The 72,089-nt window shown below is 37.9% G+C and overlaps 4 protein-coding genes and 1 long non-coding RNA gene across 6 annotated transcripts in view; 2 read left to right on the plus strand and 3 right to left on the minus strand.

Annotated features, from left to right (window-relative positions):
* The window catches only part of LOC145087661 (transmembrane protein (DUF872)), a 1,691-nt gene extending 863 nt beyond the window's left edge, over positions 1 to 828 (minus strand). Inside the window, exon 1 of one of the 2 annotated variants that reach the window (XM_079025675.1) lies at positions 641 to 828. The gene's annotated coding sequence lies outside the window, so the exon portion shown is untranslated. The remainder of the gene's footprint in view (positions 1 to 640) is intronic. The other variant, XM_079025674.1, reaches the window with a different exon arrangement.
* A 16,754-nt stretch (positions 829 to 17,582) lies between these two features.
* LOC145087664 (uncharacterized) lies at positions 17,583 to 54,152 on the minus strand. Its single transcript, XR_013700849.1, has 3 exons — positions 54,022 to 54,152; positions 29,290 to 29,354; positions 17,583 to 17,702 (listed from the first exon to the last, which is right to left on the minus strand). It is a non-coding gene; the product is annotated as an uncharacterized LOC145087664 (long non-coding RNA).
* LOC145087662 (SNF1-related protein kinase catalytic subunit alpha KIN10-like) lies at positions 47,537 to 51,174 on the plus strand. The gene is made up of 10 exons (XM_079025676.1): positions 47,537 to 47,880; positions 48,769 to 48,963; positions 49,038 to 49,222; positions 49,301 to 49,483; positions 49,559 to 49,690; positions 49,756 to 49,941; positions 50,027 to 50,116; positions 50,188 to 50,403; positions 50,486 to 50,731; positions 50,845 to 51,174. The coding sequence occupies exons 2-10, from the start codon at positions 48,777 to 48,779 to the stop codon at positions 50,956 to 50,958; spliced, it is 1,539 nt and encodes a 512-aa protein (XP_078881802.1). The 5' UTR covers positions 47,537 to 47,880; positions 48,769 to 48,776; the 3' UTR covers positions 50,959 to 51,174.
* LOC145087663 (uncharacterized) lies at positions 51,239 to 52,685 on the minus strand. Its single transcript, XM_079025677.1, has one exon. The coding sequence runs from the start codon at positions 52,496 to 52,498 to the stop codon at positions 51,341 to 51,343; it is 1,158 nt and encodes a 385-aa protein (XP_078881803.1). The 5' UTR covers positions 52,499 to 52,685; the 3' UTR covers positions 51,239 to 51,340.
* A 13,469-nt stretch (positions 54,153 to 67,621) lies between the features above and the next one.
* LOC145087665 (ARF guanine-nucleotide exchange factor GNOM-like) overlaps positions 67,622 to 72,089 on the plus strand; it is a 5,863-nt gene continuing 1,395 nt past the window's right edge. The window contains exons 1-3 of the mRNA XM_079025678.1: positions 67,622 to 67,833; positions 68,786 to 69,560; positions 69,769 to 72,089. The exon at positions 69,769 to 72,089 is cut by the window's right edge and continues 1,395 nt beyond it. Of these exons, the coding sequence (XP_078881804.1) occupies positions 68,844 to 69,560; positions 69,769 to 72,089 (3,038 nt within the window). The 5' untranslated portion in view covers positions 67,622 to 67,833; positions 68,786 to 68,843. The remainder of the gene's footprint in view (positions 67,834 to 68,785; positions 69,561 to 69,768) is intronic.

Below are 72,089 nucleotides of genomic sequence, written 5' to 3' on the forward strand. Positions count from 1 at the left end.
GATCATATAGATGTCAAATGAAGTTCCAACTTGGACAGTAAAACCCATAAATAGACAAGAATTAACTTACTAGTTACTACACAATCATTATCATTTCCCTGTATATGCTCTCATGATTGTGATTTAACTTGATGGTGGAGTGCTCTCGCAGGATGCTTCTAATGATGTTATCCATACATGATTATCATTTTCCATTAGAATCATGAGATGCATCAACCATTTCATCCCTCTTTGCAAATCCGGTCATATTTCTAATTGTTGTTTACACTTACTTACCTTCTTTGATTGCATTCAAAATGAAAACAGTAACAAAGTGCCAGATCATGATCAAAAAGCAACGTCCTATTGCGATTCGTATGGTGACTTAATTGTAGTGCTACGGAAGCATATAGAGACAGACAGCAGCAGAAACAAACTATATAATATAGAGTATCAACCACTAATTAACCTATTTCAAGCTGAACACACCAGATTGAAATAGTTTGGTCACAACACAAAATACAAACCGAAAGTACCGAAAGAACGGAAGGATTCCATTCACAATTCTTAATCACTAACAATTTAAAAGCACCTCTAAACTTGGGGGAAAAGCAATGATTCATAGAGCTAATAATTAGGTCGGATAATAAGAACAGCTTACCCGAGGATTGAGATCAATCACTTGCTTGGAGTATTTGAGAGAAAGAGAGAGACGGATCAAGGATGGAGGATTTCAGTTGATCCAGAAAATAGTTTCGCCTCTGCCGTTCCTCCAACACGAAGAAATCCAGACCTATCACGGCCTATTTTCCACAACCCTGTGGTCGACCAAAATTGAATTGACCAACGTGGGTCGTTTACCCAAAACTAACGTGGATTTTTAAAAATATGGTTAGGATTAGGAAAAACCGAATTATAAAAATCTAATCTAACAAATAACAGATGGTGTAACTTTTTAGTTTGAAAAATAGAGGGGTAAATGACACAAAAAAAAACATTTTTTATATAGAAATTCGATTTTGACACCGTGTTTTTTTTTGTCAATTTTGACATTGTGTTTTTCCAATTTGTTATAATTCTGACCACTTAACCGATTAACCAGGTGACATGATGACGTGTCAGTTTTGATGACGTGGCATGCTGACATAATATGCTGACGTGTCAAAATTGATTTTTTTTCCACAAAAACACTAAGTTTTCACTTTTTTTCGATTTTGACACTAAATTTATTTTTTTATTTCAATTTTAACACCGTTTTTTTTTGTTCCAATCAAACATCATTTATTAAATTTTGTTCAAATTTGTCTATTTTCCATTTCAAACCGTATAAATATATTTTTTTATTATATTTTAAACTGTATAAACATATTTTTTTCATTTAAAACCACATTTTTATTTAAATACATTTTTTTTATTACATTCAAAGCATTGGTTATATCATGAGAATCAAACTAACCATAAGTTTCTAATGAGATGTAAAAATTTGATGGGTTGCAAACTAGATATCTGAGTTTTGATAACTACACGCCTCCAAACCTCTAAACACATTTTAAAATTGCATATTTAATATAAAATACAATTTTTATATAACTAATACATATTTATATATAAATATGGTTTGAGTGTAAAAAAAATGTATTTATACTAAACTATGGTTTTTAAATGAAAAAAAAAACATATTTATACGGTTTAAATGTATTAGAAAATATTTATACGGTTTCAAATAGAAAATTGTCAATATTGAACAAAATTGGAAAAAATGATGTTCGATTTGAAACAAAAAAATATAGTGTCAAAGTTGAAAGAAAAAATTAAACTTAGTGTCAAAATCGGAAAAAAAAAATAAAAACTTAGTGTTTTTTGTGAGAAAAATATTCAATTTTGACACGTCAGCATGCTACGTCATCAAAACTGACACGTCATCATGTCACGTCAGCATATAACCTGGTTAACCGGTCAAGTGGTCAGAATTGAAACGAATTGGAAAACACAGTGTCAAAATTGACACAAAAAAAACACGGTGTCAAAATCGAATTTCTGTATAAAAGAGTGTTTTTTGTGTCATTTACCAAAAATAAAGTATTTGCGGTGCAATGTTGTTTCGTATTATATATCGCATCTTATTATTCGTAAAAACCACATACCAACAAGTGCTTTATATGATCGTTAAAATTATATTATTTTTTATGTTTTTTAAAAAAACCAAAAACCAAGATTTTTACTTACCTAACAAAAACGGGATGTTAGCTTCAAGACTTTCAATATGTATATTTTGCCCTACAAAAACCTAAAAAGAAAAAGTCAAAACTAAAATAGAATTTTTTTTCCAAAGTAAAAGACTTTTTTTAAGGACAAATGTAACTTACAATTTCTTTAATGTATTATAAAACTTTTAATACCAATAAACTTGAATTGTATTTGAGATAAATTTTCATTATGTATTATTTAATGAAAAAAATGCAAATATAACCAAATTTCTTAATTATTTTGTGAAAAATAACAAAAAAAACCCAAATTACAAAAATAGTTATCAAAATCGCAGATGGATTCAGTTCATCTGTGATTTTACTTGTTCATCTACGAACGTACAAGTCGTTAAAACACATATGTGCTTCAGCGACTTGTATGTTCGCAGATGGACTCAGTTCATCTATAATTTTGCATCCAACTGTGATTTCCTCTTTTTCAGGGGTATAAAAACCTATTTTTTTTTTCTTTTTTCATTTTTCAAACTTTTTTTAGAGAACTTTCTCTGTAGAGGCACTATGAACGATTTTATTTTTCAAATATTTTTTAAAGTTTTTGTTGGAGAATTCATTTTATTAAAGATGTTTTAAACAAATAGTATTCCAAAGAAATAAGAATTAAATTGATAACTTTTTGTAAAACTTTATATATAATAAGGTTGTTTCGTAGTTAAACCTTATCAATTTTGTAGTAAAAAAACGCAAAATCGCAGGTGAGATGAGAGGAAATCGCAGATGAACTTGGTTCATCTGCGATTTAGTCAAAGACTGGGGTATTTATATGGAAAAAATCAAAAAAAACTATAAAAAAAAAAACACATGCGAACGTACAAGTCGCTAAAGCACCACTGTGTTTTAGCAACTTGTACGTTCGCAGATAGAATACTAAAATCGGAGATAGGCTTAATCCATTGGCAATTTTCATGGCTATATTTGTAATTTGAGTTTTTTACTACTTTCCACAAAGTAATTAAGGAATTTTGTTATATTTACAATTTTCTCTTATTTAATTTTGAAGTCTATAATTTCATATAATTTGTTTTCACCGTAACAATAATGGTTTCTTTAAATTTATTATTACAAGATACATATTTTATAGATACAAAAGTTTTCAACAAACTCAAAATTTAAAGCTTATGATAAATAGTCAGTTCTTATCGTTCGCTCTATAATTTATTTTCTAATGACAATTTAATTCATTAGTATTGTTTACTGTTACAATCACAATCAAAAATCACTTTTTACCAATCTAACAAATTGTCTATTACACATATTGAGTAAAATAAAAGGAAAAAAATTATTAATTTAAATTATCTTAAAAAATGTAAGATGTGTATAAAAATAAATAAATAAACATTATAAATATATACAAATACTAACCTTGTATTTGTGATGTGAAAATATTGTAGCTAACAGTACTTTTAAAATGCATTGTTTACAACTTATAATAATAAGGACATACACGTTATTAGTGGGTCTCACAATTTCTTTATTTGTATTCTTCTACAACAATTCAATATTTGACAAAATACATAAATGGCTGTTACATATTCTGTTCATAACAATTTACATCCTTTTTTATTTCTTTTGTTTCACTTTTTACCATTAAAATCAAATTAACTTCCATTTGTAACCTTTTCTTTTTTCTTTTCGTTTTTTACCCTTATAATCTACATGTTCTTACACCATCTTCACAATAGATACCCTTTTTTATTTTTACTTGCCATTTGCGGCCCTTTAAACTTTTTTTCATTTTTTATCCTAAAAAACTACAATTTTATAAAGACACGTTGTAAGATTGGTATATACAATGCTATCGACCTTATATATTTTTCTACCAACAACTACAACAATAACTGTCTTTTATCAATCCAATTGTTAAATTCAATTACAAAACATATTGGACTCGTTGCAGCATATGAAAAAAAAAACTAGATACAAACTGTAATCTACATTGCCTCTTACAAAATCACTATAGCTATTATTCAAAATGAACAAGGTACAACTTTTTTTTATAGTTATGGCTTGATACAACCCGTAGAGTGGTGAGTCTCCAAGAATATAGCAAGGAAACAGTGAAGGCAATTTGAGACAATTTTCTAGATAACTCATTATACCTCAAAGCATTAAAAGTTATATGACAATTGATAACTAACTCCTAACAAATCAAAGGAACATGCATGCAGAAAAAAAAGGGAAACGTGGTTCTAGTTGGAGTACTAACTCCCTTATTGACCATGAGGAAGAACAAGTCTTCCTCCTAAACTTATGCAACATGCAGACTCTTTCAACTGTTTCAATCCATAAACCGGGCAAGCTTCTTCTTATTCCTTTTGGGTCGTTCTCTCTGTTCCTCTATTGGGCTCCTACTGGTTAGGTCTGACGTTCCAGCTACTGGGCTCATATCAACTGCCCTCTCTTCAACAAGTAGCTCGTCCTCAAGCTCATGCTTATTGTAAAAATCTGGTAGTGGTGTGGGCTGTGGGTTTCCAAAAGCTTGGCCGAGGAGGGATACATGGAAAACCGGATGTATCCTAGATGTGGCTGGTAAGTCTAGTCGGTATGCGACCGTCCCAATTTTATCGAGTACTTTAAAGGGTCCAAAGAAACGTTTACTGAGCTTTTTAGTTCGTGCAAGCGTACATAAACCAGATCACTGACTTCAAATTGTTTATCCAGTCTGTGTGTATTGGCAAGGTCAGCCATGCGTTGTTGAGCTCGACGCAAGTTATCTTTGACCAATGCTCTCAATTTGGTGTACTCGGATAGTGTGAGATCGACCTCGATAGAATTAGATTAACCTGGAGTATAGTGGTTAAGGTTTGGTATGGCTTGCCGATAAAGTGCCTGAAATGGAGACATGTTAATGGCAGAGTGATAAGACATGTTGTGACAACCCAAAAATTTTCGTTGGTTTTAACGTCGAAATTAATTACGTCAGAAATTAGTCAAATTTATCCTGAAAATATTTTTGACCGGATTTAAACCCGTTGGAATATTTTAAATAATATTCGTCAAGCAAACCAAAATTAAGGCAGTATAATTTTAAAATTTGTCGTGATTAACAAAAGTCGTGAAAAACCCCGTTCGCGGTTGGCGTCAGGTGAACCCCAACCAGGCCATAAACTCCACCCTATATAAGGGTTGAGTGGGTTTCATTCCCACCTTTTTTTGCCCACCTTATACACTCTCTCTCTACTTTCTCTCTCTACAAAACGGGTTTTGGTCAAAAATCACCCCTTCGAGCTCCAAATCGGTAAGTTAACTTTCCTAGCTTGTTGTTTATCTTATCTAGCTTACAAATTCGTGTTTAAATTACCCAAACCCCTCAAGAACATGAGTTTACGGTCCAAGAACACCTTCTTAGACCATAAACACTCATAGATGGGGTTTTAATGCTCAAAAACCCTTTCAACCCACTTATAGTGCTTAGTAATGACTTAGGGGCTTGCATGAAAAGGACTTAGAACACCAAAATCGGAACAAATGGGGAGTAACACATGAGTTTGCAGTCTAAGAACATTCTTAGACCGTAAACCCATCTTCATGGACCATAAACACTTGTTTAAGTGTTAAACTACTCCTCAAACACCTCCAAAGGCTTCCATGAGTGCCTATAGCCTTGTAATCCTTCGTTTGATGCACCAAAAAACATGATTCATGGACTAAAATGAGTTTACTGCCGTAAACTCATGTGTTTGAGGTAGTAAACTCCCCAAGAACATCTTCTTAGACCGTAAACACCTTTCCAAGGTGTCTAAGTGCCTTTAACACCTTCCTATGCTCATATAAGTGACTAGAACCTTGAATGCATGAGTTAGAACCACCAAACAACAAAATAAATAGACCAACATGAGTTTACTACCGTAAAATCATGTGTTTACGGTCGTAAACTCCTCAAGGAGTGGTCATTGGACCGTAAACTCCCTAAAACGGTCCATTTGGAGCCTAAACCACTTCCTATGCCCTAGAATTGAACCTAGCCTAATTCCACAAGTGTTATAAGACCTTAATGCATCAAAGAACACACCACCCATGATTTTACGGCCGTAAACTCATGGGGATAAGGTCTTAGGGCCGTAAACTCTATAAAGAGTTTACTCTTGAAGAGTAAACTCCCTAACTAGGCCATACACTCCCTTAGATGTTACCCGGGACACTCCTAGCACTTGACCAAAGTGTTTTCCGCATTTTAGGATGCGTATACGTGTTTAATTAGTATTATATTTACTAATTGTATGTAAACATATGTCATCATATGTCAATAGGTCACTAAGTGTGTTCAAGTCTTTACTTGACACCGAGCACCCAACCGGCACTTTCGTTCGATCCGCTTACAACAGGTGAGTTCATACCCCTGAATTAACCTTTTAAATGTTTTTACATGCTTTTATGGGGGAATACAAGTTAAAACATGCCAGTTATCATATCAATCACATGTGATTGATAACCCGCATGCACAAGGATTTATTACACCGTCAGCTGTTTTACCAAGTATGATACTATAAATGGTTTTCCAAAACGTCTTTACCTATTTAAATCTTTTCTCAAATTGTCTCTCGTGCTGTATGTTTTAGTTCAAAATCAGTTACATCAGTATTTTAAACAAAGGTTTCTTCACTTATATTGTTTTATCAGAAATTACATTCAAAACGCGTTTATGAAAGGTTTTCAAAGGATTTCCAAAGGTCTTCAAGTTTATTTTACAAAAGGATATCAAGTCACGATTTTCTTAAGTGTAAAGGTTTTCCAAAGTTTTCGTCAAAGTTTCTTTTATGCTTCTATACTTCTACTTCGTTACTTCTACTTAGTTATACGCTTCTACTTCGTTAAACGCTTCTCCTTCGTTAAACGCTTCTGCTTCGTTAAATGCTACTACTTCGTTAAATGCTTCTACATAGTTAAATGCATGCATGTACTTGTATAGTTATATAAATAATGTTTAAAGGACTTAGGAAGGCTAGTTCGCCCTATTTCCTTTTCCTCGTTTGGATGTGGTCTGGTGGGATCGGATATCCGTCCGAAGGTCGTTTAATCATTAATTATATATCATGTATACATGTATAGACATAAAGGTTTACATCGATCAGTTCATTTCCCTTGGGTAGCAAGGGCATCCTCCCACTCGTCACTCATAGATCAGAGACACTAGTAACTATTATAGGAATAGTTAGGAAGCTCTATTCACTCTTTCTAGTACGAGAATTCCATAGGAGTCAGTTCACACGCGAGTCTATATCATTTCTCCAGCGCCTCTAATAGAACTCAGAATCTGAGATGCATCTTCAAGACACGGATCTCCCCGTTGTCGAGTTGGTAACCAGAGTCTCCTGTAGGGAGAGCGGGCATTGTGTGTATAGATCTATATGGGACTGACACTCCCGCACCCTGACTGCTAGCTACAGTCCACGGCCTACCAAGCCAAGGGGTGACAGATTTCACATTTATTCCGACGCTTGCAGGGCGTCAAGTATTCTAGTGTCAATCAGTATGGTTACGAGTATCTCCATGTTTACCTTATAATTCATGGCCTTAAGGTAACGAGAAATAACATTGTATTTCTGAAACAACACTCTTAGGATCACTCTTTGTTTTAGACCTTGCTAGCTATATCTTTCATTTGATATTGTCTGGGGTCTGTGTTTCTTTGTTTTAGACCTTGCTAGCTGTATCTTTCATTTGATACTGTCTGGGGTTTGTGTTTCTTTGTTTTAGACCTTGCTAGCCGTATCGTACATTTGATACCGCTTGGGGTCTGTGTTTCCTTATGTTAGACTGATCCAGGCGTATCATTCATTCGATACTCTCCTGGAGTCTATGATTTCTTTTGCCTTAGTCAACAGTTTTTCCTGCTGAGGTATATGTTATTTTCCCTAATGTTATTACTAGTGATATTATCCTACTTCCTTTAAAATCAAATACCGTATTTTGGTAATGATAGTATTTCAGGGAAAATTACTCTTTAAAACATAACTCTGTCGAGTCTTGGTAGAAGACTGCTTTTATTTAGAAAATATAGGATTTTCTGGAAAGGACTCTAATACACTGTAGACTCTAAACTACTACTTTTTATAAAGTTATTTTGGATAAAAAGCTTACTTACACAAATGACACTAAATGCTTATGAACTCACCAACATTTATAAAAATGCTGATACTCGCTTTCAAAATAACTTGTATTCTCATGTCAACAATAGACAGGTACACCCGGGAGCTTTTGTGAAGCCAGCTTAGATTCGAGCTGCATCTACACTAGTTTATGTATTACTTTGATGTCTCTATGAATTTTAACTTATGTAAAACTATTACTATTAATGCAATGGTTGTTGTACTTTGATTACTATACTGCATATGTTGTGACACTTGACATGACGTCATCCACCCCAGAACATTTCCGCCGTTCCGGTTTTGGGGTGTGACACATGTTGTATCAGTACTCCGCAAGATACAAGACTTTGCTCCAAGATTGAGGTTCCTCGCTAGCGATTGCTCACAAATATCTTTGTAAGCACCTGTTAACTACTTTGGTTTGACCGTCAGATTGCGGGTGGTAAGCGGTGGAGTATTTGAGGCGCATTCCTAACCGCTTAAATATTTCCTTCCAAAAGCTACTGAGAAAGAGCGGCTCACGGTCAGTGATGATACTTTTTGATAGTCCATGTAACCTATAGACTGTTTGTAGAAACACAGAGACGGGTGTTATAGTTGTGAATTTAGTGGGAAGGGCAAGGAAAAGTGAAAACTTCGAGAACCGGTCGACAATGACTAAAATGTTTTACCCCATGATGTTGGAAGGTGGGTAATGAAATCCATAGATATATCGGTCCATACTTGGGAAGGAACGGGAATGAGCTGAAGCACTCCATAGGGTTTGTGAGTGGGGTATTTGGTTTCTTGACAAACTTTGCATTGTCGAATAGAGTTGAACATCATCTTTAAGCTTGGGCCATTGGAATGTAGTGGCGATGCGGCGGATGGTGGCTGCCATGCCGAAGTGTCCCCCTAATGTGGTGGAATGATACTCCTCCAGCAGTTGGTGACGGACAGTAGTGTTATTAGGGATGAACAACCGATTTTGATGGTAAAGGAGCCCATCGCGAAGTTGAAACTGATTGTCGGTATTGTTATCCAAGAGTTTGGTGACTAGAAGTTGTCCCGGAGTGGTCTGATAGAAGGCTCGTAGATCATCTACCCACTTAGTGGTGATAGATGACATGGCAAGAAAGTGAGCAGTCTCGATTCGGCGTAAGGCATTCGCCATTTTGTTCTCTTTTCCTGGTTTGTAAAAGATTTCGAAGTCGTATACGATAAGCTTGGTGGCCCATTTATGTTACTCTGGGGTTTAAAAAACCTATGACAAAAGATGTTTCAAGCTTTTATGGTCAGTAAAAATGCGGAATTTGCGACCGAATAGATATTGTCTCCACTTTTTAACAACTTCGGTAATAGCAAATAGCTCGCGGACATAAGCCGACGTTGCTTGTATTCTCTGGCACATTTTTCGACTGTAAAATGAGATGGGTCGATCATTTTGGGACACCGCTCCAATTGCCACATCGGATGCGTCGGTGGTGACATCAAATAGGATTTCAAAGTTAGGTAGCGTAAGTGTAGCTAATGAGGACATCACCTTCTACAGGTTGTCAAAGGCTTGTTGGGCATTTGTAGACCAACAAAATTGTTGTTGTTTGAGGATATCAGTTAGTAGGGCTGCAATTTGAGAACAGTATCGTACAAACCGTCTACAGTATCCAGCGAGACCGAGAAATCCCCGCAAGGCAGTTAATGTATTGGGTTTGGGCCATTGTTGGATAACGTGGAGCTTGGTGAGATCAGCTGCTACTCCCATGATGGATATAATATGGCCCAAATAGTCTATGTGTGGGACCCCAAAAATACATTTCGAATACTTAGCATAGAACTGGTGATGGGCTAATGTCTCGAGGACATGTTGGAGATGGCTATAATGTAGTTCTCGTGTAGCATTGTAAATGAGAATATCATCAAAAAAGATGAGAACGTATTGGCGTAGCACCGGACGAAAAATATCGTTCATTGTTGCTTGGAATGTCGATGGCGCATTAGACAACCCGAAGGGCATTAAGAGAAATTCGTAATGGCCATCGATGGTACATAATGCAATCTTGTGAGTGTCCTGTGGAGCGATACGAATCTGGTGGTAACTGGCTCGTAAGAAAATCTTGGAAAAAATTGACGCCCAGTGAAGTTTGTCTAATAATTCATCAACAGATGGAATTGGAAACCGGTCTTTGATTGTGATTGTGGAGAGGAGTAGGGATTGTGGCTTGCGGTGATGATGTCGTCGGTCAGCATGTCATAAATTAGTTTCCTTATTACCTTTTTTGATAATGTGGGTAGCGATAAGGCTTTACGTTGACGGAGGATGCGATGGGAACGGTGGGAATATTGTGGTTTTGGGAACGATCAAGTGGCAGGGATTTGGGTTTGTCAAATATGGAGTTGTAAGTCTGCAATAGTTGAGCAATTATGGGGTATGGGTGTGTGGTGTGCGTGGGTTGTCCTGTTGGTTGATCACTTTCAAAGGTAAAATAAATGGCATGTAGAGAGGCCACACCGGTGTTATGTAATATTGTTTGTAAACGGGGCTTAGAAACGGATGAAGAGATGGGCTCACCTTTTAAAGTAATGGATTTAGATGCACGTGAGAAAGTGATTTGAGGTACCGTAAAGTCTACCAGAATAGGGTCCAATGTGCGAAGCCAAGCCATACCTATGATGAGGTCGGAGCCCTCCACCGGCAACACAAAAAAGGAGTCATAAAGGACGTCTTGTTTAATTCGATTTCAAGTTTGGGGCAGATGTCGTCACACTAGATCTCCATTTCCCACCATAACTCAAAATCCTAGAATAGGTTGATGATCCAAATTAAAGAAGGAAACGATCCGCAGTTGAATGATGTTGTGGGTGTTGCCACAGTCAGCCATGAGTGTGACGGGGTGGCCTTGGACCGGTAACACGAAGTGCTTGGGGGGACAATAACCCGAAAAGGTCGCTGTAGAGAGTGAAAAATATTAGGAATCATGTGGAATGTGGGTCTCGTCGACACCGGTGCTCAGATCGGTAGTAGATTCGATTGTGTCATCATCGTCGACAACCATCAGAAATTGAGGTGGGTAACTGGCAAGGGTGTTTTTGGGGTCGGTGGTGGGGGAAGGAGGCCAGCGGTGGTGGGGCGGGTGACAGTGGGAGTGGGTTGTGTATGGTTTGAGGAGGATGGAGGTGAATAGGATCGAGAATACAAGGGACGGTTTCGCACCATGGTCAGCTTATCCTCAACCAGTTTAGCCAACCCATAGGCTTGATTGAGAGATGTGGGTTGAAGAATTGTTAATTCTTTTTGAATGACCGATCACAAACCTAATAGTTACTTATCTTTTCAAATTCGGCTTGGTATGCTAGGACAACGGTAGTTTGGTGAATTTTAAACAGGGTATCCTGATGATTCTCGTAAGTGGAGGGTCCAAAGCTAAGTTCCAAGGCCCGATAGAATTTCGTCCATGTGCCTAGGAGGTTATTGGTTGCCAGATGCATATACCAACAAAGGGCGTCACTGGTGAAGTAGAAAACGACCAAGGGTACTTGTTGGTTTTCTGCAATCGTGTAGTAATCAATGTAATTATTGGCCTAGAATATCCAATCTAAGGGATTGGTACCATCGAAGTTGGGTGAAGTAATTTTGGGTGGGCGGATGTGAAGGGGTGGTGGCGGAAGTGAGGATGGAGGTGGTGGCTGGTTGAGTTGTTGGTTGGTGATGAGGTGGACCATGTTGGCAATGTTAGTGGTAAGGGTGTCCAGCCAAGTTTTGGTGGCAATGGAAAGATGGAGGAGTGCTTGAGTGTGATTCGGTGGGGTGTCATCGATTTATTTTTTGGTTTAGGAGGTATGTAAGAAGCAATATATTTGCGGGGAGGCATAGTGAGAATCGGGGATGAAAGCACCATATGATACTGTAACATCCCAAATTCCAAAAGTATGAGTGAAGGGCTTAAAGTGTAAATTAAGGAAGCTACTCGACAAGTAGGTGTGCTACTCGTCGAGTCGGAGCGGGATTTGATCACGAGTTAAGTGGCCAACTCACCGAGTCGGAAGCTGCACTCGATGAGTTGGTGCTGGAATGAGAAAACCCTAATCTCGAGGGTTGCACCCTATTTAAAGGACTTTATGTCCTTCTCTCGGCCTCCTTATTTCCCTTGAGAACCAGAAGACCCTAAGCTCGTGTGTGTGAGGCCTTTGGAGGGAGATTGAAGCTTTGGAATTTGTCTTTTGTGGAAGAAACTTTAAGATCAAAAAGGGCTTGCATCAAGGGAATGGTGTAGATCCATAATCTACTTCAGTTTGGGCACATCTTGGAGGTAATAAGTTGTTACCTTCACTCTTTTGCATCTAGATCTACTCATGAGAGGGATTTGGGGCCATTTTGGTTATGTTTGAGACCTATTTCGGGTTTGGAGTCTAGATCTGAGGTTGCTACTTCAGATCTAGATTTGTGTTGGTCCAGAATGTCATAAAGCATCAATCAATGAGCTGTTGGTGAAGCCCCTTTGTCTAAAACCCAAGCCCTAGAGTGATTTGGACCTTTAACTCCTTGGTTTCACGTAAAGTTTGCAACCTTACGTAGGGGTTATGCCCTAGAAGAGTGGATCTACAGTTTGGAGCCCCTGCATGGCTCGAAAAGCCTCTGTATGGATAAAGGACTGAAGGGACTCGGCGAGTCGCATGGGTGGACTTAGAGAGTCATATGAAGATGGGCATGGACTCGACGAGTTGGAATAACAACTCGGCGAGTCTGTTGAAGATTGCCTTGGACTCGGCGAGTCTGCTCTTGGACTCGGCGAGTCAGGTCGCAGAACCCCAACCTCTTGTGGTTAAACTTCAGACCAGTGGTTCGGTTGGCGACTCAATGAGTTGGACAGGATGGAATTCAGAGATCGTTGAACTCGACGAGTCTTGGGGCGACTCCGCGAGTTGAGTCGTGTTATGGGAGTTTTCTGAGTATAAGAACTTGACGAGTCGAAGGGTTGAATCGACGAGTAGAGTCAATCAGGAAGATTGACTTTGGCAAGGACTTTGAATTTGACCTGTTTGACCTTCAGGGGTGTTATGTATTTTGGATATTTATGTCATGGTCCATTGATGGCATCAGGTGTTGGAGTTTGGAGCAGTGCTTCGGGCGAGTGCTTTCATGGTTCGGTTCGGCAGTTGCAAGGTGAGTTATCCTCACTATATCAATAGGGTCTAAGGCACCAAGGCCAACCCTTTTAGTTGTTATCATGGTTACATTATGCTACATGTGGTTATGATATGTTTGATCGGTATCCGGATAGACAATATGTTGTCATGCTCTTATGATCCGTTAGGATTGGTATGTTAGTGACCTGGTTAGGTCGGTGTTTTGGTTGTGAGAGATTACTATGATCTATGATCTGTGAGATAGTTATATCTGATATCTGTACGTACTGTTTGATGTGCTTATTGATCTGTTTAGATCGACGTCCTGGTAATTAGGACAATATTATGTTAGTGACCTGGTTTAGGTCGGAATCCTGGTATATAGGATGATGCTATGTTAGTGACTGGTTTGGTCGGTATCCTGGTTAGGATGTTGTTATGCTTTATGATCTGCTGGATCGATTTGTTTGTCTATGGACTGCTATGTGATTACCTGTTATATGTGCACGTGGTTATTTGCTTGATGTTTGGGTTGAGGTGGTCCTGCTTTGTGTTGAAGGCCAACATACCCTACGAGCGGCCCGGATAGATTATAGGCCCGTATGGTGGTCCAGTCATACCGAAGGCTCGGGATAGATCTAGATAGACTGAGGGCCCGGTGTGGGCGGTCCAGTCATACTGTAGACTCAGATAGTGGACCAGGTGGACTAAAGGCCTGTTGAGGGCGGACCGGGTCACACTGCAGACTTGAGAGGCATGGTTGTTCTGTATTGTGATATGATATGATATGATTATGGTTGTATCTGGTTGGTATTTTGGGGGAAACTCACTAAGCTTTCGGGCTTATAGTTTCAGTTTATTGTTTCAGGTACATCAGGAGATCGTGGCAAGGCAAAGGCGTGATCGTACCGCTCCTCATATTTCATGATTTTGTGATTTGGTTCCGGGGATACTCCGATGTTTAAACTATTTTGAAAACAAGTTATATAACTTAATGGTTTTTGAATGAGTTAAAATGTTTTAAATTGGCTTGAATTTTATGGGTGTTACAAGTTGGTATCAGAACCTTGGTTTGAGTGAATTCAAGGAACATTCGCGTGACTCTAGTCTCAAATCAAGGAAAGGTTTTCAAAATGATTTCTAAAATGGTTTTCAAAATAAGTAAAAGAGGATGCGAAGTGTACGATCAGCCGGAGCCATTAAGTAGACCCCAAAATACCATACTGTTATTTGATATTGTGATATGTTAGAACAACATGCTAGTACTAGGCTAGGGATCTTCAGGAATTGCATGATAGAATTGCCTGATTTCATGATGCCTATTAGCCTAGGGTTTTCCTTATATGAGATTGACATCCTTACTGTAGTTGTTTAGTGTATGCATCACGGCTGTGCATAATCAAGATCTTATAGCCTGCGAATGTTTGATTCGACCTTAGGGTAGAATTGGATATTCGAAAGTCTATCGGGTCCAACGTTATGTGTGGCTAGTATACACTAATGTTGCAGGGTTGGTGGAAGTTTCATGGATTCGGTGGGTAGTGAGAGGTCGGGAGGCCAGTTATGAGATGTTTAGCATTTCTCTAAGAGTGAGGATTTAAGCGCTCGCTATATTTATGTATATTGTTAGGGCGTTGTGATGATACTTGAGACAAATATGGGTAGGTATGGAAGGTAGTATGGGCCCGTACTACTAAAAGCACAGGACCCATACGCGTAGCAAGGAAGTCACAACCCCTAGGGTTGGGTTTTGGAGTTGTTTCACTGTCATTATATAGGCTATATGAGATCTTTTGGTGTATTGCCAAAATGGTGGTCACGAGACGTCTTGTGACCGAATCCAGGTTAGGATCGGGAGCTGGCAGCCAGGATAGGCCAACATTGTCAGAGGATCGTGTCAGGGAGATCCTCCAGGAGGAGACAATCGAGATTATTCGGGGATAAATTCCGAAGATGATTGGGTCTTTCAAGACCGCCATGGTTGAGTATTTTGTCGAGCGTCATGCAGACATTGCTGAGATGGTTGTCGTGGCAGCTTTGGCAGCTATAGCAACGGCAAGGGGAGAAGTTGGTCGAGCTTCTTAGTTCTGGGACATATTCTAATGAGCAGAGTGTTGCAGTTATTTGGGATCAGGAATATGATCGGTACTCGTTATATTTCGCGGGTGGAGCAGGAGAGGTTAGCATGCAAGTTATAGATTTAAGGCTCGGGGGTTTGCTCGAGGTCGGGATATGGGTTGTGGGAACTCCGGAAAGGAGTGATGATTATGTTCAGTTGGGGTTTTGCAGATGGAAGTGAAATGGTTAATTGATGAATTGGACCGTCATTTTGTAGGGCAAGGATTGCGCCCTCTCAGTTTCTAAGCTCGAAGGAGTGAGCAGGCTTGTGACCCCAGGATCAGGTGTATTCCAGCTCAGGTCAGTTGGTTATAGCAATAGGCAACATTATTTCAGCGCCGGTGAGCTCAGGATGGTCGGCATGGCATAAGTGTTTGTGAGGTTCGATTTTCCTTGGATATCTTGTATCGGATGGAAAGGATTGATTGTGCGATCTATTGCACTTTTGGGACCGTAGACTATGTTTTGGGAGTGGTTTGTAGCCCGGTTTAGGGCAGAGTTTGTTTCAGCTGCTGCCGTTCAGTTGTGGGCGTTTGAGCTGGTGAGTGAGTCAGGGTGTGAACCCTGAAGAGAATGATTTCTAAAGCCTGAAATCGGGAAGCTTGTTTGGAACACCTTTGGAAAAGGGGTTTTATGTGGGAGGCCTGTGGATGGGGTCCCACAAAAGGTTTATTCATCATTGTCAGGATTCAGTGGTTAGCAACCGTTAGTGATTGACAGAATAAAAGCGCCAAGATAAGTAACTCATTACCGAGGTATTAGTTGGAGCATCTATATGGTGGTCTTCAAGACGTGAGTGTGGAGTCATTTACGCGTTAGTGGCTGTCAGTTTCACTGGGATTCAGGAAGTGATCATTTGGTTCTTAGAAGTGTGTGATGAGTCGGGTCTAGCTAGCAATGGAACACTAGTGAGAAAGAGTTAGTTGTCATCAGATAAATCGTTGGGAAGTGAGGATTATTGAGAAACCTCCAATTTTCATGTATTATGAAGGCTTTGTTGAATCGAAGTGGGGGAGTGTTACCCCGAGATGCTGAAGTGGGAAAGGTTTTGAAACGGGGATAAGTTTCACAACCCAACAGGGAGAACGGAGGCCCTATTGGCTGCTTAGTTTGAGGGTTGTGTTGTTTGGGGGTTCGGCAAAACTCCCCAGCATAAGAGCACGTCTTCTGGATGCTTGATAGCAGAAGTTGGGGAACCAGGTTGGGGTCCTAGTCAAGAATCGAGTTCAGTTCGAGTTTTAGGTCGAGGGTGTGCTCGATTCTGAGGGTTTTGGATTGATAGATTGAGGGTTTTGTTAGATGCCAGGGCTCAGCAATGCATTCAGCACAAGAGTGCAGGTTATTTAGCGTGTATGGTAGACACGCGAGCTAGGGAACAGACCTCGGATTTCCGAGAAGATGGACGATCGAATGAAGGCCTGGTAGGGCGGTCCAGACATGCTGAAGACTCTGCTAGAGTAGGCTGAGGACTCTGGTGTATCTTGGTTGATCGGAAGATTTTTATTAGTGGTCCGACGGAGTTCAAAGGATTTTGGTGATCTCATCAGTTCGGAGTGTCTCCGAGGTTTCATCTTCTTGGATTGGGTAATACTCTAGTTGGGGACAGAGAGTGGATCCAAATGGGCGTTTTAATTAAAATGTTGGATCCAACAGTGTTTTAGCCGAGAATGTGGTCATAGACACGTGGGGCAGGGAACATACCATGGTTTTCAGAGAAAGTGATTGATTGTTGTGAGGCCTAGGGTTAGGTCGGAATGTGAGTATATGGGATGGAGATGGAGTTCGGAACCCCAAGAGGGCGAGAACAGTATGCATGGGAGAGATTCCTAGAAAGAATGGTTCAGGGTGATGTACGGAAATTTTGAGCGGTCCGGATAGACTGAAGGTCGGTGGGCGTACCAGTCAGGCTGAATGTAACGTCCTAAAATTCAAGCCCGAAAATTTTATTTTTGAATTAATATGTTTAATCAACATTTTACCAAAACATTGTCGATAAAACAACATCTTACAAAATCATAATGTTGTGTCTCAAACCATGACATCAAAAGTAATGAAAATCATAGTACAATCCCAGAAACTCGATGCAGAAACCATGTGTGTGTGATGCGCTGCTACACCGCCGGCTCCTTCCCCTTCGACGAAGAGGCACCTGAAACCAAAACTAAAACTGTAAGCACAAAGCATAGTGAGTTCCCCCATCATACCACATACCATACAATATCATCAGTATCTTTCAACCGATAACCTTCATCGGTATCTTTCAACCAGTAACCATCATCGGTATCTTTCAACCGGTAACTGCCATCGGTATCTTTCAACCGATAAATGGGGCCTATTTCACCCCCTACCACTATCATGCAACACATATATAATCATATAGTCAGGCATATTCGGGTACTAACCTACCATTTGGTCCTAAGGACCACTGTCAGGGAAACTAATCCCTACTATACACATAACATATCATACAGATAAATCTCATGACCAAAAGATAAATCTCATGACCAAAACACATAACCAGACCAAGACGATTATCTTCTAAAATACCCCTTTTTGGTGGGCCGACATTGTGGCCTTAGACCCACCCCTACTGGAAGGTAACTCACCTCAATGACGTGCAGTGTTTGAATTATCCTCGGCGCATAAGTCGACTCCCTTCGAATCCTCGATTCCTACACGACAACCTTCAAGTCAACACACAACACGTGCAACCCTAAACAGGGTTAGTCCAAGTCCAGTCAAAGTCAACTTCTAGTTGACCCGACTCGCCGAGTTGGGCTGTCAACTCGTCGAGTCCTTAACCCTTTACTCGTCCTTATCCATATCTCGACTCGTCGAGTTTGCCATTGACTCGACGAGTTCCTCTCTTGTATTAACATCGAATGAAACTCACCCGACTCGTCGAGTTGTATGAACACTCATCGAGTCCAACTTCATCTGATGAACAAGTCTTGTCCTCGACTCGCCGAGTTGCAAGAACAACTCGTCGAGTTCATCTTCAAACTTAAGAAGATTGCCTTGGACTCCCCGAGTCTGTTCTAGCACTCGTTGAGTCCCATGAACTCCAGGTCTAAAATTACGTCCAATGCGTTGGGTCACTCTTTCTGTCCGGTTACAACCCTTCTAACACTCAACTGAGTTCTTTTGATCTTCAATAGATATGGGACTCAAAACCTTGGACTCGTCGAGTCCCAGGAACGGACTCGCCGAGTCGGTCACGTCCACACTCTAAATCCTCGATTTATGATGTACAACCTTTGATCAAAAGATAGATCCAAGCTTCTACAATCGATCTAGCACGTAAAGTTACAAACTTTACGTGCTTGCATGGGACTTTGAGCTCAAAAGGACATAAAACAAGTTCTTATGATGCATGGGACCTTTCATGGGTGCAAAAGCAGTTCCCAACTACCTTGTGACTCCCTCAATGACGTGATTCAGAAGCTCTAACCCCCAACCATGTTTGCAATCATGGTTGGCCATAAAAAATGGCTTATAAAAGCCCTAAATCTTCCCAAAAAGGGATCTAACAAAAGAAAGAGCAAGGTTACAGCTTTTTACCTTCAATGAACTGTAGAAGGTGCACAAACTCGGGTTCCCTTGGTCTTTACTTGCTTCCTCAAGCTTTTCTCCTTCCTTCCTAAGACCACAAGCACCAAAATCCACCAATAAGGCTTAGATTGCTTCAATAACGGCTAGGGTTTCAATGAGAGGTGTTCTGGGAGCATAAGGGACGTTATGGCTGTCATAACATTGTTTAAATAGGGTGTGAACCCTCGGATTAGGGTTTTTGTCCAAACCAGGTCTACTCGTCGAGTCCGGGACTCGACTCGTCATGTCCATCACTTAAATCTCGCGTCTCGTCCCGCTTCTATTCAGCGAGTTGGTTCTTCAACTCGCCGAGTTCAAGGCCAAAACTGCAAAATACTCAGAAAGAAATACGTACCAAGACCCAGGTGCTACAAATCTCCCCCACTTATTTTAGACTTTGTCCTCGAAGTCTGTTACTCGTTCCTGAAACAACTCTGGGTAATGCTCCATCATCTCGTCCACCGGCTCCCAATTCCATTTCGAGCCCTTTTGGTGTTGCCATTGCACCTTCACGAGCTCCACCCTCTTGTTCCTCAAATCCTTTAACTTCCGGTCGAGGATTGCCACAGGCCGCTCGATGTAATTCAGATTGTCATCAACCTGAATATCCTCCAAGGGCACTACTGCTGAGTCATCCACCAGGCACTTTTGCAACTGAGAAACATGGAAAATGTTGTGTATCTGACTGAGTTCGGCTGGTAAATCCAGCCTATACGCCACCTTGGCCACCCGGGCTATAACCCTGAATGATCCAGTATACCTGGGGACCAATTTGCCCTGTTTCCTGAATCGGATAACGCCCTTCCATGGCGACACCTTCAGGAGAGCCATATCCCCGACCTGAAACTCCAGGTCTGATCGGCGCTTATCGGTACAGCATTTCAGCCGACTCTGACCAGTCTAAAGCCTGCTCCTGACCTGCTGAATCCTTTCTGTCGTCTTGAGCACTACATCGGTGTTCCCCATGACCCTTTGGCCGACCTCGCCCCAACATATTGGGGTCCTGCACTTCCTCCCGTATAACACCTCAAAGGGAGGACGGTCGATACTCGCGTGATAGTTGTTGTTGTAGGAGAACTCAGCCAACGGAAGGTAAGTATCCCAACTACCTCCAAAATCTAACACACATGCCCATAGCATATCCTCCAGAGTCTGGATGGTCCGCTCGCTCTGGTTATTTGTCTGCGGGTGAAAGGCGGTGTTGAAATGTAGACGAGTGTCCAACTCGTCGTGGAATTTCTTCCAAAACCCGGAAGTGAACCGAACATCGCTGGCCAAAATCACCGACACTGGCACCCCGTGTCGCGCCACCACCTCCCTGATATAGATGTCGGCCAACTTTTCGACCGAAATACTCTCTTGAATCAGAATATAGTGGGCACTCTTAGTCAACCAATCGACGATGACCCAAATCGAATCCACTCCCCGCACGGTCCTGGGAAGTTTTGTGATAAAATCCATCGTAATGTCTCCCCATTTCCATAGCGGGATATCCAACGACCGCATCTTGCCGTGAGGTCTCTGATGCTCGGCCTTGACCTTCCTGCAAGTTAAGCACCGCTCCACGTACCATGCCACATCCCGCTTCATACAGGACCACCAATAGTCCAGACAAAGATCCCTATACATCTTTGTCGCCCCGGGATGAATGGAGAATCGGGATTTGTGTGCCTCCTCTCTCAGAACCTGGCGCACACCCCCGTGGTACGGCACCTACACCCTACGGTGTAGTGTAAGTAGTCCTTAGCTATCATAGTCGAAGGAGGAAACCTGCCCCACTATCCGTTCGCTCTTCCGATGTTCCTCCTTCATGGCCTCCTACTGGGCCTTTCGAATCCACTCCAAAAGCAGAGTCACCACTGTCATCCTCAGACAGATATCCCTGATCGGCGCTGCCTTGCGACTGAGTGCGTCAGCCACCACATTGGCCTTCCCCGGATGGTAAATGATCTCGCAATCGTAATCCTTCACCACATCCAACCACCGACGTTGCCTCATTTTTAGATTCGGTTGGTCCATGAGGTACCTCAAACTCTTGTGGTCCGTGAAGATGGTACACCGGACCCCATAAAGGTAATGTCGCCAAATCTTGAGGGCAAATACAACAACCCCCAGCTCCAAATCATGTGTCGGGTAATTCGCCTCGTGAGGCTTCAACTGCCTCGAAGCGTAAGCGGTGACGTGCCCTCTTTGCATCAATACTGCACCCAAACCCGAGATGGACGCATCGCAGTATACAACGAAATCCTCCATGCCCTCTCGCAGGGCTAAGAACGGTGCTTCGCACAATCTCTGCTTCAATGTCTCAAATGCAGCCTGCTGCTCAGGCCCCCAACGGAAGACCACGACTTTCCTTGTTAGCCTAGTCAGAGGCATGGCTATCTTGGAGAAATCCTGAATGAATCTCCGATAGTAACCAGCCAGTCCCAGGAAGCTCCGAATCTCGGATGGAGACCTCGGGACCTCCCACCTCATCATGACCTCTACCTTGGCCGGATCTACCGAAATCTCGTTCTGGTTGACAAGGTGCCCAAGAAACTGCACCTCGCGCAACCAGAACTCACACTTGGAGAACTTAGCATATAAGCTCTCCCTCCTCAAAGTACTCAAAACCTACCGTAAGTGCTCCTCATGCTGCTCTCGCGTCTTGGAATAGACCAATATGTCATCGATGAAAACTATCACAAACCGATCCAGCATCGGTCTGCATACACGGTTCATGAGATCCATGAACGCGATAGGAGCATTGGTGAGCTTGAAAGGCATCACCACAAACTTATAGTGACCATAACGTGTCCGAAAGGCAGTCTTCAGCACATCCTCTTCTCTGACCCTCATCTGGTGGTACCCTGAACGCAGATCAATCTTGGAGAACCAAGATGCTCCTTGTAGCTGGTCAAAGAGATCATCGATCCGTGGGAGTGGGTAACGGTTCTTCACCGTCACCTTATTCAGCTCCCGATAATCTATACACATCCGATCCGACCCGTCCTTCTTCTTCACAAACAAAATCGGGGCTCCCCAGGGTGAACTGCTCAGTCTAATGAACCCCTTGTCTAACAGCTCCTGCATCTCAGGAGGAGCCAACCAATACGGTGCCTTCACTATCGGAGCCGCACCATGGACTAGGTCGATCCTGAACTCCACCTGTCTCTCCGGAGGTATCCCAGGCAACTCCTTGGGGAATACGTCCGCAAAGACGGGCACATTGTCCATCGTCGCCTTTCCCGCCTCCCGGGTATCCATAAGATAGGCGACATAACTTGCGCAACCCTGCTGGAGGTAGCGCCTAGCCCTCGTTGCCGAACATAAGGCTGGTCCTCGTTGTGGCCTTTCGCCCTGAACCACCAGCTCTCCCCCACTAGGGGTCCTGATCCGCACTGACTGCTGCACACAGTCGATCACTGCCCCATTGGGGCTCAGCCAATCCATACAAATAATAACCTTGTTGCTCCGCAAAGGTATGGGAACCAAGTCCACCAGGTAACGTTCCTCGAACAGCCGCAAAACACAATCCCGGTAGACCTCTGATGCTTGCACAGACCGGTCGTCCGGAATCTTGACCTCTAGAGGGCAATCCAACATGCCCGAAGACTCAGGAACTTCTTGCTAAGCGCAAGAGAGACAAATGATCGGGTGACACCCGAATCAAACAACACCTGAACTGGGATACCGTTCACATGGAACGATCCTAAGCAAGGCACATAATATTTCAGAATCACAGTGACATAACATAAAGCATAAATAAGAAATCATACCCGTCACCACATCGGGTGTCGCGCGTGCCTCCTCGGCTTTCAGCTGAAATGCTCGGCTCCGAACCACTGGAGCCTCCGACTTGACCTTCCGACCATCCACAACCCGTGCTGACGCTGGAGTTGGCGTTACTGTCGGCGCCGCTGCTGCTGTTAATCTAGGGCAACTGGCCTTTTTATGGCCCCTTTGATTGTAATGAAAGCAAATCAGGTCTGATGTTTGAATCGCAGGAGTAGGGGTAGTACAATCTCTGCCAAAATGCCCAACCTTGCCACACTTATAGCAGCCAGATCCCGACCTAGTGCGACAAACCCCCTCATGTGACCGACCGCATTTCCCACAACGGTCCCGTCCTGACTGGCCTACCATCGGATCCCTTGGGCTTCTTCCCCGAAGCCCCCGTCGTCTGCCCCTCCTCTGCCTTCCTCTTCTGGATGTGCTCTAGATCAACCTCCCTCTCCCTAGCCCTGGCAATCACAGAATCCAAGGTAGGGCAAGCTGAAAAAATGACATGCTCCCGGATGTCAGCTCGTAGCATGTCATGATAGCGGGTCCTTTTCATGTCCTCATCACCCGCATACTGGGGCACTAACAAAGCCCTCTCCCGGAACTTCGCGGTGATCTCCGCCATAGTCTCTGTAGTCTGTCTCATATCCAAGAACTCACTGGCCAGCTGTTGAAGCTCCACAGCTGGTGCGAACTCGACCCTGAATCAGGCCACAAAATCCGACCACGTCATAGCCTCAATGGTTGGGGCTCCCAACGTATGACCAATCAACTCCCACCAATCTCTGGCTCGGTCCCTCAAACATCCTGCAGCAAAACGGACCTTCGACCCTTCCAAGCAGAAGCTAGTCAGTTGCGCAGACTCGATGTCTGCGATCCATCTCCTAGTGGCAATGGGGTCCTTCACCCCATGGAAATCCGACACACTACTCCCTTTGAAGTCCTTAAAGGACAGTATGCGCGTGCTCGTCTGGCCAGACACCAGATCACTCCTGAACGATCGGAGGCGATCCTCCATCAGCTCAATGATCCCCTCCTTGATCGACTCGAAAATAACCGGTGTCGCATCAAGGATACCTCTCGTGATCTCGGACGCGATGAACTCGCGTAATCCATCATCCACATGCTCGGATTCTGCGCCCGATCCCGATCCTAACCCGAATCCTGAACCTCCTACTTCATGTCGCGTGACCACCATTCTGAAAATAAACATACTATTTTCAGGGTCACATACACTTTCCAAGTTTCCTGGTTCCATCTAGGCCCTCCTTGCCTCAAGTACGGATCCTCTGCTTTCAGTAGTACGGGCCCATACTACGTCCCTAAACACTTATCATAAGGGACCTAGCCTAAGGATCATCGTCGGGACGGACACTACTGCCAAGGGGATTCCTTAACAATAAATGTCCTAAAGGCAACCATGTGGGGGATGGAGTACACCGGTGAACACATCGTTCACAAACACCTACAGGTTGCGAGCCTGCTAGTGTTCCACTGGACTGTCTAGAAGAGTCTGTGGTCGTCATCCATACTTCGCTAGATGACAGAATCAACAACATCAACATCGAGGCCTCTCATCATTTTATCACACATCACCTATTACATCTACCCATGTTTTACCCCAACATTTTTGTAGATATAAAATACATATACAGTTCAAATCATTGAAAACATGTATAACAATGTTCATCCAGCATAGATAGCAAGTATTCAGATAATATGCACACGTAGCATGTAATTTATGTAAAATACTTCATATCTATGTGTAAGCTGAAAGTAACTATGCACTCACTTGAAAGGTGGTGACTCAGCACTTGGACAACGCTTCGATACTCTCAAAACGATTTTCCTTCGATAAAACCTAGTATCGATACCACTAGGGTTTAGTCTAACGATAACCGCGACAAATAAATTGTCTGACTATTATTATTATTATTATATAAGCGTTAATAACACTCAATATAACTCATAATAATAGCCCAAATAATTATTTTAAGGACCTAATAACATTCCTATAATTATTTGAAAGCTATATAAAAAATTGCGTAAGCGTAGCACACTTACAGCGAATTTTATCGAAAACCGGAACTTAATTGGAGCAGCGTTACAAAACAGAAAAACTCCTTTTTCTCGGGACTCCGGGACCATCGGGGCTTCCTTAGGGTGCTAGGGGGTTTTTCCTAGGGTTTAGGGGGTTAAAATGGGCTAGAGAGAGAAAGTAATTTAGAGAGAGAAAGGAAATGTTGTGAAAAACTCGGAAACCTTCGCAGCCTTTTATAGGCGCTCAGCAGTTCGGACTACGCTGCGCGTTCAGCAGCTACGTTGGGCGTAGTTCGGATGGGGTTGCCAGCTCGCACCAGCTGGCTCGCACTTCGGAAGAGGATAAGGACCGAGGGTACGCTGGGCGTACCGAACTCTGACACGGGGCGTAAAGCGAAGCGAGGCGACGTGGCGTGATCCGAAGGGCGCTCTGTGATCGGCGATGGACGGCTGCGATGAGGCCACGTCATCTACCTCGCATCAGATTTCGCAATTTCGAGTTACAACTTCAAAAATTCGTAACTTTCGCGTACGACCTCCGTTTTCGACGTTCTTTATATCCACGCGAAGGTGGGAACGTACTCTACAACTTTTGTTTAGACTCCGTCGGCTAATTTTGACTCGATTTTAAATTTTATATTATTAACGGGCCGGGACAGGATTGGTCCGTTAAATCCTCATAACTCCTTCATCCGACATTCGTTTTCGCCCATCTTTTTCTCGTTACGCTACTCTTAACGAGATCTTCGATTCTCGTTTAGGTCGTGTCGGCTAAAAACCGCTCAATCTAATATTTGAATTTCGGGTTGTACACTGCTAATCCGAAACTTCGAAAAATCATAACTTCTTCATACGAAGTCAGATTTGGGCGTTCTTTTTATCGATGTTATTAGTTTAACATATTCTACGACTTTCATTTAGATCGCTAAGGCTAAATCTCGCTCTATCGTAAATTCACTATTCACGCTTCCCGGTACCGTGCCGGTTCTGTCGGGAAACTTCGACCGGTCATAACTTCTTCGTTATAACTCGTATTTCGGCGTTCCTTATATCCCCGGAATCCTTGCTTCGACCACTACAACTTAATATAAGGATATCAGGATTTTCTCACACTTTGATTTTGACGCTTATTTTTATTCTTTATTAATTATACATTTATAATTAAATAATAAACACATAAACACACATAATTCACATAGTACTCAAATATTTCATCTTTATTACTTCAAAAAGAGTTACAATAGTTGACCTAGACTATTACATTGACAAAAATGCTTAGTCCTGAAACCCGGACGTTACAAAACGTAGCGTCATGTGTGATTTTATAAGTAAAAGTTACATGTTAGAGGTCAGAAATCGCATCGACCAAGTCCTCGCACAATGGTCGTTGTGCCGCAATCGAATGCCTGGTCCTGGAGGGCTGAATGCGCTATATGGGTTAGTTAGATCCCTTTCTAACACCAATTGGTTTTAGATTAACTGGTAACGATGATGTACAACAAGTGGTATTAGAGCAATTGGCGAGGGTTTGATTCTCTCAGGGAGCAATTTATGAGTGGGGGTTGTTCGGGGTCAGAAATGACATCAACCAAGTCCTCGCACGATGGTCGTTGTTCTGTAATCAAATGCCTAGTCCTGGAGGTCTGAATGCACTATATGGGTTAGGTTTCACCCTTTCTAACACCAATTGGTTTTAGATCAATCAGTAACACTAATGTCCAACATTACAGTTATATAGTCAAAGTTTATTTGTTCCTTTTGCCTTAACAGGAAAAAACGATATCTTTTGGACCCTCAATGATTTGATGTTGACATTATAGTGTTGGGCCCAACCAGGACTAAATTGATGTGTTCAATTAGTAGCCTGATGACGTCATCACAAATCGGGAAATCGGGAAACATAATCTTGAACAATGAGATTTCTTTTTATCCATGTCTCATGTCCATGCGATATCATGAAGAACTAATGAATAGTTTATCACTTATCTCACGGCCAATGTCTAATTTGAATCAGAGTTGGTAATGGATTTGGAAAGCGTATTTTTCTATTTGGTTCAAGGTTGTACTTGCAATTGTAGTTATAGACTTATCCAAGTGGGAGACAGTTGGATTAAGGTGTCTAAGCTTATAACTAAATTAGTATATACATGTAATTAAAAGCAAAGTCCTTTTTGAGTTGTCCTCATAACTAGAACTTTGTTAGAACAACATTTGAAGAGATAGGATAAATTTATTATTTTATTATATGACTAATAAATGATTTGTTAATATATTATATGATTAGTACATTGATTAGAAATTGTAATAATTAATCATAATTAATTTTAGGATTAATTAAATATAATTAAAGGTGCGAGGGTCAAGATGCAATTATTTTAAAGCTTAAAAAGGGAAATGTTCCAGAACACTAACACCCTTGTAACACCCGTTTCTCAAAGAAGGTCGACCAAGACTTAAGGAATCAAAATAAGGTTTTGAGAAAACCCTCAGCCACAACGTGGGGCATGGATGCCCACGACGTCGCGTGGAATTTAATGAAAGTGTGTTTTAGAGGGCCACCACAACGTGGCAGCTGTAGCAGCCCGAGTGTAACACGTTGTATCGAATTGATTCATAATTCGGGGTCGTGACCCGAAGACCAGTTAGCAGAAGCATTAGGGCCTTTGGGAAGAGACTTAGTCCTCTTTGAGTGTGGATCATGTAGATTAGATAATCAGGGACTTCGCTTTGTGCTTTGGAGTCCAAGGGTATATCGGTAAAGTAGCAGTTCGGGCCTTTTATGAATTTTGGATTTTAGTTTGGAAAGTTTTTTGGCAATGGGGAGTTAATAGAAATGTAAAGCTTCCCATAATCTTTTTGTGGTTATAAGGTGTTGGATTAGGTGTCTAAGCTCATAACTATAATTGGTAGGTACTTGATTTGATAGTAGCATGGTCCTTTTGGGTTGCCTTCACACTCGCAACTAGAGAGGATGACTATTGGAGAGAGAGAGAGACTGATTTTATTATTTAGAATAATAAGTTGGTGCAAAAATATGATTTATTAATATATTATAAGAATAATATATTAATTAGAAATCATATTGTTAATAAGTATTTAATCATAAATTAATTTGCAATTAATTTTGTGATTAAAGGAACAGACTGAAAGTGCAGGTTGTTTTATAAATATTTGATAGTTGAGGTTTTGGGCCATTGGATCACCCTTATCAGGGAGGGCAGAAAATACCTAGAAGGTTCTAGAGATTTTCGTCCAAGCCCTAAGGAAGGGGTCCATGGACTTGTTTAGTCCCTAAGATACGGAATTAGGGTTTCCAACTTAAAACCCTAACTAGCCTCAAGTATAAATAGAGTCCCTTGGCTTTTGAATTCGGCCACCCCTCTCTCCCCTCTCTCAAATTCATTCTCTTGCCCTAGTGTGTTTGTGAGCCAATAAAGGTACTACACTTGTGGTACTTGTTCTCAAGAGCAAAGGATCTTCAAGAATTGGCTGTTATTACTATATAACAACAAAGGTATGTGATCTAATATTTGTAGTTTTGAATTATTAGATGTATATTAGGATTTTTCTTTTTGTGTTCAACGCTTGTATCTCTAATAGAGAAAACATAGATCCAATCTAGGGTTGTATGCATACATAGGATTGTTTGTATAAGACCCATCATAAGGATCATCGGAATCAGAATTAAATTGAAGAATTTATGGCAATTTGAAGTTAACAAGGAATTGGGGAAAAGCCAAGAACGTTAGACGTACAGGGAGTACGCTGAGTATACTAGGATCAAGTGATCACGGAGCATCACCCTTGTACGCTGGGCGTACGTGGGTTAGATGTAAACCCTAAGTTTTAGGGTTTGGACCTTATTTAATCCTCATTAACTCTTGGAACCCTCCCCATTTGTAGCCTCGATCCCTCTCAACCAGGTCATGGCCTTAATGGCTGGTGATCCCAAAGCATAATCAACCTCCTCCCACCAGTCTCGGGTTCGCTCCTTCAAATAGCCTGCATTAAACCTTACATTCGACCCCTCGAGGCAGAACCTAGTCATCTAGGTACACTCCATTTTTTTTTATCCACCACCTTGCCACAATGGGGTGCTTTACCTCAAAGAACTTTGGCTCCCTGTGTGACATCCCCATTTTTACGGCCAGAAAAGACCGATTTAGTTTATGTTTTTTAATAAAAATCAGAGTAACTTCTTACCAAAAGTGTTGCGGAATTTTGTTCCCAAAAAAACATGATAAATATGCTATCAAAGCATTTCCAAAGAAATGTATTTTATTCCTTTTAAAACCTTGGGATGTCAACGTTAATACTGAAACATTAGCATACACAGAACTTACATTCATTTACACTAGTGATCTACATCTCTTTAATCCCTCAGTGAAGTGTAGCTTCATATCAACACCTGTGATGCAAATAAACTAAGTGGGTCAGGTTGGGAAACTTGGTGATTACATAGGGTTTTCAACCCACAATAGTAAAGTTATTATGTTTTATCATCAAACAATTAACCCAATTACCCATCCCCGTTATCTTCATTAATTCCTAGGGATTTACCCTAAGAATCATCTATCACTCATTCCTAAGGGTTTTCCTAAGGAATAGGCATGAATTCCATCGTCGCTAAGGTTATACAACAGACACTAAATTCATAGATGCCAGGGTTCATCCAACGGGTGCTAAGTCCATAACTCTCATTTATCGACAATATTATTTGCGGGAGTCCACCTGCAATACATGTCAATGGGTTTTTAGAGTACATCGGGTGAACATATCGTTCACAACACCTACAGGTAGCGAGCCTGCTAGTGTTCCACAGACTGTCTAGAATAGTCCATGGTTGTCATCCGTACTCTGCTAAATGACGGGGCCATCGTTGGGTAAAGGTTTCTCTCATTTTTCACATCTCACCCTCATCTCATATTCTATATTACCTTTTATCTCATCCTCTAACTCATCTTTTATCACACACCAACTATTTCATCTACCCATGTTTTACCCAACATATTTATAGATATAAAGTACATATACAGTTCAGATATGAAGAAATAGTTTAGAATTGTAAAGAAAACACATATACGGTTCAGATCTGAAGAAAAAAGGTCTAGATCTGAAAAACAAAGTTTAAATATTTCATCATATCTTTCAAAGCATAAAATACATATACAGTCTAGATCTGAAGAAAAGTTCAGACCTGGAAAGGAAGAAGTTTAGATCTTTCATCCAGCACAGATCTCAAGTATAAATCATCCATATATCAGGTTTAGATCTGAAAAGTTCAGATCTGTAGTGAGAAAGTCTAGATCTGAAGGAAAAAGTTCAGATCTGAAACAAAAGGGTTAGATCTGACAAAAATACATATACCATTCTGATACGAACAAAAGTCATAGATCTAGAAAGAAAAGGTTTAGATCCGAAGAAAAATCTAGATCTAAAGGAGAAAGTTCAGATCTGGAAGAAAATGTTTAGATCTAAAGGAAGAAGTTCATATATGAAAAGAAAGAGGTTTAGATCTCTCGTCCAACAAACATCTCAGGTAAACAGACAACATATATTTATACACATAACATATAATTTATATAAAATACTGCATATCTATGTGTAAGATGAAAGTGACTATGCACTCACCTGATAAGGAGTGATTCGGACATCACTTCGCTTCTTAAAATAATCTCCTTTGACGAAACCGGGAAGTTTGCTTGAAAACCGGGCTATACATGGGCAAAGTTTTGAACCGAAAAACTATTTTTATCGGAGACTCTGGGCTCTCCGAGGCTTCCTTCTAGAGCTAGAAAGGTTTCCTAGGCTTCTTGGGGTGTTTTGGGAGGTTTAGAGAGTGAGTAGAGAGAAGAATAAGTGGGTTTTGGTATGAAAAATGAAGGAGCTCTCGGGGGGTATTTATAGGCTAAAAAAGAGGTGAACTCGTCGAGTTTCTGGCCCAACTCTTTGAGTTTCTGACCCCCCAACTCGTCGAGTTGTTGGTCCAACTCGTCGAGTTGGTGCCACGTTTCGTCATGAGATTGTGTCACGTCACCCACTTCGCTGCAGCACCCTGCCGACTTCTAAACCACATAACTTTTGCATACGAGCTCTGTCTTCAACGTTCTTTATATCCACACATAGGTAATGACAAGCTCTACAACTTTCCTTTTGACCCCATCGACTAATTCTCAATCGATTTTAAATTTAACAGTATGAGAAGATTACACTATTAAACGACCGTGTAGAATTCATAACTTCTACATACAGACTCCGTTTTCATCTGTCTTTTTATCGTTAAGCTCCTATTAATAAGATGTTCAATTCTCATTTAGGAGGTGTCGGCCAAAAATCGATCGATCTAAAATTCGAATTCCGGGTTGTTCACTGTTATGCTAAATCTTAGAAAAATCAAAACTTCCTCATATGAAGTCAGATTTGGACCTTCTTTTATGCACGCTCTCGGTTTAACATATACTATGACTTTAGTTTAGATCGCTAACGCTAAAAATCACTTTATTGTAAACTCACTTTTTTCGTCACACAGCGTCGCACCGGTTTTGTCGCGAAACTTCGACATGTCATAACTTCTTCGTTATAACTCGATTTCCGGCGTTCTTGATATCTCCGGAATCCTTGTCACGACCACTACAACTTTCTTCATCGATATCAGTCTTATCTAACATTTTTTTTGATGCTTCTTTTATTATATCTTTATAAATAAGTATATAATCACATAAAAGCACATAATTCAAATAATTCATCTTTATTACTTTAAAATAGGTTACAGTGGTTGACCTAGACTATTACATAAACGCATCAATGCTTAGCCTCGAAACACGGGCGTTACTGTTGGATTAGTGTCTAAGTCCATAACTATTTTGGTATGTACTTGACCCGATTGTGCATGGTCCTTTTGGGTTGCCTTCACACTGGTGACTAGACATGATGATTGTTGAGGAGAGAGGCCGATTTATTGTTAAGAATAATAAATTGGAGTATAAATATGATTTTTTAATATATTATATGAATAATATATTAATTTGGAATCATATTATTAATTAGTATTTAATCATAAATTAATTAGGAATTAATTTCGGGATTAAAGGAATTAATTAAAAGTACAGGGGCTATTTTGTAATTATTCAATAGTTGAGGCTTTGGGACATTGGATCACCTTTATTAAGGCTTGAAAAAAAATCCTAGAAGGATATATGAGTTTTCGTCCAAGGGCTTAAGGAAAGGAGTCCATGGACTTGCTTAGGCCCTAAGCTAAGGGATTAGGGTTTACACCTTGAAACCCTAGTTAGCCTTAAGTATAAATAGCACCCTAAGGCACTAAGATTTCGTCCAAGCCTTGGGAAACCCTAAAAGGGATGAAATCTAGGGCAACATACCCTTCTCTCCTCTCTCCCATATTCATCCTTTCACCTAGTGTGTTTGTGAGCCATTAGAGGTACTACACTTGTGGTACTTGCTTTCAAGAGCTAAGGAAATTCAAGGAACTAGTTGTTATTTCTATATAACAACAAAAGGTATGTATTCTATTTTATATATGAATTTCGAAAATAATAGTAGCATGCCAGGTTTCTTTTTGTGTTCATAAAGTTCTATAACTAATAGTGAAAACATAGATCCAACTCTAGGGTTGCATACACACATATGATTGTTTGTATAAACCCATCAGTGGTATCAGAGCCATTGGTTTTTGTTTTCAATTAGCTTTATTCACATGTATGAACTTGACATATTAGGGTTTATGGCTAATAAACCCTGGAGGCTTGTTTTTCGAAATTAGGGTTTCTAAACCCTGGATTTCGAAATTTTTGGTAAGATTTCCTAAACCTTTTTCTTTGGCCTCAAGATTTCGATTTTAGGGTTGTCTAACCCTAGAATTTCGAAATTGCCTATTTCCCCATGATTGGATCCTAAATTTTAGGGATTTGGATATTGCCATATCTTGTAATTATCCTTTAAATGTTTAAATTTAGTAATTAAAGATTCTGAATATCCCATCCCATAATTTCAAATTCTAGGGGATTTAAGTGATTAGGTTAAATTAATTATTTAATTTAAAAGATATCCTTACCAAAGTAAAAGATAATTGTCAATTTAATTAGATAATCATTTTCTTATGTGACAAACTTGATTGAATTATTTGATAGATTATCTTGCAAGAAATTGAATTATGACATATTTAGATAATTACTAATTAATTGGTTAATTATTATTATTTGTAATTTGATCTAGAATGTTCTTGCTTATGTTTTGAAAAGTTTCAAAACTTGCCCTCAAGTTTTGGAATTTAAATTGTTTGATTAAAAGGTTTAATTTTGAAAAAAGTCTAAATTCTAAAACCCTAGTTTTGAAAGGTTAAAATTACACCCTTATGGTTTTATTAAATTAATTAAGTGTATAATTAAAAGAGAGTTAATAAATACATAATGATATGGTTTGTATTTAATTAAATTAAAAGTGTAATTTATAAAATTAAACCACCTAGTATTTTACAAGTGTAAAATACACCCTTATACTATGTATAACATTAAAAGTCTAATATTATATATGTATAACTTAAATGCTAGTCTTACCGTTAGTAGGCCTCATTCACGAAGCCAATCTATAAGTAGGGTATAAGGTTATGGCCTATAAATTGGTCGTTTAATGGGTGTCCACTCTCACCCACCGCTTCCTTGATTGGTGGAGGGTCGTTAGCCGAACGGGTAGGATATGGCAAACATTTTCCGTTAAAAGTATAATGAAGTATAAAGTAACTAAATGTTTTACAAAATTCCCAATCTTAGTTACTTTAGGCAAAAGTGAATTGATGCAATTCCATGAAATTACACTTTGTGCCCTTGTAAAGACGTTAGTGGAGCGCGTGTGGTTAACCGGCACACTAAATGGTTCTAAGCAAAGGTAGCAAAGGGTGACTCAATGTTTGTCATAGTTCGGTGGAGCGTGTGTGGTTAACCGACACATCGAATAGGTGATTGTAACATTGGGGGCACCATGTAATTTTGCATGGTTATTCACACCCTGTTTTGTGATCCTCGGCATCCCAGTCACAAATCGAGGGGTATATCGAGATTTAAACATGCCATTGAAAAGTTCAATGAATCTTAAAAGATCTAGGAATTTTCAATAGATTTAAAACTTATTTTTTTTTTGTTTTTCATGGTGGAAATTGGTAAATCGTCATTTACCTACCTTCAAATATTCTGCAACTAGATTACGACATCCCTCTTATAGGTTGTAGAGTATTGTGTTGGACCCTAGCCTCGATGTTTCATTTGGGTGTCACATCGAGGATTCTAATCAACTTAACTTGAATTTTCTCCCGTTTTGTAGATGTCAAAGTATGACATCTATGGTCTTCCCAAATCCCGTGGAACAAGCTTTCCACATAAAGATGATATTTCGCGATATGATCGAGGAACAAGAGATCATGTTTCACTTCCTCCATCTCCTCCAACTATTCTCCCTAACCCACAAGTTCGAAGCCTTGAAAAGTTCAAATTCACTCAAGCCCTTTTGGCAAGTAAACATGAAGATGGGAAACCTGTGTGTGCACACGTCTTAGAGATGAAGTCACACATCGATAGGTTAAGGATGTTGGGTGTCGAGATTTCAGGTAAGTTGACTGTTGATTGGGTTCTTCAGTCACTTGCAGAATCATATAGTGAGTTCGTTAGAGAGTACTATATGATACATCACGACGTGACCCTCATTGATCTCACCTATTTGCTTATAGCTGTTGAATCAACAATGATTTGGCGTGCTGGTCAAGCAAATTTGTCTGGTGAGTCAAGCTCCCAAACTGCAATGGGCACTGGCAACATCGGAAGTCTAGAAAGAAATAAGTCTGTGATTGTCCGATGTGTTGTGCCAAAGGAGTCCATTTGCTTTTATTTCCAAGAGAAGGGGCATTGGAGACGAAGCTGCCCTAACTAACTGAGAAATCAAAGAGATGGGAGAGTCAAGATGCATGGCTCTACTTCAGGTAAAATCCATTAACTAACTCTTTTAAGTTCTTATTCTAGATTCTTAATACATGATGTAATAAGATTACATTTTGATGTTTTGTAGGATCGAAGAAAAAGGAAGCTTAAGGGAAGAAGTGAGCTGAATCTAACCGTGAAGAAATGGATTTCGATCGCATTGCTTGAAGATTAGACTCTTAAGCTACTACTTGGAGTTAGAATAGATAGCTTAGGAATATGTAACAACATAGTTTTTCAGTTGAATTAAATTGTAAGGACAAATTTTTCCGCAATAAAATAAATTTTGATTTTATATTATTTATTTATCCTTGCAATGGTGTGTATGAAAAATTGATGTTTGTAAGTTTCTATTATTATCAATAATGGATTTGATTCTTAATTATGTTATTTGTGGAAAGGTCAAGAATTTACCAAATAGGGAAAGTTTCTCATCGCCCAAGTTTCAATTGGACAGAAATTTGGAATCATGCAACTTGGTTGCATGATGAATAAGAATTTTTATATTTGGAAATTAGACTAATTCGTTGACAAAGTGTCAAGTGAAGGACTAGGAGATCGAGTACACAAGGTTGTGTGTTGATCAAGTCCACCACACGAGTGACAAAGATATTCGTCATGGTTTACTAAGGTTAAGTAAATATGATTGTACTTATGAGATTAAATGTAATTCTGAGTTGATTGAAAGAGTTTCAATAAACAGCAGAACGAATAAGAAGAATCAAGTAGGCAGAAAGATAAAAGTTTCTCTATTCTAAGAAGAAGGGAGAGTACCTTTTATTATGTTTTATGTTAGGTCTTAATGATTAAGAACCATATCTCAATTGATCCTCTAAATGAGTCTTAGTACAATTGTATGTCTGAGAAGAGGAATCAAGAATTGAAGAAATGGTTAAATCAAGAAGTCAATCATACTTCGTTCCAAAACAAGTCCTAGAGTTAAGACTGTGATATTGAGTGACAAGTCTTAAGAAGGTTTATAACATTCATCAAATGTGGAATTTGAAAAAGTTTTCTTATTTTTGAAATTGGAAAGTTTTGATGTCTTGGATAAGACAAAGACCAACTAGAACCAATTTTGTGAAGTGTTTTGTCTTGATAAAAACTACACTAACTCTTGAATATTTGTTTGTCAATAAATGTTTATTGACAAGAGAATCTTACATGTCAAGGAGTCAGTGGGAGTCTTAATGGTCTTGAAAGGTTTCAAGAACTAATCAAGAATAAACCTTATCGATCATCACTAGCAAACGACTTGAGGTTTACAACCTATCGTGTTGACACTATCTTGTTTCTGTGCAGTTCCAATTGAGTTAATTATGCATGTGAATTCTATGAGTTCTCATTTCAACGCATAAAAGGCAATCACTTTGATCAATGAAAAGTACATTGATAGGAAAGGGTGAACTGCTTAACTACTTGGAAGACATGGTGGGCAGCCGTGTTACCATAAGGCAAGAGATCAAGATTGAGAAGGTTCGGTCCATATGAGTTTGGATTTGTCGCAAACTTTGGTTTTGGGCAAATTCGCATGGATAGGAACACATACACCACTAAAATCTAAGTTTCATAAGATTCCCTCATTCATAAGAATGAATGTGAGGAAATGCTTTCGCTAAGAGAGATTTTAAGAAGATAGTGATTGTGAAAATTGTATTCTCAAATTCGGTTATGGTTATGGTATCCCTTTCCATATTTCGAATTGTGAGATTTGGCAATTAGTCTGAATTGTTTAGACACACATATGAGCTATCTAAGGCAAAGGTGTATAAGATTAAGAAGCTTATATAAAGGATTATCAAAGCATTAGGTATTAGAAATATGAACTTAAGAATCCAATAGGTATTGTTTTCTGGAAGTTAAGTTGTTTTCTGAATACATGTCAAAGCTAGTGGGAGCATAAGTGTTATGCTTATATGATAATAATCATCATGATAGTGGGAGCATAAATGTTGTGCTTGTATGATTATTAAGGCAAGTATTGCAAGTTAGCAATATTAATTTTAGAAAACAAGAGTTATACTTTGCAAAGTCGTAAGGATTGAATAGTTGTTTTGCTATAATTAAGGGAGAGAATATTATGCTTCATTTCAAATCTAAAGGCTTAGGTTGTGGAATGTTAATAAATTTAGTCAAGGATACATAGTGTGTTCTCAAAATTTTGATTATGATTATGGCATCCCTCTTCATAGTTCGAATTGTGAGAACGTGACACATAAAATATTATGACAAAAGATTGATAAAGTATCAGATCTTTATGTAAGACATTATGCATCGTGTCCCATACGCTTCGGGTAAAGGATCATTTGCAAATGCTATAATATTTGACCATTCTAAAATTTTCCAAATGCCTAGCGCATTAAGAGGGAAAAAAGACTAGAATCAGTTTTGACTAAAATAATTAAACAACTATCAAAGGACGATCCAAAGTTCGCTGAAGATTGGTTGCTTGTGTGTAGTTGGAAGTATGGTATTAGATGGACCATATCGACATTATTATGAATATATAAGATTCTATTAAGAATGAGTTGTCATATGGCAAATATGGAAATGTTTCCATATTGGGAGTTGGATATTGAGAGTCTATGTCTAGATTAGAAACTTTTATGCAAGAAAGATGTTCAAAGGAATGTACTTTGAGTGAGAGACATCATATCTATAGAATTGTTTCTGATAGAGATTAGCCAAGTCTTGATGATTTTGAGCTATGACTTTACGAAAGGATCATTGCATAAAATGTTAGAATCTAGCATATTCTATAAGTGACAAAAGTTTGATATTCTTATACTTATGATAAGAATTGGGAGTTGTGAAATGAGTATGATTGGAAATGTGTTCATTTGATCTATTTCACAAAGTAAGGACCATAAGTAAACATTGTGTGCATGTTAAGAACATGGGACAATTGTAGTAATAATTCAAGTAATAAGTTAATTAACCAAAATAACAAATAATGAGTAATCGATATGGTGATTAAATAAAATGTTTTATTTATATCCAGAGTTTGGGGCCATGTGGGATTAGTATTATTCTTGTGTTTCACTTTGTATGTTTTGACTTCCTGAATAATTAAATTGGTTCAGAACAATCAAATTATTCGAACGGACCATAGTCGTTCATATGTTGGAAGTAGGTATGAATGACGACTGTCGTGAATTGGTGTGTGGATTGTCTAAAGTGTATTAGACATACGCAAATGTTTGTTGCAACGTTCATGAGTGCTTATGAATATGATTTGAGCATTGGATTAAACCCACGCTCACAAGAATCACTTCATGGATTTTATCACAAGTGATTGGTGAGAGGATAACATCTTATATTCTTGAAACCGAGATGTGTGAGTTGTATCTTGCGAGTCGGTTACACATTGATAATATGTAAACGCACCAGTAACTTGGTGTCATAAAACATATTGTTGTGTGTGATTCGGTGAGTGAGTGCAAGCAAGTATTGAATCAAAGTTTATCCGTTCCTTTTATCCAAAGTGGGATGAAAGCGATATCTGTGGGCCCCTCGATGATTTAGTGATGGCACATAAGCGCTTGGCCAAGCCGAAGCTAATTTGATGTGTTCAATTGTAGTTTGTTGTCAGTCGTCATAAATCGGAAATCGGGAAACAGAACATAGACTGAGAGAATAATCAAAATCCATGTCTCAAGTCTATACGATATCAAGAATGAAGGAATATATGATCCCTTATCTAAAGGACACGCTTCTAATAAGATCAGAGTTGACAACGGCTTTTGAAAGCTACGATTGCTAATCAGGATCTGAGGTTATACGCATAATAGTTATTAGACTTATCCAAGTGGGAGACTATTGGATTAGTGTCTAAGTCCATAACTATTTTGTTATGTACTTGACCCGATTGTGCATGGTCCTTTTGGGTTGCCTTCACACTGGTGACTAGACAGGATGATTGTTGAGGAGAGAGGCTGATTTATTGTTAAGAATAATAAATTGGAGTATAAATATGATTTGTTAATATATTATATGAATAATATATTAATTTGGAATCATATTATTAATTAGTATTTAATCATAAATTAATTAGGAATTAATTTCGGGATTAAAGGAATTAATTAAAAGTACAGGGGCTATTTTGTAATTATTCAATAGTTAAGGCTTTGGGCCATTGGATCACCTTTATTAAGGTTTGAATGAAAATACTAGAAGGATATAGGAGTTTTCGTCCAAGGTCTTAAGGAAAGGAGTCCATGGACTTGCTTAGGCCCTAAGCTAAGGGATTAGGGTTTACACATTGAAACCATAGTTAGCCTTAAGTATAAATAGCACCCTTAGGCACTAAGATTTCGTCCAAGCCTTGGGAAACCCTAAAAGGGACGAAATCTAGGGCAAGATACCCTTCTCTCCTCTCTCCCATATTCATCCTTTCACCTAGTGTGTTTGTGAGCCATTAGAGGTACTACACTTGTGGTACTTGCTTTCAAGAGTTAAGGAAATTCAAGGAACTAGTTGTTATTGCTATATAACAACAAAAGGTATGTATTCTATTTTATATATGAGTTTCGAAAATAATAGTAGCATGCCAGGTTTCTTTTTGTGTTCATAAAGTTCTATAACTAATAGTGAAAACATAGATCCAACTCTAGGGTTGCATGCACACATAGGATTGTTTGTATAAAACCCATCAGTTACACCCTACAACCCTTGAAATCCTTAAAGGAAAGTGTATGGGGTCCATACTGCCCGACAACTAACTCGACTTTGTAAGTCTAGAAGTGCTCCTCCATCAGCTCAATGATACCCTCCTTTATCAACTTGAACATCACCGGGGTCGCATGAAGGATGCCTCTCGTAATCTCGGTCGTGATGAAATCACGTAGTCCCTCATCAATTGGTTCGTTACCCAAGCCTGAACCATATCCGAATCCTGAACCTCCTGTTCCACCATGTGTCATTAATATGCTAAAACACAATACATAATTAATTAATACAAGCACAAAGAAGTTCACATTTTTTGAAGTTTCTTGAAATCATCAAGGTCTTCCTTGTCTCAGGTATAGATCATATGCTTTTAGTAGTACGGGCCCAATATTATCTTCCATACCTATCTATACCTTCCTCAAGAACGGTCTGGACTCCTCCAAGTCACTTCCCTAGTATCAATTACCTCACTCTCAATATAGAACGCCCAACGCGCTAAAATATTTCACCAAGCTTTCATAGCCTTCCTTTCCCATCACTCTCAGCCATCAGCTACAGAAGATACTCCATCCAATACCTTCTAACTACCTCATGAATACAACTACATGTTACCGACACCATATAATTTTCGACTGCTAGGTCCCACTCTATAACGGGTGGACTCAAACAAGAGTTGTGCAATAGGGTTGAACCTAACCTTCGAGAATTATCTAATCCCCACAACATGTAATTTAACTTATTCGCTTAATAATTATCCAACACCATTGGATCCTCTAGAAACACAAAGCAAGCAACATTCAAGTATTGAGTTCTAAACCAGAGCACTACTTAAATGGCTAAACACGTCACTCTATCCGATCATCTGAAATCTATACTAGCATGCAGTTCTAAAGGTTCATATAACCGACATACGAGGCATCCCTCTTATCATCCTATAATGCGATTATGAGCTGATCATTAGCCCTGAGCTAGCATGTTATACATATATACATATAGTAAACAATAAACATGTATGGGTATTTTGAAAGATACTTAATTAAGTTCGGCTAGTTGCACGCATCACACACTTTTCTTTATAAAAAATCTATTTAGAAAATCCATTTTCTTCCAAAAAGATTACCAATTCCTCATTTTGAGTTCAGACACACCCGATAGTGTGCTCGAGTCCCTCAAACCAAGGCTCTGATACCAACTTGTAACGTCCCAAAAATTACTATGTAAAAAACTTATTTTAAAACTAACAAAAACATCATTCATTCATTCCAAAATCCATCAAAATGTGATAGTGTATAAAATAGTTATTAGAGTATAAATCATGTCATAAAATGCGGAATTCTGGTGGATAAAGTGCGATCATGTCGGGCCCTTCCCTTTTGAACCGGAAATACCAGAAACCATAAACATAAAACTGTAAGCACAAGGCTTAATGAGTTTCCCCAAAATACCACATACCAAATATACATAACAACTTGAAGCTAAAAGTGGCTCTATTTCACCCCATTTGGTATCTTTCAACCGGTACCGGGTCTATGTCACCCACTTCGGTATCTTTCAACCGATATCGGGTCTATTTCTCCCCCTTCGGTATCTTTCAACCGGTATTGGGACTATTTCACCCTTACAACTAAGCATACAATCATATCAGCAAGAGTCACAAAGACAACAATCACATACATGCATATCAACAGGTGTCACAAAGACAATTATCATCTTACAAACATAATCCAGTGGGCCGACATTTGTGCCTTCGACCCACGAGTACAGTGAAGAGACTCACCTAACAAACGATGATCAACCAATACTGTTCCTATTGCCGCAAATTCAAATGCTATAAACCACTTATACAATCGTACAAAGTACACCCTTAGCTTTCCTTCCAAAACTAGGGGTTTGACCAAAAGTCAACTCAAGTCAATGGTCAAAGTTGACTCGCCACATTGTGGCTATCCTTTGCCACGTCGTAGCTCTCATACAACAAAATAGACGCGTTTTCCCTAGTCACCACGTCGTGGCGAATTCAGCAACACGGTGGGCACTAGGTTCAAAGTGTCTTAATGGCTTAAGCCGAATCCTCCGATCCCAAAGGTTCCAAAGTCTAGATCTGATCATTTTTATTGTGTAAATGGATAAAGTTTCCAATTTTATCCCTTGAAACTCACCAAGGGGTCAGATCTAAAATCTTAGGTCCAAAAGACACAACCATGACATGAGCTTAATCAACACTTAATCCCTTAAGTCTCAAGCCCATTTGCTCTAGAAGATCTCATAACACTAAAACCAACCTAAAAATTGGTGCTTTTTAGACATGCATCTCCAATGCATGTCTTGGACTCAACTTAGGTCAAAATGGGGGATTCTGACTAAAATCTTATGCATGGCTCAAACAACCCACCAAACTCCATATCCAAATCACGAACTACTCCAAATGATCTACAGATTCATAAAGTTGCAACCTTTATGAAATCTCACCATCCCATCTAACAAGATCAAGAAGAAAATAGGACAAAATGTAAGATCTATCACCCTATAATAAAAAGGTGGAGCCTTTAACAATTACAAGGGTCTAAAATTGAGCTACGAAGGGATATAAGGACTTTGTTATTGGTCCTTAGCTTACTCCTTGATTCTTCCTTTAAAACTCTCAAAAGCACTCAAGAAAGCTTCAACAATGGAGGAAAAGGAATTATCGTTTCTCCTAGGTTAAAGAGGGTGGTAGAGGCTGAGGGTGAGCAAACCCTAGCCGTCCTATTCCTTTAAATAAGGTGGAAAACCCAGATAATTAGGGTTTAAGATGTTAACGGAGGCCATACCGTGGCCTTCCTTTCCACGTCGTGGCGAGTTAAAAAGACCCGTGACCAGAAAATGCCTCGCCACGTCGTAGCCATCCTTCCCACGTCGTGGCGACTCCCCAAAGTCAAATTTTAAAATAAAATAAATCATACCTCAAAACCAGATGTTACAGAAAGTCGATCATGTAAAGGCTTTGGGCCTTAAGGAAGTAAAGTTTAGACCTTATTGAAGGTTGATAATGTAGGTTGTGAGATCTAAAACCTTGATTTGTGTGCTAGACGGAAGGGTAGAAAGGGAAAAGTTATATGTCGGGTTTCTTGGATGGGTTAGAGTTTTAGTTCGACATGTGTTAAGACAAAGTAACTACATAGTATTATAGGGCTCTTCAATACCTTTCCGTACATATAAAGAACACTGAAAACGGAGTTGAAACGAAGAAGTTATAGATGTTTGAAGTTGAGTTGGAAAAAGGGAGTATGACACTATGTAGGGAGTACTCTAAGTACGCAGGGGGTAGTGGTTGCTGAAGGGGCGCGGTTTTAGGGAGCTACGCAGGGCGTAGCTACACAGAGTAAAAACGGTAATTTCGGGGTTCTGAACCCTTTTTAAGGACTCTAACCCCTTGAGGTCCTTGTTATCATCATCCTCTACCCTCTTGAGCCTACAACTCGAAACCCTAGTCATCTTGTGAGGATTTTGAAGGGGGGTAGTGGTTGCTGAAGGGGCGTGTTTTTAGGGAGCCACACAGGGGGGTAGTGGTTTCTGAAGGAGCGCGTTTTTAGGGAGCTACGCAAGGTGTAGCTTATGTTACGCAGGGCGTAACTACACAGAGTAAAAACGGTAATTTCGGGGTTTTGACCCCTCTTTAAGGAATCCAACCCATTGAGGTCCTTATTATCATCATCCTCTACCTCTTGAGCCTACAACTCAAAACCCTAGTCATCTTGTGAGGATTTTGAAGCATTAGAGTGTTTTATTGTATGTTTTGTGAAGAAAGAGGTCATTGAAGGTGTACTTAGGGAGTCTAAAGCTTGTAGATCCATACTCTACTCTTCTACAACATCCTACAAGAGGTATAAAGCTTTAAACTCGATTCATTATATAGATCTAGCTTTTTATGGGTTTTATGAGCTTTTTAGTTCCTTGATCTTGGGTCTAGTGAGCGTGAGCTACTCTAGACCTCATGAGTTACAATTTCTAGCATATCTGAGCTTGCAGAGTGATAAAAATGGGAGCTTAGTCACTCTTATCCTTCCATGAATGAGTATTTGGGCATCAGAGTGTGTTTTGGAATTGAGATTTGGTATAGTTCTCTTTTAAGCCATGCAAAGGCATAAATTTAAGAACTTTATCACTCTAGACGTTTATTAGGACCAGATCTGAGAAATAGATGGTTAGTCTTTATGGATTAAGAGCTAAATGGAAACGACTTAATAACATAGTACACATGACGTACTCTCAATATGCATGACGTACCACTACGCAAGGCATAGATTGGGTACGGAAGGCGTAAGTCAACTGGAATTGATCGTTGACTTTTTGACCAGTTTGACCCTTGGTCAACTGTGAGGGGTTGAGGACTTGGAAGGGTAACATGGTATTTTGTCCAAATAAGGATTAACATTGGCTTTTGGACCCGTTAAGTAGAGTATTACCTTAATTGCTAATTAGGGTTTGGTTTGTCGATATGTTTAGTGGGAGAGACGTTAGTACTAGGGATGAAAGTGGGTCCAAACCCGGACCGGATGGACCTAGACCTGGAAAACCGGAAACCGGTTAACGAGATTTTGTAGAACCAGAAACCGGACCGATATATAGGAATTAGTTCCGGTTCGGTTCCGGGTAAAGTGGGTCTAGAACTGGAAAACCCGGAAACATCAAAGTGGGTAGGTTAGAACTGGATAAAGTGGGTTTAGAATCAGAAAACCCAGAAAAACCGGAATTTTTTGGTAATTAATTACTACTTAGTGGGTTGAACTTTGAAATTTTTCATATTGATATCCTGACTTTCGGGGATTGTAACTCATTGAATATGAAACCAAAATTGACAAAATTATAGTCTAAAATCATGTTCTAACTATAAACTACACTTTGGAAAAAACCGCATGTCATTCCAACTCTAAACGAATGAGATATGCATGTGTTAACATTTTCACAGAATACAAAGTACAAAAACAAATAGCTGAAAATTTGAAAATTTTTAGTTTTGATATCCCGACTTCAGGGGACTGTAAATCATTGAATATTAAACCAAAATTGACAAAATTATAGCCTAAACTCATGTACAAATGCTAAACTACAAGTTGAAAAAAACCACATGTCAATCCGACTTTAAATGAATTAGATATGCATGTTTTAATACTTTCACAAAATACAAAAAACTAAAAATCTAAAAACTTTCAACTTTGATATCTCGACTTTAGGGCACTGTAAGTCAATGAATATAAAACTAAAATGACAAATTTATAGTCTAAAATCATGTACAAGCTATAAACCACACGTTGGAAAAAACCGGATGTCAATCAGAGTTGAAACGAATGAGATATGCATATTTTAAACGTTTCACAAAAACCGGTTCCGGCCCTAAAAGTGGTTCCGGTTCCTAACACCGGTTTCGGTTTTTAGACCCGGTTTACCCAGACACAAACCCGGATTACCCGGAACCCGGATAAACCTAATTTTTAAACTCATAACCGGAATCGGGTCTATATATTCCGGTTCTAACGGTTCCAGTTTCGGTCCGGTTTTCCGATTATGAATCTCATCCCTAGTTAATACCAACAACTCATGTGTAAGATCTATCCGTTTACCGGTTGAGGTGAGTTTCTTCATTGTACTTGTGGGTCGAAGACACCAATGTAGACCCATTGGATTATGTTTGTAGGATGCTAGTTGTCTTTGTGACGCTTGTATGTGTTTGTATGTATGTTGGGCGGGGCCCATTATGTGTGTTGGTCGAGACCCACTATGTATTATAGATGAGCCTGTTCGCCGGGCGGGCCCCAATGAGTATCGGGCGGGGACCGATGAATGTCGGCCGGGGGGGGGGGATGTATGTATGGTATGTGGTATTTTGGGGAACTCACTAAGCTTTGTGCTTACGGTTTGATGTTTATGGTTTCAGGTATCTTCCGGTTCTATGGGGAAGAGCTTAACATGATTGTACCGCATCCACCAGTGTTCCACATGATTTGACTTGTTTTATACTCTGATGATTATATGACATGTTTTTATACTTTGATGGGATTTCTAAATGAATGAATGATTGTTTTTTTATTGATTTAAAGAAAAAAAATTCACTTAGAATTTTTGGAACGTTATAAGAACCTTCCCATAGGGACGGTTTTGGGATGCCCTAATAGGGCATTCTGGAAGCTTCCTCGTGATTAGGAAACTAGATAGCTACCTGAATTTGAAATATTTTTATTATACGTTCAAATTGCGGTTTCCAGGGTTTCCAAGTATATATATATATATATATATATATATATATATATATATATATATATATATATATATATATATATATATATATATATATATATTCGGGGCAGGGCAGACATCCCCACTCCCTGATCCGAACCCGAAAAAAATACCCGATAACGACCCAAAACCCGATAAGCTCGCCCCGCCCCGCCCCGCCACGAAATCTTCGGGAATTGGGTTTTCCCGTCTGGTTTGGGTTTTTTTGCCATCCCTAGCGCCCTTAAATGTTAAGTGATTTTTTCTACATGTATATGTATTTTATAACCTATAAAAACCCATCAATTACTACCAATTGATTATTTATTAGAGTAATTTTGATTATTAATAAATATCAGCACTTGTATTTAATTCGAAAAACATTATTTTATGAAAATAACATTTACCAATATATTGAGAATTATTGTTTTTAGGAAATAATAATAAAAAAGAACAGAAGCTAGCTTAATATCATATAGTATGATTATTAATGTTGTGTACAATTTTTTGGTCATTCAGAGTAACCAATTGGTTACAGCTCAACTAGCTAGTTATGTGATATGTATTAAATATTCCACGTCTTGTGTTTTTGACCATTATGGCAGAAAATTGAGGAGCATGAACAAGGATTACTTTTGTGTTGTTTATTACATCTCTCGTACATGTAAGAAAAGCCTTACCATTTTTGCTTTTTGGTCTTGGCTTATGGTTGCATGTTTTGGTACTTAAAGAAGGCTTAACTAGTGAATGAGTTCGAGTTTTTAGACACTCTTTCCTCTCACATTTGGCCTGCCAAATCCAAGAGCTAGATGCTCCATTCTCCTCTTCTTCTTTCTTCCATTTGGTGCTAGAGAAATGAAGGCTCTAAAGTTGTTTCTCTATAAACACTTACTATTCTCCTCTTCTTCTTTCTTCCATTTGGTGCTAGAGAAATGAAGGCTCTAAAGTTGTTTCTCTATAAACACTTACTGGGTCTAAGTCTTAAAACTTAAGAACAACTTTATATAAGTATATCCTAGCATATTTTGGTGGTTTAATTTTGCATGATAAATATATTATAAAGAACTTCTCTTTTGGAGTTTCATGCAATATTTCATCAACTTCTAATCTCTCATGAGAATCAAAGTCTTTAAAGATTGTAACACTTAACTTTCTATGATTGTTTTAATTTTTCTAAGTCTTGCAAAATGATTTTTGGTGAGTTAAAATGGGTTTAGTTTATTCAAACAAAAATATTTCCATTGTTAATTATGTCAAATTTTGTCTCTAACATTAGATTATTTTTGAATTGAATAAAAACCCTGACATGTTATTGGTATATTTTACATCCATTGATATTTTTTTATATCTGACTTGACTTGAGTTTCTCGCTTAAGATTTTTATTTTTTTTTATTTTACTTTATTATTTTTTCTATGTGTTTATATATTATATTTGATCGCCGTTTCAAAAGGATAGAAAAAACATCCATTATAAAAATAGTTTTCAATGTTGGTTTTCAAAATTAGATGAGTAAATTTGTCGGAGTTTAGCCTAAAATTGTTACCAACCCATTTAAAAACTCATTTGTCAAATTTTACATGGGAATCATGTGAAATTGAAAACATTTTTTGTTTAAACTTTGAAGGAAAAGGACATTAAAAAAAAGCCCCAAATATCACATTGTGAGGTCTACTTTTTAGTAGGAGAGAGAAGAAGGAGTGCGTGCACCCTTTCGTGATTTGTTGCGTGGCCTTTCACCAAAGCTTCCCTTCTTCATCACCCCCTCCTCAAACCCTTGTCACAGGGAGGTCTACCATTCCTTTGTTTCTTTTTCTTTTTCCTTTTTCCCAATTATATTTTTCTAATATTTCATCGGCCTCTCTCTCTCATATACGTACGTACGTTGATATGTCGAAGAAAACTCATTCGATTAGTCTTTGTGATTGATTTTATACTCGGCCCTTTCGCCAGAATTTCGCAACCAGGAGTCGTAATCGGGAGACACAAACTTTACATGATTTGACTCAGTTCGTGTGCTTTTCGTTACCCGGTTAGTCTATGAAATTTCCGAAGATTGTTACTCTTCCAATAAATTATAATTTCCTCGCTCTATTTGAAATTGTTTTTGTTCGTGGGGTTTGTTTAATTTTAAAATTCAGATCTGTGGCTATCATGTGTTTCTGTTAGGAAAATCGGTCGGTTTCCATATAAGCTCCGAGGAACCTAATCTAATCTCTCAAGAATCTCGCTTTTTGTAAAATTCCTTCAGTTGCGTTTAATGTGAGATTCCCTTGTTTGATGATTCGAACAGATTTCCAATCTCTCTTTTTCAATTTATTCGCCTTTTGTTCTCTTACTTGTAACCTAATCGTCGATGTGAATTCTTAGCAAACTATAATCGGCAGGTGTGTTTCGATTTAGTTCCATTTCTTCTAAAGAGGTTCTTTATCATTCTCCATAGTTTAAAATCGAGATGACTCATCTAGCTTAAGGGTTCTAACACGAGCTTGTTGGCTGATCCAAAATTCTTTTTTGGATCTCATCTTAGAAAGAGTAATAGGAGTACCAACATCCTGTACATGAGCTCAACTCATAACTTTACTCCTTTTTTCATGTTCATTTGTTGCCTTGCTAGTGTTTTAGGTGTTCATAATGTTCCCCACATGTTACACAACTTCCAGCCCCAACATTCTTCCTTCCTTTCATGAATATTATAAAAATTTCCATCTTGAAATATACCTCGATAATTGCAACTTTCCCTCTTTAAGTGATCTGTAAGATACATGTTTCCATCTTGGTATATTCAATCATAATTGTGGCTTCCCCTTTTGTGGCAAACTTTCATTGCAAGTTACCTAGTGCCCCCCAATGTTATACCAAACCTTTGCAGTGTTGATTAAATATCTATATATTCTGTTAAATCAACCTTTTTTTTCAGGATAAGATATGGAGGGAGGAGGGCGTAGTGGGAGTAGTGTGGACATGTTCTTACGCAACTATAAGCTTGGGAAAACACTTGGTATTGGTTCATTTGGGAAGGTGAAAATTGCAGAACATACATTAACAGGACACAAAGTTGCTATAAAGATCCTCAATCGTCGCAAGATCAAAAACATGGAAATGGAAGAAAAAGGTACAAACTTTATAACTTATAAAAATAATAACAATGCTCATAAACAAATAGTCACTCATTTCATATATTTGCAGTTAGAAGAGAGATTAAGATATTAAGATTGTTCATGCATCCGCATATCATCCGTCTCTATGAGGTTGTAGAAACACCATCAGACATTTATGTTGTTATGGAGTATGTGAAATCCGGTGAGCTTTTCGATTACATTGTGGAAAAGGGAAGATTACATGAAGATGAAGCTCGCAATTTCTTTCAGCAGGTGAAAATATTTAAATATAAATATTATTTCATCTGGTTAAACTAAACTTATTACTTATATGCCAATGTCTTGAGGCAGATAATATCTGGTGTGGAGTATTGCCACCGTAATATGGTGGTCCACAGAGATCTTAAACCTGAAAATTTGCTACTGGATGCCAAATGCAATGTGAAAATTGCAGATTTTGGTTTGAGTAATATCATGCGTGATGGTCATTTCCTCAAAACAAGTTGTGGAAGTCCAAATTATGCAGCTCCTGAGGTATTAAATAAAGTTTTTACATAAATCATACTAATAATTTCAGCATCAGAATTAACATTTTTTTTTTGTAAATAGGTTATATCTGGGAAACTATATGCTGGGCCCGAGGTAGATGTATGGAGCTGTGGTGTTATCCTGTATGCTCTTCTTTGTGGGACTCTTCCTTTTGACGATGAAAATATTCCTAACCTTTTCAAGAAAATTAAGGTCTGCCAGTTTAATATTTGATAAATTCCCATTTATACCCTTCTCATGTTGATTTATTGTTTAAGGGTGGAATATATACCCTTCCGAGTCATTTGTCACCCGGTGCTAGAGATTTGATTCCAAGGTTGCTTGTGGTTGACCCAATGAAGCGTATGACTATTCCTGAAATCCGTGCACACCCGTGGTTCCAAGCTCATCTCCCTCGCTACTTAGCCGTCCCTCCACCCGATTCCATGCAGCAAGCAAAAAAGGTACAATTCCAAATATACCCTTTTACTGATAATGATAATCACTAGCAATTCCAATTTCCTAATATACCCTTTTTTGTTGGTGCAGACTGATGAAGATATTCTTAATGAGGTGATTAAGATGGGGTTTGACAGGGATGGGCTTATCGAGTCACTTCGCAACCGAGTGCAAAATGAGGTAATAACTTTTATTATTATAATTTTCTTAGGTGAAAAATATTGGTAAAAATTTGAATATTTTACATACAGGGTACTGTGGCGTATTACTTGCTACTGGACAATAGGTTTCGTAACTCAAACAGTTATCTTGGAGCAGAGTTTCAAAAACCAGTTGAGGGGTACAGAGGTGTGAATTCAAACGAAGCTTCTGTATCAGTTTTATCACCACGTTCATCTGGATACATGGATTATCAAGGAACAAATATGAGAAACCAAGTTGAAAGGAAATGGGCTCTTGGGCTTCAGGTTATTTTTCTCATGTTCCTCGTATTGTATGAATAAAGTATTATTTTTTTTTTCTTTGTATTAATGGGGTCCGTTTTGACAGTCTCGAGCACATCCTCGTGAGATAATGCAAGAAGTATTAAAAGCTTTGCAAGAACTGAATGTTAACTGGAAGAAAATAGGACACTACAACATGAAGTGCAGATGGGATCCTGCCACTAGCCATGGACACAACACCACCATGCAATTGCAAAGTAGTCGTTACTTTGGAGATGAGTCAACCATAGTTGATGCTGCTGCTGACACTGCTTCCTCAACCTCTCCAAATGTTGTCAAGTTTGAAGTCCAGGTAAACATGATTTTGTTAACTACTTTACTTATATAAAACCATCAATAGCTTGCTACACTAATTTCTGTATTCAATATTTATTGATCTTGTTATAAAAATGTGTTTTGTTACAGCTATATAAAACTCGTGAGGAAAAGTATTTGCTTGATCTACAGAGGGTAAATGGACCTCAGTTTCTGTTTTTGGAACTTTGTGCTGCGTTTCTTGCTCAGCTTCGTGTTCTCTAAAACAAGACATAGCCTGAAAAAAAATATGAATGGCTTTCTCCGGGATATCATCTTTTGTGAAGAAAAGCTAGGCTGTATTGTATATAAAAATCTCTAGGCTTCTATTTATAGGCGAATTTTGTGAGCCCGTATTTATCTTTTGTTAACTTGTTTACTTATATAAAACCATCAATAGCTTGTTTTGGTTTATTATAATAAGAGTAATGTGTAACCTTAGTGTCGCATTTATTAAGTAAAACTTTATTGCTTGTATTTGTTAAAAAAAAAAAAGAATTGGGAATTAGGACAATGTACTTTTTTTTCGTTTCTTTTCAAAAAAGTAAAAGACATTGAGTGAGTTTGATGAACTAGACAAAAACTAAAACTATATAACAGGTTTGAGCTAATTAACATAACATATGGTTGGGAGATCAAGAGAGCTCCATAGCGACAGCTCTCCATCGATGGTGTTTGTTGCAGAAGAAACTGTTGTTGAGTCTTCCGCAACATCTTTCTTTGATTCTTCTTCTTCTTCTTCTGCTTTCTTATGAAGAACAGTTCTTTGCATTTTGGATCTTCCTCTAGATTTTACACTTACACCTCCTCCAAAACCAAGCTTTAACTTCAAACACTCCGGTATGCCATTGAAAGCATAAAGAGAAGCCGAGTACTTGCGTTCATATTTCATCCTCTTCATCGCTTCAGATATTGTTAATGGCTCTTCTCCTTCTTCATTGTACACCTCTGATGCTATCTCTTGAGCTATCTCAAATGGAGAAAAGTTACAAGTTGATCCAAGTTCATCAATGAAACCAAAATCAATCACTCCTGTTTCACTACTCCCTTCATCATCATCATCATCATCATCATCATCATCATCATCTTCTTCTTCTTCTTCAACCCCACCTCCATTGTTTACATCACCATTTGAACACTGAGCTTCCAAATTATTATCAGATTCCATCAACATACCAAAATCATCTTTAACATGATTTTCATCATTGGTTTCAGGAATATACTCATCCGTGTCATTGAGAAAATCAGTAAAGATTGTATCTGAAAACTCAACTACATCATCTCTAAATTCCTCTTGCTTCTTATCATCATGATGATTAATAGAAACATGAGAAACGTTTTGAGATGAAGCACTTGCAGCAAGTGCTAAAGAATTATTTCTGGCTTTAAGTCTATGAAGAAGAAGGTTTGTGATTTTTGAAGGAAGGGCAGGTGTGGTCAAAGTTGACTGAGAAGAAGGCCAGAAGTTTGTGCGAGTGTTGGCTCCTCTTAACAAACAAGCAGCTTCATCATATGCTCTAGCTGCTTCTTCAGCTGTGTCAAAAGTGCCTAACCAGACTCTAATCTTTTGAATCGTGTCCTTAATTTCTGCCACCCATCTGCCAGAGGGCCGCTGTCGAACACCCACAAACCGCTTCCGGGCTCGCCGGATTCCGCCAAATGCCGCCACAGCTGGTGGTTCTTTAACCCTCTCATCCTCCCATGCTATGTTTTCTTCAAGATGATCAGAGTCTTGATCATTTGACACTTTTCTCTTTCTAGCCATGATAATGTGTTTATTCGGTTTGGATTTTGGAAGCTATATTAGTTTCTGATACATATTATATCTGGATTTTGATGCATTTATATATAGGCATAGAAACTAGAAAGAGAAGATCTTGTCAAACTACTGAAAGGGTCACAACTCTTTTTTATTTTAAATATTAATTTATCAACTTTCAGTTTTTGGCTCCTAGATAAAACCATTTGGAGCGTTATCTTTCATTCGAGGAGGAAAGAATAAAGTATTCAATCTTTATAATATTCATTTGTAAATATATAGTTTGACCTAGCCAGAGTATGTATATAGTATTATAGTACCTATAGCTTCCTCTATCATGCTTTTGTTTAAATATTGAGTTCTCTTTGTTTAATATATTTTTTTTCTTATTTATTGGCATATTCGAAATCAAGATTTCATTTGTGTTAATAACTATTACAACATATTTATAGCATTCAATTATTATATCCACCACCCTTTTTCTTGTTATTATCATGGGAAATTTTAGATATTCAACTATAAGTTCAAGTCATATATTATATCAACCTCAAAACTAAGATCAAAGCCCATAGACAAAGAGAAGCTTTGATATCATCACCCCATTACATGTACTTAACATGGTATAGGTAATCCCACTAATCAATTTAGTGAAACTTGCAAGTTGCATCACAGAAGAGACAATTGGAGCAATTTACAAGACAAGTTACGTAGTCATATTAATAATTGTATAAAATTCAAGTCGATGTATTCTTACATAGTTTGTCCCATAAGGCGTTTAGTAGGGCCCAGCGAGCCATATCTAATGGAAGCAATAAGACTAGTTGCTACAAAACTCTTGTGGTAATTGGACCATTGATTATTATGGTGATTTCATTAGTTCATAAAGTTCTTTCAGAATCGACAAAACCGATGTCTTAAGATAATGATCATACGTGACGAACGAAAAGATTCAAAAGAATGTCACATAGCAGGGTAACAGTATGAAGTATAAACGAACGATTCTAAAGGTAACATGCAAACAGCCAATAGAATTAACAAAAGAAGAGACAAGAAAGGTTTGAGATGCTAAAAACATCAACCTCTTGTTTGTTTCTTCTGATCTTAACTTCATCCTCTTGATATTTACCAAATCTATCTCTCTCAAATAATTGTGATATGGCTCTTCTAAGGTTGCCACATGGATAGCTTGTTTGCTTCTACAGTGGCATTTACGTAAATGAATTGGGGTTTAAGGTTTTTGAGTTTTTAACTAGGTGAAATGACAAGGTGCTAGTTGTCTATCTAGGGCAAAGGCAATGTCAATGGCCAATTGGCCATTGTTACTCCATCATCCACTTCCTACTATATGTAGTGTACTAACTGAAATCGATGATTTTTTGGAATTCAAATGGTTGACATTGAACCCTAACACTAGATTATTGTAATCAGGGATTGGGGAAATGACATACTTCTATCGTTAACTGAACTCATGTATCACTTGCAATTGCGACACATAAAAAAATTGAACAGGGAAGAGAAAAACGACTTACAATATTGCAGACTTAGCCTTTATCGTTGTGAATAAATCGACCGGTTCTATCACCGGCACCTACGGTGGCTCTGGGGATAATCCTACCGAAGAAACCGATCACAAGATCCCTTAATTATGAGACCAATACAACTTTCATCAATGCAACCTTATGCAATACGTTTGTTACATGGTTAGTTAAATGAAATTAAAAAAAAAAAAAAAAAAAAACATTTTTAAAGATATTTTTTTTCTGGAAATTAGTTTAAAAAAAATCATTAATAATTTGGTTCATTACTTTATTATATACATATTTAGTCATTAAGATATTTTTCGTTGCTCAAACTGATGAGAAATATCATTATTACTGATTATTATAAATTTTATTGTACATATTCATTAATTTATTTTATATATTTAATCATTAATTATTTTATACATATTTACTACTAATCTTATATAATATAAATACGTATTATTATTACACCATGTATAACACTCATTCCCCTTTTAATTAGTTATAACAATATATATATATATATATATATATATATATATATATATATATATATATATATATATATATATTAGTTTAATTATATAATTATAGTAAGGACATTTGCTTAGTTTAGTATGTAACCGTGTATTATTATAAATCTCAACTATTTAAATATTTTTAGACCGCAACAAATACATTAAAACTAGTAAGATGTTAGAAAATTATAAAATATAAAGTATAGAAAAAATAATACACCAATCAAACCAACATAAATTTGAAAATTTAACTATATACTTAATCCAATTGAAAGATAAAAGTTGAATATCATCCGCTGCTCTCATCGAGTTGCAACTCCATCTTTTGAAGACGACATCATTCCTAGCTTTCCATAAAGACCACAACACCACATAAGTTAAGGAATGCAACAATTTACATCTCCTTTTGTCAGCCTTCATATCAGAAACAACCGAAATCAGTGAAGAAAAGCTCACATGGGCAACATATATAAGCTTCGACCAAGCACAAAACCATTTCCAGATCTCCACAACAAAATCACAACTAAAAAACATATGTTTGGCATCTTCATTTTTTTCCAGCACTAAAGAATTTACCAAGGTTCTAAATGGCGTGAGGCGTGGCGTGGCGGCAAGGTCAAGCCTTAAACTTAACGAGCCATGACGAACCATGTCGTTTTTCAAGGCGTGATGTAAGACGGCGATTTTGTATTAATTTAAAATTATATTACCACTTAAATATAAATTTATATTAAATATAACTACTTTTTAGAAGTGCTAGATCAATAATTAATAACAAAAAGTTAACAAAAACCACAATACTGGTATTTCCGATTTGAAAAGACATAACAAAGAGCAAAAAACTGTGTCTCAAACGAAAAAACACACGCCATAACACACCATAACGCGCCATATCGCGCATTGCTACGCGTCACGCCTAACAGCAACGTTATTAAGCTTTTCGTAATAACGAAGTCACGCCTCACGCCATGGCGCGCCTTTTAGAACACTGAAATTTACATGCACACCCTTAACAGAAAGAGTACTAGCCAAATGAATATTGTTAAACGACCAAATCCTATAAAGATATGGGAAAGAGTCCATCACTAATCTTGCAATCTTTGAAGGACCAAATCCTATAAAGATATGGGAGAGAGTCCTTTTAGGTACATAAATATTTCATTTTATTTGTCCAGCACAAAAAAATAACTAAAATTTATGACATAATAGTTGATATTAGACATTATAATGCAATATCAATATGTTTCATCTAACGGATTCAAACTAATTTATTAGCTTGTTATGGTGAACAAATATTTAAAAGTAATTTATTTTTAAGAAAAACGATTTTGTAGGGCAATGAACAATTATGTTTTAATATATTTAGTCATTTTTTTGTGTATGAGTTACCATTAAACTAATATTTGTTTAGAAAATGTTATTTTGATTTGCTATTGCAACTCTAGTTGGTTTACCTGTTTAGAAAACACCATTAAACTCAATTTTTGTATATTATTTACATTAAGGTAACTTTTGTACACAATTAAATATTTTCGGTCTAACTTCTCTAGGCCAACACAATTACAATGAAAGAAAAAAATCATTAGAATCACATTTTTGTACACGTTTTACCATTAACTAACTTATGTACATATTTTGTCATTTTCATTTTTTCCTGCCATCATAAAATTTTCGGTCATATTTTCCAGCCAATGTTGTAACATCCCAAAAATTCCGGTAAAAAATTCATTTTTCAAAAACAACCCAAAACCATAAATGTTTACAAACATGGTTTCCAATTTGTTAATAGTCACAAATCAGAGCATCCCAAAATCAAATCTCATAAAAACTGAAGGATGTGTACGATCAAGCCTTCGCCTTGACCCGATCATTTAAAGTACCTGAAAACATGAAACCAAACTTTAAGCACGAAGCTTAGTGAGTTCCTTAAAGTACCACCACACAAACATATAACATATGCAATCATGCATGTTGGGTCTAATCAGTCATCAAATTGGAATACCCTCGGGTCCACAACCTCCCAGTTGGATTACCCCTGGCCCACAACCTTCCGGTTGGATTGCCCTGGCCCACAACCTCCCTGTTGGATTGCAATACATACTACATATTGGGTCTACAACTTCCTAACTGGATTACCCTTAGCCCACAACCTCCCGGTTGGATTGTCCTGGCCCACAACTTACGGTTGGATTGCCCCAGGTTTGTTGACTGACAACACAAAGCAGTACAGTCTCAACCCAACCACACTATATCAACATATGTATCATATAAACATATAACAAGTCAGCAGACAAATAGGCAGATCTACAGATTACTATCGCATAACAACATCTACATACCATGATACAGATCTAACAGACCACTATAGCATAACAACAACCTATATACGAAGATACATAACCTAGTGGGCTGACATTGGTGCCTTCGACCCACAAGTACAGTAAGGAAAACTCACCTGAATCGAAGAACTCTGAAACACTGCGATACGATCCCTTTTCTACATTGCTTGCACCCACGAATCCACTAACACCAGAACCATATAAAATCTTCATCAATAGCCCAAAATCCTCAAGCTTGACCCAAATTCAAACTTTTCAAAAGTCAACGTCAATGGAAATTAATGAAAGTCAAAGTCCAAGACTAGTTACGTACGCCCAACGTACGCGATTCAAGTCCAGTACACCAATCGTACTCCTAGCTATGCCCGACGTACGCTGGCTGATTCCAACATTCTATTAAGTACTTTATCCCTTAAGACCTTTTGTCCAGAGCTCAGATCTAGACTCAAAACATCGACTTAAGTCATAAAGTTTCCACCTTTATGACTTTCCATGGCTAGAAAAGGTCGAAAAGCTAACACCCTAACTTATTAATGATGGGTTTTGGTCATAAGAACATCCTATGTGCTCATACAAACCCTAATGCTTGGATCTAGGTTTGTCTATTGTACATGCAAGTTATCCAAGACTATAAACCCTAATTCTAGCATACAAGTAATCATATTAACATAAGAATATGTTTAAGATGTTACCTTGATTGTTATGTAGTAATAACAATCCCAAATCTCCTTGTATTGACTTTAGAAAGCATAGAGTCACAATTGTCACTCCTCTAATGGTTCACAAACACCATAAGCAAGAGGATGAAGAGGAGAGAGGATGGAGGCTACCAAAACCGTGTGAAAAACCCTAGCAAGAAGCTTAGCCATGTTTTTGGTCCTTAAGGGGTCTATATATAGTTAGGCTATTAGGGTTATCTAACAAGGAAACCCTAATTTGGATGCTTAAGCCCTAAGCAACCCATGGAGCCCTTTCCTTAAGGCCTTGGACGATTTCATATGGGCTTCCCCATAGAATTCGTCCACTCCTTATTATAAGGCTATCCATGGCCCAATTGCAATTATCTTATAATTACAATTCCAGTCCCTTAAGTTTAATTAATCTCTTTTAGTCACAAAACTAATTACCAATTAATTATTGACTAATATTAATTAAACAATATAATTTCTCCTTTAATATATTATTCCCATAATATATTAATAAATCATATTTAATCCTTTCTCTCCATAATTCATCCTATCAAGTTGCTTTGGTGAAGGCAACCCAAAAGGACCATGCACCATCGGGTCAAGTACATACCAAAATAGTTATGGACTTAGACACTAATCCAACAGTCTCCCACTTGGATAAGTCTAATAACTATTCTGCGTATGACTTCAGATCCTGATCTGCAATCGTAGCTTTCCAAAGCCGCTGTCAACTCTGATCCTATCAGATACGCGTGTCCTTAGATAAGGGATCATATATTCCTCCATTCTAGATATCATATGAGATATGATTTCAAATCATTCTCTTTGTACTATATCTCGATTCCCGATTTATGACGACTGACTAATTGAACAAATCAAATTAGCCCTAGCCCGGCCGAGCATTTACGTTTGTCATCACTAAATCATCGAGGGGTCCAAAGATATCGCTTTTATCCTACTTTGGATAAAAGGAACGGATAAACTTTGATACAATGCTTGCTTGCACTCACTCACCGAATCACACACAACAATATGTTTTATAACACCAAGTTACTAGTGCGTTTACATATTATCAATGTGCAACCGATTCGCAAGATACAACTCACACATCTCGGTTTCAAGAATATAAGATATTATCGTCTCACCAATCACTCGTGACACAATCCATGGAGTGATCCAAGTGAGCGTGGGTTTAATCCAATGCTCAAATCATATTCATAAGCACTCATGAACGTTGCATCAAACATTTGCTTATGTCTAATACTCTTTTAGACAATCCACACACCAATTCATGACAATCTTCATTCATATCTACTTCCAACATATGAACGACTGTGGCCCATTCAAATAATTTGATTATTCTTAATAAATTCAATTATTCTGGAAGTCAAAACATGCAAGGTGAAACACAAGAATAATACTAATCCCATATGGCCTCAAACCTTTGAGTATAAATAAAACTGCTTTTATTTATCACCATATCGATTACTCATTATTTGTCGTTTCGGGTAATCAACTTCTTACTTGAATTATTACACTTGTCCCATGCTCTTAGCATGCACACAATGTTTACCTATGGTTCTTACTTTGTGAAATAGATCAAATTGGACACATTTCCAATCATTCTCATTTCACAACTCCAAATCCTTTTTCATAAGTGTAAGAATATCAAATTCTTGCCACTTATAGAATATGTTAGATTCTAACATTTTATGCAGTGATCCTTTCGTAATGTCACTGCACCAAAGTCACAAAGACTATTGCCAATGATATTACAAAGTTCTCTATTGGAGATTGTTACAAGACAATTCCTTAGATATGATGTCTCTCATTCAAAGTACATTCCTTTGAACATCCTTTTGTATAAAAGTTCCTAATCTTAGACATAGATTTTTTTTATAATATTCAATATTTAATTCCCAATATGGACACGTTTCCATATTTTCCATATGACAACTCATTCTTAATAAAATCTTATCTATTCGTAATGATGTCGATATGGTCCATCCAATATGGAAACATTTCCATATTTTCCAATACTATACTTCCAACTACTCCCAAGCGACCAATCATCGGCGAACTTTGGATTGTCCTTTGATAGTTGTTTAATTATCTTAGTCAAAACCGATTCTTGTCCTTTTTCCCTCTAAATGCGCTAGACATTTGGAAAATTTTAGAATGGTCAAATATTAAAGCATTTGCAATCGATCCTATACCCGAAGCGTATGGGACACGACACATAATGTTTTATTTGCCATGTTCTCAAAATTCGAATTGTGAAGAGGAATGTCGTAATCATAATCGAAATTTTAAGAACACACTATGTACCCTTGACTAAATTTATTAACATTTCTCAACCTAATCCTTTAGATTTGAAACGAAGCATAATATTCTCTCCCTTAATTATAGCAAAACAACTTTACAACCCTTACGACTTTGCAAGGTATAACTCTTGTTTTCTATAATTAATATTGCCAACTTGCAATACGCGCCTTAATAATCATACAATCATAACATTTATGCTCCCACTATCATGATGATTATTATAAAACATAACACTTATGCTCCCACTAGCTTCGACATGTATTCATAAACATCTTAACTTCCAGAAAGACAATACCTATTGAATTTCTTAAGTCCATGTTTCTAATACTTAGTGCTTTAATAATCTTTTATCAAGGCTTCTTGAACTTATACACATTTGCCTTAGATAGTTCATATGTGTGTCTAAACAATTAAGACTAATTGTCAAACTTCACAATTCAAATCATGGAAAGGGATACCGTAACCATAATTGAATTCAAGAATGCAATTTTACAATCATTATCTTCTTAAAATCTTTCTTAGTGAAAGCATTTCCTCACAATCATTTTCATGAAGGAGGAAATCTTATGACACTTAGATTTAAAATGGTGTATTTGTTCCTATCCATGTGAATTTGTTAAAACCAAAGTTCACGACAAATTCAATCTCATATGGACCGAACTTTCTTAATCTTTATTTCTTGCCTTATGGTAGCACAACTGCCCACCATGTCTTCCAAGTAGCTAAGCAGCTCACCCTTTCCTATTAATGTACTCTTCATTGATCAAGGTCCTTGCCTTTTATGCATTCGAACGAGAACTCATAGAACTCATATGCATAATTAACTCAATTGGAACAGCATAGAAACAAAATAATGTCAACACGATAATTTGTAAACCTCAACTCGTGTGCTAGTGATTATCGATAAGGTTTATTTGATTTGTTCTTGAAACCTTTCAAGACTATTAAGACTCCCACTGACTCCTTGACATATAAGATTCTCTTGTCAATAAACATTTCTTGACAAATAAATATTCAAGAGTTAGTGTAGTTTTTGTCAAGACTCTTCATAAATTGGTTCTAGTTGGTCTTTGTTTTATCCAAGACATCACAACTTTCCACATTTGATGAATGTTATAAACCTTTAATACTTTTCACTCATTGTCACAATCTTAATTTTAAGACTTGTCATTGGAACAAAGTATGATAGACTTCTTGATTTAACCATTTCTTCAATCCTTGATTCCTCTTCTTAAACATACAATTGTGCTAAGATTTACTTAGAGGATCAATTGAGATATGATTCTTAATCATTAAGACCTATCATGAAGCATAAAAGGTACTCTCCCTTCTTCTTAGAATGGAGAAACTTTTATCTTTCTGCCTACTTGATTCTTCTTATTCGTTCTGCTATTGATTTAAACTTTTTCAATCAATTCAGAATTACACTTAATCTTGTAAGTATAATCATATTTACTAAACCTTTAGTAAATCATGACAAATATCTTTGTTACTCTTATGGTGGACTTTATCAACACGCAACTTTGTGTATTCGATCTCCAAGTCCTTCACTTGACAATTTGTCAATGAATTTGTCTAATTTCCAAATATGAAATTTCTCATTCATCGTGCAACCAAGTTGTATGATTCCAAGTTTCTGTCCAATTGAAACTTGGGCGATGAGAAACTCTCCCTATTTGGTAAATTCTCGACTTTCCATAAATAACATAATTAGAACCAAATCCATTATTGCTAATAATAGAAACATCCAAACATCAATTTTTCATATACGCCATTGCAAGGATAAATAAATAATATAAAATCAAAATTTATTTTATTGCGGAAAAATTTTGTCTTTACAATGCAATTCATTGAAAAACTATGCTAATACATCTTTCTTAGCAATCTAATTGTAACTCTAAGTAGTAGCTCAAGAATCTAATCTTCGAGAAATGCGATCGAAATCCATTCCTTCACGGTTAGATTGTGCTCACTTCTTCCCTTAAGCTTCCTTTCTTTTCTTCGATCTTACAAAACATCAATTGTAATCTTATCACATTATGTATTAAGAATCTAGAATAGAAGCTTAAAAGAGTTAGTTAATGGATTTTACCTATATTAGAGCCATATGTTTCGACTCTCCCATCTCTTAGATCTCTTAGGTAAATGGGGCAGCTTCGTCTCCAATGCCCTTTCTCTTGGCAATAAAAGCAAATTGACTCTTTTGGAACATGACATGGAACTACTTCAGACATTGCCTTTCTCTTATGATCAAACTTTTTGATCATAGCATGTCTTTTGTTGCCATTGTCCATATCCATGAAGGCAGATTCACCAATCAACTTTGCTTTTCTATTGCGCCAAACCATTGCTGATTCAGCAGCAATAAGCATATAGGTGAGATCTATAAGGGTCACGTCGCGGTTAATCATATAGTACTCTCTTACGAACTCACTATATGAGCTAGGAAGTGACTGAAGAACCCAATCAACAGCCATCTCCTCACAGGCAACGAATCCCATCATTCTTAACCTATCAATGTGTGACTTCATCCCTAGGACGTGTGCACACACTGACTTTCCTTCTTTATGTTTACTTGCTAAAAGGGCTTGAGTGATCTTGAACTTTTCAAGCCTTTGAACTTGTGGGTTAGGGAGAATAATTGGAGGAGGTGGAGGAAGTGAAGCATGATTTCTTGTTCCTCGATCGAATCGTGGAATATCATCTTCATGTGGAATGCTTGTTCTACGGGATTTGAGAAGACCATAGTTGTCAAACTTTGACATCTACAAAACGGGAGAAAACGAATTCAAGTTAGTTGATTGATTAAGTCCTTAGTAAATCACCCAAATGAGATACTAAGGCTAGGACCCAACACAATATTCCACAACTCGGGAGAGGGATGTCGTAACCCTAATTGCAGAATATTTGAAGGTAAGTGAATGACGATTCACTAATTTCCACCACGAAAAACGAAAAAGAAATTTAAGTTTTAAATCTATGAAAACTCCTAGATTCTTTGAGATTCATTGAACTTTCAATGGCATGTTTAAATCTCGATATGCCCCTCTTGTTTGTGACTGGGATGCCGAGGATCACAAAGCGGGTGTGAATAACCATGCAAACTTACATGGTGCCCTCACATGTTACAGTCACCTATTCGATGTGCCGGTAAACCACACACGCTCCACCGAACTATGACAAACATTGAGTCACCCTTTGCTACCATTGCTTAGAACCATTTAGTGTGCCGGTAAACCATACACGCTCCACTAACGTCTTCGCAAGGGCACAAAGTGTAATTTCATGGAATTGCATCAATTCACTTTTGCCTAAATAACTAAGATTGGGAATTTTATGAAAACATTTAGTTACTTTAATAATTCATTATAATTATAATGGAAGGTTTCGTCCTATCCTACCTTTTCGGCTAACGACCCTCCACTAGTCAAGAGTGCGGTGGGTAAGAGTGGATACCCATTCAATCGCCATTTTATAGGCAATTTCCTTAAACACCCCTTATAGACCAGCTTCGTGAATGAGGCCTACTAACGGTAAGACTGACTTTACTCATACATACATACATATATATATATATATATATATATATATATATATATATATATATAATGTTAGACTTTTAATGTTATATATAGTATAGGGTATATTTTACACTTTTAAAATACTAGGTTGTCAAATTTAACAATTATACTTTTAATTCAATTAAATTTTAAACCAAAAACTTTTATGGATTTATTAAACCTCTTTTAATTATACACCTTAATTAATTAATAAAACCATAAGGGTGTGATTTGAACTTTTTCAAAACAATACTAGGGTTTTAGAATTTAACATTCCTAAATTAAACTTTTAATCAACTTTTTAAATTCCAAAACTTGAGGGCAAGTTTTGAAACATTTCAAAACATTAGAGTTTAGAATTTAAATATACATCAAAATTAAACAATTAATCAAAATTTAAATTCCAAAACTTGAGGGCAAGTTTTGAAACCTTTTTCAAAACATTAGGGTTTTAACTATTTAAATTTCAAAACAACAAAACTTTTGGGTTCAAATTTAAACTATAAAACCTAAAGGGGAAAATATGAAACTTTTCAAAGCACAAGTATCATAAAAACGAATTTATATTGATCTAATATGATAAGGTAACTATCCCAAAGCAAAAACAACAAGAAATCCCGAGATATGCTCCATCTGATGAGTTGGCTCGTCGAGTCAAGCTTGGACTCGTCGAGTCTGCATGGACTCGACGAGTTCAGCTATGGACTCGGCGAGTCCAACCTCCAGAAACCAAAAAATCGAATTTTTCATACATATCAAGCATCAATACAATAGAAACCGGTCTAGGCTCTGATACCACTGATGGGTTTTGGTCATAAGAACATCCTATTTGCTCATACAAACCCTAATGCTTGGATCTAGGTTTGTCTATTGTACATGCAAGTTATCCAAGACTATAAACCCTAATTCTAGCATACAAGTAATCATATTAACATAAGAATAGGTTTAAGATGTTACCTTGATTGTTATGTAGTAATAACAATCCCAAATCTCCTTGTATTGACTTTAGAAAGCATAGAGTCACAATTGTCACTCCTCTAATGGTTCACAAACACCATAAGCAAGAGGATGAAGAGGAGAGAGGATGGAGGCTACCAAAACCGTGTGAAAAACCCTAGCAAGAAGCTTAGCCACGTTTTTGGTCCTTAAGGGATCTATATATAGTTAGGCTATTAGGGTTATCTAACAAGGAAACCCTAATTTGGATGCTTAAGCCCTAAGCAACCCATGGAGCCCTTTCCTTAAGGCCTTGGACGATTTCATATGGGCTTCCCCATAGAATTCGTCCACTCCTTATTATAAGGCTATCCATGACCCAATTGCAATTATCTTATAATTACAATTCCAGTCCCTTAAGTTTAATTAATCTCTTTTAGTCACAAAACTAATTACCAATTAATTATTGACTAATATTAATTAAACAATATGATTTCTCCTTTAATATATTATTCCCATAATATATTAATAAATCATATTTAATCCTTTCTCTCCATAATTCATCCTATCAAGTTGCTTTGGTGAAGGCAACCCAAAAGGACCATGCACCATCGGGTCAAGTACATACCAAAATAGTTATGGACTTAGACACTAATCCAACAATTAATCCATTAAGACATCATAACTCTTGCATAGAAGAGATAGAATGACCAAGATCATATTTTTATGGTTCCTAATAGCTCCATAATGGATAAAGTTTCCAACTTTATCCATTAGAATGGTCTAAACAACCAAGATCTAGTCTTTAAGTCACAAGGGGACCAAAAGTGCATCTTTCTCAACTTATTCCATTAAGTCTAAGTTTCCAACCTTCAAATTTGAATCAAAATGATGTTTAGATGGATAAAGTTTCCAACTGTATCCATAATAAGGTCACAAACTTTCAAGATCTAAACATTATGCACTAACGTGACCAAAAGTTCACAACACCCAAAACTAGCTAGATCTAACAAATGCATCATCAAGATTCAAGCTTTATACCTCTAGAAGAAAGATCAAGGTGAACAAGGACTGGATCTACAAGCTCCAAAGCAACTAACAATTCTCCAATGAGCTCATTCTTCTCCAAGATGCACCAAGAACACTCCAAAGCACTCAAAAACTCCTTCTTTAGCTCACAAGGCTCAAACTAGGGTTAGGATTTCAAGGGAGGGCGTTGGAGAGGTGGAGGCTGAGAGTGGAATGAGTCTGGGGAAGTTAAGGAGCTTAAATAGGGCTCAAACCATGAAAATATGGTTTGGGTTCTGATCGCGTACGCCCAGTGTACCAGGGATGCCTAGTACGCCCAACGTACATCCTATACGTCCAGCGCACTAGACTAAGCCCAAAACCTTTCTAACGTCTAACGATCATAATTTTTTCATTCCAACTCCGTTTTTGATTATCTTTATATCCACGGAAAGGTATTAAATAGCCCTACAATATTATCTAAATATCTTGGACTAAAAAACTTCTCGAACAAAAATCAATGTTTATTGCAAGAACCCGGTCTATGACTTTTCCCTTTCTACCATTCGGCTCAAAACATAATTGAAGGGGTTAAATCTCTTAACCATCATTACCTCATTCCACAAGGATTATACTTTGCCTCCTTAAGACCCAAAGCCTGAAATAAGTAATGACTGGAAACATGGTGTTACAAACACAATTCCAAAGAAAGAAAACACAATTTTACGTATTCATTTAAAAAAAACAGTGCAAGCGTAGAATATTCTCATTCTCCTCTTCGATGAAAATCCTTCGCCTCCCTCGCTTTACTACTGTCGACATACCTCCTATCATGGCTCACACCTTTCCCTACTCCACTCCCCCTCCTGCTACTTTACGAAAATTACCGCTACCCCACATCCCTTTCTCACCCTTTTATTCTCGAGTGTTCGTCATCAGTAACAACTTCCGTTCAATGATGCAATTAACGTTTGTATACGAGTTTGTATTAATTTTTAGGTTGAATGTTGATTTAAATTGTTGAGAGTTTTGAATCAATGTTAAAATTAATTTTAGATTATCTTTTTGGTAGTGGTGAATTATGAAGATTGATGGTTGTGGTGGCTAATGGTGATGATGGTTGTTGTTGGAGGTGGATGGTGGTCGTGAGAGGTTGATGATGGTTGTGAGAATGTATGGTGTTGGATGGTAAAGATGATACAAACATAGTTCAATGGTAAATATTTATAAAAATAAATTGAAAATTAAATCATGTAAAAAATATTTAAAATTAAATCTTATAAAAAACATTAATATGTAATGCATGATAAAAACATAGATTTTGTACAACTCATATAAATTTAATAGTAAGTTGTATAAAATTTTGACGTACAAACATACTAATTCAATACACTATATAATTGTTTTTTTATTTTATAATGTATTAACAAAATTCAAGATCAAAAGACATGTTCCACTTTTTACAACGTGACAACATAATGGTCGAATCAAAAGGATGATGAGCTTTACTATGTTACAAGCTGTTTCGCAAAATTTGAAATTACAAAAACTTTTGTTACTTCGAAAACTATGTGTTATTTAAATATTTTGAAGAATATTAGCAAATTAGTTAATTCTTTTTGAAATATATCTACACTAATAAATAAGAATGATTTTACCACATGTCATCTTCTCCTTCACTTTGACACTTGTCATTTTTTTGATTTTTTGATTTATTTAATATCCATTTGTCATTTTTATAGTTTTTTTCTTTTTTATCCAAATCTCACATATTAAATGCCACCTCATATTAATTAATTTTATAAATATATTAATTAATATACATAATAACTTTCTATTTTTGAATTCATCTTTCTATTAATATATTAATTAATGTATATGTATATTAATGTAGATAATACATTCCATTTGTGAATTCATATTCATTAATTTTATTAATATATATTAATTAGGACCAAATTACATAAATGTTTACCAAAATGTCACAAACTCAATCAATACTTATTTTTTTATGAACATGTTTTTTGTGGTTATCAAAACTTTTTTTTAATAAACACGTATAATACACGGGTTTCACACCTAGTTTTCATAATAAGACCAGCCCAAAAAATAATTTTGCAATCTCTTTTTGAAAAACTATTTAACACAATATATATGATTATTTTATAAGTTTTAAAAGTCTCATATTTTATCTTATACACTCTCCATTTTTGGTATTTTCGCAATTAGCCCATTACTTCGATTTTATTGAAAATTCACTTGAAACAAAAAGAGAAATAAGCCAAACCCTGAGCTAGACGCCGATCTCTGCAAACACATCTGGCTTTTCCTGTTACACAGAATCAGGAGGAAGATCTCAGCTCTCAATATCATCACCCTGTGAGTGGGCAAGGTACCCGTCACTGTCGGATACCTCTCGCCTTATCGGAGGATGCTGAAAACGGTAAACTCTTTCTTTGTCTTCCCCGATCTACGCTGTTCAATTATGCCTTTTATGAATCACGTCACAGTTTTAAGTCGATTGATGAAATCTGATTTGGTCATGCAAATCGTTGAACATTGATAGCGTGGGATCTGTAATGATAGATGCTTGTTTTATAATTAAATCAAATGAAGTCGCTGATTAAGCTGAATATGGTGAGGATTTCGGTGTTTTATGCTGATTGAACTTATTTACAACAGGACCGAGGTTCTTAATATGATGTAATCGAGAACGATTTATCCTAATTAGCTCAGTTTGACTAATTGTACGTATTAGACACATGAAGTGATGTGATCATAAGAAGCTTTTATTTGGCAGCATACGTGCATTGTGCTGAATTAGCAAGTTTACATTTGATTTATACTTAATAGGTAGTTGCTCTGAATATAGGGGAAAGGAATGGTGATAGGTTAGAGTTTGGAGGATTTTTATGGCTTCATTTCGTGAACAATTTACAGATAAAAGGATTCTGTTTGATGTTGCATTTGGGACAATTCTCCCACAAGGATAGGTATACCACATTACAGTTATACAGAATACCTGATTCTGTTAGTTGATGGAATGTTGCACATTAGTAATGTAGCTTACTCTGAAGAAAGCTTGTGCTTTCACTAGTTATTATATTGTAAAAAATGATGAGTGAAATCTCCTAGTATATTTCAATAAGACTGTTAAGTTTTCACACTCAGACCTTCTAATGCATCAGTTACAAAATGAGACTTTTGGTGGTTTTAAGGGTTGACCAAAATTGACATGGAGAAATTACTGTAATTCTTGTTATTAAATCATTTACATGGAAAGTTAGGGCCACATGAATTTGTTTAATGAACTCTTTTGCGTAGAAATATATATGCTTCCAATCTTACAATGTATCTGACTTCATCATGTTCTTATTCAATATTTGAACTTTCAGAACTCTTCTTCTTTCCCATAAAGAGTTCAATGTAAACTTCATCAATAACAGTATCTCAATGCTTGAAAAGATGGGGTGCCCAAGTCAAGAATCCGAAGCCATTACCCTTGCTCAAGAACCCATGGACACATCCTGCACGCCTCTCAGAAGTCCTTCAGCATTTATTATAAATACCGAAATTGGTGCAGTTTTATCAGTTATGAGAAGAAACGTAAGGTGGGGAATTCAATATATTGAAGATGAAGATCAAATAGAGCGTTCCCTTATCAAATCCTTCAAAGAAATAAGAAGAGAAGTCTTCTCATGGCAAACCCAATGGCACACCATCAATCCCATCCTCTATTTACAACCCTTTTTAGATGTAATCCAATCCGATGAAACCAGTGCACCAATCACTGGTGTTGCTTTATCTTCAATCTACAAATTCATAACCCTTGAAGTCCTTCATCTAAACACTGTCAATGTAGCCGATGCATTTCATAAAATCATTGATGCAGTCACAAGCTGTCGCTTTGAAGTAACAGATCCTGCATCTGAAGAAGTCGTATTGGTCAAAATACTTCAAGTTCTCCTTGCTTGCATGAAGAACAAAGCATCTGTTAAATTAAGTAATCAACATGTATGTGACATGGTCAACACGTGTTTCCAGATAGTTCATCAAGCAAGCTCAAAAGGTGAACTGTTACAAAGGATAGCAAGACAGACCTTGCATGAGTTAGTCAGATGTATTTTCTCACATCTTCCCAATGTTGCTACACCACATCTGAATGAAAAGGTAATGACATATCATTAATAGCAAACTGTGGGGAATAGCAACGTACTTTACTCTCACTACCAAAATTCACAATGTACTTTATGTTTATCCTATATTGGTAAAAAGAGTAAAGTACATTGCTATTTCCTACAATTTTCCCTATGATTAAAGGTCATTAATTTTCTCTTTTTAAGATTATTACTAACTTTAATTACACTTTTGCTTACAGGAAAACGGTTACATTAGTTCAAAAACTGAAGGTGCTACAAATCTTGATATGCTTGCAGTTAAAGTGGATGAAAGTATTGGTCACACAAAGGATTTCCTTACAACAGAACCATACGGGGTTCCATGCATGGTGGAAATATTCCAATTTCTTTGTTCTCTTTTAACTGCAGTTGAGAATTCAAGAGTGGGTCCCGGTCTCAGGTCAAACTCTTTATCATACGATGAAGATGTTCCTTTATTTTCCTTGGGATTAATTAACTCCGTGGTCGAGTTAGGTGGCGCCTCTCTTGGTCAACACCCTGAGTTGTTGACTTTAGTGGAGAATGATCTTTTCCATAGCTTAATCCAATTTGGCTTGTCCCCAAGTCCGCTGATTCTTTCTACTGTGTGTAGCATTGTTTTGAATCTATACCATCTTCTAAGAACAAAGCTGAAGCTACAACTGGAAGCTTTCTTTTCTTCTGTGCTCATGAGAATTGCGCAAAACAAACACGGAGCTAAATATCAACAACAGGAAGTTGCCATGGAAACTATTGTTGATCTCTGTAGGCAACCGATGTTTATTTATGAAATGTACACCAATTATGATTGCGACATTTCGTGTAGCAATATCTTTGAAGATCTAGTCAACTTGTTGTCAAAAAGCGCGTTTCCGGTCAACACCCCGTTGACCGCTATTCATGTTCTTGCTCTCGAAGGATTAATCGCCATGACAAATTGCATTTCCGAAAAAATCACTGGGAATTGTGAAGTTCAAGTATCGGAACATGCGGTTCCAGATCCTGAAAATGAGCCATTTTGGAAGGTGAAATGTGAAAATTATGAGAACCCGGGTTGTTGGGTACCGTATATTCATAAAACGAAACACATGAAGAAAAAGTTATCAGTTGGGTCGGATCATTTCAATACGGATCCTAAAAAGGGTCTTGAGTTTCTTCAAGGAATGCGTATGTTACCCGATACACTTGATCCGGTAAGTGTCGCGTGTTTTTTAAGGTACACAACCGGATTGGATAAGATTCTTATTGGCGACTATTTGGGAAACCACGATCGGTTCAATGTCGATGTCCTTCTAGAATTTGCTAAAACGTTTGATTTTCATGACATGAACTTAGACATCGCGTTACGTGTGTTTCTAGAAACTTTTAGATTGCCCGGTGAAGCCCAAAAGATTCAGAGATTTGTCGAGGCCTTCGCCGATCAATTCTACGAGCAATCACCGGATATATTCGCAAACAAAGACGCCGCACTATTGTTGTCTTATTCCCTAATATTACTTAACACAGACAGACACAGTCCACAAGTGAAGAAAAAGATGACCGAAGAAGATTTTATCCGAAACAACCGGAGAATAAACGGGGGGAATGATCTCCCGCGCGAGTATCTTTCCGAGCTGTACAGCTCGATTTGTGAAAACGAGATCCGTATGACCCCGGCACAGGGTGCCGGGGTCATGACCCATGATAACTGGGTCGGGCTCCTTCACAAATCAAGACAAACCGTTCCGTATATCGTTTGCAATTCGGGCGAACAAATTAACAACGAAATGTTTGCTATTTTGTCCGGCCCGACTCTCGCTGCTTTATCAGTGGTTCTCGATCTTGTGGAACAAGATGACGTGTTGCAAACATGTATAGACGGATTCTTAAAAGTTGCTAAGATCGCTGGGTGTTATCAGCTCGATGATGTCATCGACGGGTTACTCGTGGCTCTATCCAAGTTCACAAACCTTTTAACTCCCGTGTCTATGGAAGAACCGGTTTTCGCGTTCGGTAACGATACTAAAGCTATGAAAGCAACCATCGGTGTTTTCACAATCGCAAACACCTATGGTGATTACATAAGGTCCGGTTGGAGAAACACGGTTGACTGCATTTTGACTTTACACAAACTCGGTCTTCTTCCGACCCGTTTAGCAACCGACACAGCTAACGATTCAGACCAAATCGAAGATCCTGGAAAATCTGTTCTTCTGTCACCGCCACCGCCAGCTGTCCTTGCTTCCCATTCGCGAAAGTCATCGGGCCTCATGGGCCGGTTCAGTGACTTTCTCTACTACGATATGGAAAAACCCGCCCCACAACCCTCTCAAGAACATCTCGAAGCCCACAAACGCGCTGTCGAAACTGTAAAAAGTTGTCATGTGAATAACATTTTCACGGAGAGTAAGTTTCTTCAATCTGATTCTCTTTTGAATCTCACCCGGGCTCTCATTTTATCCGTGGGCCAAAACAAAAACGAAGAAGCTTCGGTTTTCTGTCTGGAATTACTAATCACCGTGACGTTAAACAACCGCGACAGAATCATGCTGTTATGGGAAAA

Source organism: Lactuca serriola, chromosome 2, assembly GCF_051521515.1.
Source record: "Lactuca serriola cultivar US96UC23 chromosome 2, Lser_US96UC23_V15, whole genome shotgun sequence".
Taxonomy (NCBI): Eukaryota; Viridiplantae; Streptophyta; class Magnoliopsida; order Asterales; family Asteraceae; genus Lactuca; species Lactuca serriola.

Excerpts from the sequence above, each read along its gene's own strand:
- LOC145087662 (XM_079025676.1), top strand. The coding sequence starts at position 48,777 with ATGGAGGGAGGAGGGCGTAGTGGGAGTAGTGTGGACATGTTCTTACGC. Across the intron at positions 49,942-50,026 it reads CCATGCAGCAAGCAAAAAAG|ACTGATGAAGATATTCTTAA; the intron begins GTACAATTCCAA and ends TTGTTGGTGCAG. Across the intron at positions 50,404-50,485 it reads AATGGGCTCTTGGGCTTCAG|TCTCGAGCACATCCTCGTGA; the intron begins GTTATTTTTCTC and ends CCGTTTTGACAG.
- LOC145087663 (XM_079025677.1), bottom strand. The coding sequence starts at position 52,498 with ATGGCTAGAAAGAGAAAAGTGTCAAATGATCAAGACTCTGATCATCTT.